Source organism: Cornus florida, unplaced genomic scaffold (genome assembly GCF_030987335.1).
Source record: "Cornus florida cultivar Cherokee Brave unplaced genomic scaffold, ASM3098733v1 CherokeeBrave_3.0.0_Hap2_Chr07, whole genome shotgun sequence".
NCBI classification, from domain to species: domain Eukaryota; kingdom Viridiplantae; phylum Streptophyta; class Magnoliopsida; order Cornales; family Cornaceae; genus Cornus; species Cornus florida.
The window spans coordinates 9,864,834-9,936,922 of record NW_026775577.1 but is presented as its reverse complement, the minus strand read 5'-3'; the positions used below and the strand labels follow the sequence as shown (position 1 = coordinate 9,936,922).

The following is a 72,089-nucleotide window of genomic DNA, read 5'->3' as shown; positions in this document are numbered from 1 at the left end:
CAAGAATCCCACGAAATGCCCCTTCCCGGTTTAAGCGAAAACTGACACCCTCTTACTAAAACATGGATAACTCTCACTACAATTGGATTTTTAATGCATGGTTGGTATAATTGGAAATATGACTTCAAGCTCATGAATTTAGGCTCAAGAATCACCCCATTTGGATTAGAAACGAAGAAGTTATGGTCATTTGAAGTCGAAACAACAGTGCTGAAACTGAACTGAAGCAACTCTCGCGATCAGGCTATTTCGGTCGACTGAAATGACCCATCGGATGACCAAAATGGATGAATTTTGTGCTGAAATCATGTTTTCAAGGCTTGGTTGTATTGGTAGGCCGAAATAAACCATCGGACGACTGAAATAAGCCATCGGTTGACCAAAATAGCCCTGAACAGTGAAAATTGCTACTGGAAATGCATGTTTTGAAGTTCAATCAAAAACCAAAAGGCTTTGGTTGATCGAAATGACTCGAGAAAGTGCAAAAATTTAATGTTATGCACTCAAGGCTGAAAGTCTATATGGAATCCCCTATGGCAAGTTCAATTCACATAATATGCAAGTGTGTGATGATCTGAACAAGCACACAAGTGTAATATGGATAATTAAACATGTTACAATGGCCTATGGTCTCATTACACTCCATTTACAAAATTTCACATGTTAAACCTCAAAGTGGTAAAAATTTTCATTTCAAAACAAAAATTAAAGTTTAAATACATACACTTAAACAAAAAGGTTTGTGGCCCTTAGCCTCATGTCATACATATCAAATACATTGAAAAGAGTGTACTTATGTACACTTTACATACATAGAATCAAAGAATACAAGTTTTGTCATGAGAAACTACTAATCATCCAAGGCAATAAAATCTTTAAGTCTTGAGTCTTGTACCTGAAATATGCCCCAGTAACGTAGGGATGAGCAACATAAAGCTACTCGTAGGAGATGAGCATGCATCGACCTAGCATTTTACAATTTTATCACCTTAAGGTGAAACATGTCAAATGGGCTCATGCCACCTAACGTCTATATCACAATGAGACTCAGGGAGCATCCTAAGCTATCATGGAGCATAAGTAACAAGAATCATGATACATATACACATATGAACGATTCAAGATTTAGGATAATCCAATGGACACGACAAGAAAACGATGGAATATAAGGATCACATTATTAATGCAATTTACATGATTGGAACATACTGATTTAACACGAAGAGAAGAATACATGAAGTCAAGGAAAATGCATAAAATCTATGCAATACAGCAAGGTAGAGATATTCCATAAAGCACGACAAGAAGAATACTCAGATATAAATTAACGAGAATTGCATTATCAATGCAATTAATATGATTGGAATTAAACCAATTAACACGATGAGAAATATACACGGAATCAACAGCAAGACATCATATCTATGCAAGTATACAAGGATGGAACATTCCATATAACATGACAATAAGTATGCTCGGACATATGTTAACAAGAATTACATTATCGATGCAATTCACATGACAAGGAGTATACTTGAAATCACAAATGAGGCATAATATCTATGCAATGAAATAAGATTGGAGCATTTCACATAACATGACAAGTTTAAATCTTCAAGGAATAGCAACTTGAAATTTAAAGAGTGAAATCAGCCAATGTGGAAACTCGGACATCGCCTGGATTAAAACCATACTCTTGAGATCATTTTAGGGCTACTAACCCATGGGCACCTTTCCCTTAGTGCGCACTTTAGTGTAGGAGGACATTCCCCCATACTAGCACCAAGTCCTAACCATGTCAATTTTTGATGGATATCCCAAGTCCCAAAATCAACAAGTTGTACAAGTCAAGATTGTATCAAAATACAAGAAATGCATTAACCACGTTTCATGTACAACCAAGATTTTGGAACACACAAGTCATACCCTAAGTTCATCAATTATAATGGCATGTGAAATGTCAAGAAATCATAGTGTGTAACTATATGTACAATAACCAAGTTATATAGCACATGGAGTTCATTGAAGTAAATATACCACAAGTATAAGATACATGAATCAAGAAATTACTAAGCAACACACGAGTAATTAAATCATTCCAAGGCAAGGGTGCATGTTCACTAAGTACATTAATGAAACCTAGATACAAGAGATCACGATGCTTAATAAAAGATAACAGTTCATGAAATTCAAGTAAAGTTCACTAGTTTAACAAGAATTTCTATCAAGGCATGATTAACTCGATGGAAGCATATAAAGGAAATTTAATCTACTTAAGTGATTAAATTATCAAGGTTACAAGGCAAGTCAAGGATCATGTCATCGACAAGTTTAATGTCAAATTACAAGTCATTACATACAAGACACCACCATGTGAGTTAAATTCCATACAAAGGAATTAAATGAATATAAGTTTCAAAACTTATCCGTTTATTCTTGATTTGATACACGTGAAAGAACTTGTCAAGAAAATCATAAATACAAGGTTAGAAACTTAATCTAGCTCTTGCAACCATTGAATGGATTTTAATTAATTCATTTAATTAAAATCTCTAGATTTTAAAAGTCATCCAAGTGACCTCAATTTAATGTATGTTATACAACATGTCAAGACTTGTTTAAAAAATACGATACAAGTGAATTACATGTAGGATACGACCATGAGTATTAAACTTCAATACTAGAAAAATAATAAATGATAGATTTCAAAACCTAATCAAATATTCTAGATCAAATATATATGAAACCACATAGCATGTAAATCATGAATATCAAGTCGGAATTCCAATGGAGTGAATAGTACATTCAGAATAAATTAATTAATCAATTAATTAAATATTACTAGATTTCAAAACATCTCCTATTACTCTCAAATTCACCTATGTTGAAGAGTATATTAAAGCCTAAGATAATATGCTAACACACATTGATTTCAAGCTAGTTAAGGCCATGCGATTCAATCTTTCATTCAAGATAAATATCAAATAAAAATTTAATACTTGTTCAAATACCCTCAATTTAATATATGTCAATGACCATATTATGGAGTAATATAATACCATGCTACATGTTTAAAACAAGTTATGAGCAACCGGGAAAATCAAATCCAATATAAGAAAAATAAATAATAAAATCTCTAGATTTCATATTTAAGCATGTAAATAAGTTGTATAAGCATCAATAATATGCTATATAACAAGAATTAAACCTAGAACATCCCCTACCTCAATTTGAGATGAAAATCTCAATCCCTACAGAAAGAAAAGTGCTCCGAATCTGACGATACCGAGAGGTTTTGTCGGGGACAACACCGTGAACAAGAATCCGCAAGAAGCCCCATGAAAATCACAACTTGACTTCAAACTTGAACTCGAAAAATGGTCGAAAATGGGTTCTAATAAGGGAATAAGGTAGAACACATCGAGGGAAATAATACACGTTAAGGCCGAAGGATTTCTACCAAGGAAAAGTGCACCAAAAAAAGAAAGAGAAGGTGGCAGCCATGGATTTCGGCCAGAAGAGAGGAGAGAGAGTGAAAAGTCTGACTTTTTCTCTTAAGGCCTCCTATTTATAGAAAATCTCAAAAAGTGCCCCGAAAGGGCCCCGCCAGGTCTGGAAAAGTGGATTTTGAGCAAACGCGCTCAAACAGCAAAACTCCATGAACAAAAAAGATTCTAAATGAGAAAATATGAACAATGGAAGAAACGGCGTCAAAAACCGAGTCCCGTGCAGAGAGATATGCCCCGAACAAGTTCGGCGACAACTAGGTCCAAAAACTCTGAAACTAGAGAAAGACGACCAGAACGAAATTCTATGAGTACAAGAATCGACGAAATTTGAAAATGAATCTCATACGAGGATCCAGGCTCTAGACATGATATTTTGCAATAACTTTCGTTAATTGCATAATGGTCCCTACAAAAAGGGTTGACTGCAAACTGGCCCAAAATGAAAATATCTTCCAAAAGATATTTTTTTAGATACCCCTAAAATAAAATATCTTCAAAAGATATTTTTGAAAAACACCCCAAGAAAAGAAGATAATTCCAAAGAATTGTGTATCCATGCCCATACGGACACCGGGAGCAACCAGAGTACTTTCTTGCAAAAGTAAAGATATGTATTTCGTGGGAACCACTCAAGATAAAGATATGTGAAGTCAAAAACTAACTCCGAACACGAAAAGTGAGGTTATGCCAAAAACTGACAAACGGGGATAAGACAGAATAGGGAAAATGACGAAATAGTGTATAGTGCCTGAAAAGTGAAAATGTGGAAATGACTCGGTCCTCAAAGGAAGTTGTCAATCCAAACAAAAGAGTCTCAGAAACCATTTTCGAGCACTCAAGACGACACTAAGTGACGAGAAACAGAGCTCAGAATAGGAAATTAAACGGAAAAAATTCATCCGTAAAATTTCAAGAAAAGGAAAGGAAGGAAAATTTCCGAGTCATAACATATGTCTTAGGTACCATCTACTGAGCAATTTTGCTCACTCCTTATATTGAACATTTTTTTTTAGGAAATGGGAAAGAAGTGGCGGATGACGTTCCACCACAATCCTAATTTGGATTAAAAGACCTTTTTGCTATTTTTGTATTAAGTCCCATATTTTTTGTAAAACCTTAGTTTGTTATATTCGGTATAGAGGTTTGTGGACTTTGTTATTATAATTATAATTATGGGCTGTAACTTTAGTATAAGTTGTCTAAACGTTGTAAGACGTGTACTTTTGATCTTAACCATATATTTTAGGACTGTAATTATGATAATTTGGATTAAATAATATGTGAATGTTCCACCATGAAATGAACCATGTTGAGGTATAATGAATGGATGAAAGGGATGCTAAAATATATTATTTGTATTGTGTGTTGGGACAGGTTGGATAAGTCTTGAAAGACCCCTTTTTAGTAGTGGTCATGCCAAATTTTTTTTATAATTGGTTTTTAGTTTAGGGTCATTACAATTATTTACTATTTAATTAAAGTGCAATTAATTTCTTTTAATGGAGTATAAATTAATTTATGAATTAATTATATTGGGTCCATGGTTTAATGACCAGACCAATTATTAATTTATAGTAGCCAAGAAAATAGTAAGCCCAAAGGATTCTCACCCATTGCGCAAGTTGACATTGGAGTCTTATTAGAATTGAGATATGAGAATTAGAGATTGAGAAGGATATATTGTTTCATTTCCTTATCTTTATTTTGCCTATATATACATGGGTCCATATATATTTTAGGTGAGGCTTTGGTAAGAAAAAAAGGAAGATATTTTCTCTCTCTAGTTTTTTAGGGTTTGCTTTCTCTTCTAAAGGAGGCTACCACAAGCCTTGCCTCCAAGGTCATTCATCGAGGTATATTGGTGATTCCTAAATGGAAGATCACTATCAAGAAGAAGGAGAAAGGATCTTACTAAGGGATCTACAATAAGTGAGAACATTCACTTTAGAGGAAAGATTTAAAGGCTTACTCAAAACTTTGATGTAAGTTTTCTATTCAATCTATTAATTGTAACGACCCGAATCTCTCAACCCGGTGCGTTAGTGATGAACCGGAAGTTGACCCTACAACGGACCCGAAATGCGGAAGTGAAAGAAGCCAAATGACCTCAAGAGATGTACGTCATCCCTAAGGCCCCAAAATGACTCTCCATGAAGCCACGGAACTCAAATGAGTCAAGCAAATGAAGTAAGAATGCCTAACCCGAAAAGAGATGAACTAAGGGCAAAATGGTCATTTCTCACTGAAAAAGGGTGCCACCGTGCACACCATTAGAAGGACAACAAAAAATGAACAAAATTAGACTCAAGAATCGTCTGATTCTGAGTCCGGGCAGAAAAGATATGAAATTCCAACACCCGATGCGAAAGTTATGAAGCAATGACTTAACATTTTCCAATATTTTCATAATAAACTTTGAAAACAAAAGTGCATAGAAAACGAGATACGTGTCATTGGCCTCCGGCCTCATCTCATACATGTTAAATACATTGAAAAGAGTGCACTTACGTACACTTTACATATACGAATCAATGAATACAAGTTTAAACAAATAGGGCTACAAAGAGGCATCTTATGCTAACACTTGCATAAAATAGAAACTTAGAAACTGTAAGCCATCCAAGGAGCAATGGAATCTTCAAATCCTGAGTCATGTACCTGAAATATGCCCCAGTATCGTAGGGGTGAGTAACATAAAGCTACTCGTAGGAGATGAGCATGAATCGACCTAGCATTTTACAATTTTATCACCTTATGGTGAAACATGTTAAAGGGGCTCATGCCACCTAATGTCTATGTCAAGATGAGACCCAGGGAGCATCCTAAGCTACCTAGATCATTTCTATCATAATAACATTATTCATGCAATTCAAACAACATGGAAACATGTTATACAAGGCAACAAGATATAGATTCTCAAAGTCTTCAACTTGAAATCTAAAATACGAAAACAACAAGTGTAGGTCATGCCACCTAACGTTTATGTTCAAAATGAATCTATAAGGTCATTCTTAAACTACATTTGAACATTAAAACACAAATTATGATATCGATGCAATTTAACCAACAATGGAACTTCCAATACAACGCATGAAGCATGCTTTCACAAAGCTACATCTTAAGCTCAAAATAGGAAATCAAATAAGGAACAACAAGTTACGATATCATCTAGTTATCAACTTGAAATGAAATACGAAATCAAACAAAGTGGATACTCAGACGTCACGCCGGATCAGACCGACAACATAGTTACTTTAGGGTTACTAGCCCATGGGTAACCTCCCTATGTGCGCACTAGACTATATAGAGGGACAATCCCCCGTACTAGAACCAAGTCCTAGCCATAGCCAAACAACGACATCCCTAAGTTTCTAAAATCAACAAATTGTGCAACAACGTATACATATCAACATGTCTATACAAGATATCAACTATTTACCAAGCACAATCCAAATTTTGGAAACTTATACAATACATGCTCAAAATTCACAACTACTATGGCATGTAAGATGTCAAATACAAAGTGTGTAATTCCTTACACAAAGCAACAATATATTCAATAAGGAAAAACATATTCTCATGAATATAAAAGTAATAACTATGTTATTCAATGCTCAAAAGTAATTAAGTGAACATACATCAAATCCAAATCCATGATTTAAATATAAAAACAACTTCCAAAATGCAATTAAATCCATGGAGTAATAAAGTAAAATTTAATTAAATATAAGTAGTTAAATTCTCTAAATTCCAAGTTAATCCAAATAACCTCAATTTAATATATATTGAAAGATATGTCATGGTCATCATATATATAACATCAAATGACAAGTTAAGTGATTAAAACACTTAAAACAAAATTAATCAAGCTAATTAACTAATTTCCTCTAGATTTTTTAAACAATTTCAAATGCCCTCAATTTAATCTATGTTAGAGAACATGCCAAGGCCTATTTAAATATCACATTACAACTTGATTTAATGCTTGATACAAACATGTGAATTAAACTTTCACTAAAGATAAATATTAAATAAAAGTTGTAATTCTTAATCAAATGATCCAAATTTAATATATGTTAACCAACATATCTAAGTATAATTTGCTAGCATGTTACAATTTAAATTAAAATTATACATCATCATAAATTTTAAATCTTATACAAAGAAATAAAAATTACTAACTTTCTAGATTTGATATAAGACATACATATATGTTGTATAATCATGGCAAACACACAATACAACACACAAATAATCCTAAAACATTCCCTACCTCAATTGGAATGAAAATCAAAATTACCACCGAAATGAAATCGCCCCAAATTTTCGGTCCGCAAAATAGATTTTTCAAGTTGTTACCTTCAACTTATAAAATTCATAAAAAATTCAATTCTAACCCAAATTGAATGAATCCAAAGCCCAATGAAAGCTTAAACACTGTAATTTTGACCCACAACTTTGAAACAAATTCTGCCCAGAAAACACATTTTCAGCCTATAGCTTCCAACTTTGAAAATTCATGAAAAATTCATTTGACATCCAAATTGGGCAAACCTAATTTATTTTGGAAGTAAACATATGAGAGTGTAAAACTAAAAATTTAAGCCATGATCCAATGTCAAAAGGTTAGTGAAATAAATCATCTAAAAATATGTTTTCCAGCTATAATAAAAACATGGACAGCAGATAGTTTCGGATTTTTAAAAAATTTTAGAAATGCTCTAAAATCGTGAAAAAATTCTGGGTAGTGTAAAACCCATGGGGAAAGTTCAAGTAAAAATTTTAAGGTAATTAAAGCCCCATAACTCTATATAAAAAATTCATTTCCGGACTAAAAAGGAAAAGCTTCAAATTTCCAGCAACTAGCTTGCAATTTCAAAAATTCATAACTAATTCATTTTAAATCCAAATTACATGAAACCAAAACTAAATGAAAGCTAATTGAGTATATTTTCATATTCTATATTTAATTTGACAAGATTAATTTCAAGTTAAAACAGGTTAAGGGAAAAATACAAGTCCTTCTCTTCCATGCATGTAAAACACTCAATAATGATATAAAAATACTTCAAAATAATAGATTAATACCTCACTAGAGAATTGAATCTCTAGATACTAAAGCAAAACTAGGAGTTAGGCTAGATCCTTCAAGGGTTTTGAAGAGTAGGATGAGGGGAACAAAAGTATTCCAAGCTTTATGGTCTAAAGTAAGTGAAAGGGCCTCAAAGATCAAGGTCAATGCCTAAGGCTTCAAGCTCCATCCATGGAGGTTAGGGTTTTCTTGTAAGGAAGAGAATGAAATAATGTGGTTAAGTGTGAGTGGAGGAAATAGAAATCCTCCACTCACTATGTGCTTTTACACTATGGTCAACACACACATCTATGGTCAATTGCACAAAAACCATCCTTTAAAACCATAATCCCAAAGTGGCCCAAAGATATTTGCAAGACTAAATTGTGAACCTACACTTGTCACCAATCCATGGCTCCTTCCTAGGCTTAATCCCACACCTACACTTGTCAACCATCCAAGCCAACAAGTGCACCAATCCTAGGCCAACAAGTGGGTGAATCCTCACCCTCCAAATGTCATCATCCAATGCATTAAAGTGTTTCCACACAAATGTCAACAAGTGGACTAATGAGAGTGTGACACTTGTCACACTTTTCAAAAATTACAAAAAGGTCCTTTTTGAAAATATCTTCCAAATTTAATTACAAAATGGTCCCCAAGATGAAAAATAATTACTTTATTTAATTACATTAAAGCCCCACAAGTTAAGATAATTACACTAAAGTATACATTAATGCCCCTTTATGAAAGAAGTAAGCAATCAATATATTTTTCTAGAAAAGTAAAAATACCACTATCATGGAAATCAAATATCATGAATACATGCAAAACTGGAATCAAATCCGAGCACAAAAAGTGAGGTTGTGCAAGGAAAAAGGATAAACAAGAAAAAGACAAAATGTGAATAGTGTTCGGAAAAATAAAATATGGAAATGACACAATTCCCAACGGAAGTTGTTAATCCAAGGAAAAGAGTCTCGGAAATCATTCTAAAGCACTCGAGACGACATCAAGTGATGAAAAACCAAACCCAAAAAGGAAAAGACAACGGAAAAAAAATATCCGTTAAAATCTAAGAAAAAGAAAAGGAAGAAAAATGACCAGGTCATTACACCTAAATGGAAGATCACTATCAAGAAGAAGGAGAAAGGATCTTACTAAGGGATTTACAATAAGTGAGAACATTCACTTTAGAGGAAAGATTTAAAGGTTTACTCTAAACTTTGATGTAAGTTTTCTATTCAATCTATTAATTAAATGATACATTATATTATATTTTTGCATAAAACTTGTCTCTATGTGATGAATCAATAACCATGTATGATAATCCCTCAAAAAGTTTATAAAACTTGCACGTTTCCCAACAGTGGTATCAGAGCATGGTTTGATTCATTACTAGAGATCATGTTTTTATGAAAATCATCATTCATGGATCCAAATTTACATTTGCATATATATATTTATTGATGTATGTTGATGTATGATTTAATATGTTAATATATATTGATACATGATGATGATGTATGAATAATTGTAAATAGATAATGATGTATTTTTGGGCCATGAATGAAGCTTATAGGTTTAATGTAATTTTATCTTTGTATAAATATAATTAAGGCTTTGATTTAGCCATTAGAATATTCAATGATGTAATTTAATTATTTTTCATTGTATTTCATATGTATAAATAATTTCAAAGCCATGTAATCTTCATAAATGGGTACTATAAAGCTTCAAGAACGTCCAAGAGAACTAAATGAGGTCCCTGGAATTTTCTAGATTTTTTTTGGAATTTGTTAGAATATTTCAAAAAAAATTTTGGGCTTTACTTAATTTTTCTGGAATTTTTTACAATTTTCGACGGAATTCCGGCGGTCAGAGCATCGCCGGCGGTGAGGATGATGCCGGAGGAGGGCTACCGGATCCGGTGCGGCGCGGTACACCTTAATACCATACGCCCAGATCCAAAACCATTGGATCAGGGGCGACGAGTCAGTGCGGCGCACCAAGGTGCGCCCTTTCCAACTAGCGCGTAAGGAGCACGCGCTAGGCTTTGACCCAGGGTTGACTCGCGCATGGCGGCGCGTGCCACGCGCATGAAGACCCCCCAGCGTGAGCAGCTCCTCCAGGCTCATGCAAGTCCCTCTATGCGCGTCCCAAGCGCTGTTTTACTTCTCCAGGTGCGTACTAGCTTCTTATAGGTATTTACAAGCCATTAACGGATGCTCGTGCAATAAGCATAGTTTTTAAATGTTAAAAGCTGATTCTATTGGCCGTATTATTTGCTTTTGTCTGTTATTTATTGATGTATGCAATGCATGGAATAATTAATTGTTAATTATTATTGTTCATGCATTGGATCCATGATTTTTATCTAAATGACTTGATTTATATTAATTAAATTACAAAAATTAATTAGATTTGATTTCTAATTAATTAGAGGGCACTTATTGGGAAACAAAAAATTATTTTTTGTAAATTATTTTTAAAGTGTGTCTCAAATTAAATATTAGTGAATCAAATCAAGGTTCTATTTTGGAAGGGCATGGATTCAAACCCATGGTCAATAACTTTTAGTGATGTAAATATTTTTCTTTTAAAAATCCAATATACTAGTTGTAAACTTCATAGGTTTCAGTCAGCCCATCCCTTTCGCAAGGGAATAAATTTTATGAGCTTCACTCAGCTCGTCACTCCTTTAATAAGGGAACGACCTTCAGCTCGTTTCTTTAGTAAGAGAATTAAATTTTACAAGCTTCACTCAGCTCGTCCCTTTAGTAAAGGAATTAGGTTTTACGAGTTTCACTCAGCTCATCCCTTTAGTAAGGGAATTAGGTTTTACGAGCTTCACTCAGCTCATCCCCTTAGTAAGGGAATTAGATTTTTGTTAAGCGTCGGGAATGCCAAGTCCTACTGAGCTAAGCATGCTTGATGATTACTTTCTTGCCCCTTTTAATAAGGGAAGTAGATTTGCTCGAGCGTTGTGAGCTCACCCTTTAATAAGGGAGTGGTTAACCCTTTGTCTCTTTACTGATGGAAGATGATGAAGTTGACCCTTCGTTCCTTTATGGAGGAAAGAGGTATAGTCTGAAGGAGGGTGACCCCTTTAATACGAGAGGTAGTCGTCTCGTCTCTTTAGTAAATGAAGGAAGCTTTAATTATCTCACCCTTCTTTGTAGTCTTTATAGAAGGAGTAGTCGACTTCTTGTCCTTTTAGTGAGGGAAGAATGTGTTGTTGGCCCTTAGTCCCTTTAATGAGAAAACCTTTAATAAGGTATAGTCGGCCTCTTGTCCCTTTAATAACGGAAGAATGTGTTGTTGGCCCTTGGTCCCTTTAATGAGAAAACCTTTAATAAGGTGTAGTCGGTCTCTTGTCCCTTTAAAAAGATAAGTAGATTACAATGAGCTTAATATTACCACATAGGTAGGTAACTGAAAACGTAATATTTTATTGCGTAAAAATTGAGGGTCATCCATCTCATTGGTGATGGTGACTTTATTGGAAAACAAAATAACACGTGAGCTACACTCCATTTAAAATGATGAACTGAGATGCCCCTAGTCTTTATTTTGAATGATTTGATAAGGCTAATTCCAGCTGTGAGACAATTGTTAGTCGGTATACTTATCTGAGTCCTCCTCACAATATGTCCTATCACTTTAGCTGAAGAATGATCTTTTATAGCTGGTATCCTTTTCATCCTTGGTGAGAGGGGCTGACCTCTTCTTGTCATCTCCTTCCTTTCCCTTCCATGCATTCATGGCGTCTTCAGCGTTCATGTGTTTCTACGCTCTGATCAACAACTCTGCCATGCTGGTGGGAGGTTCTTTAGATAAAGTGAACAAGAATCTGGAGGTTTGGAGTCCTCCTATGAAAGTGGTCAAAGCCACCTTGTCGTCCACCTCTTCTACCTGCAACATCTCTGTATTGAATCAGGTGATATATTCCCGGATCGACTCTCCCTTCTATTGCTTCACGGTAAGCAGGTAGGTGGCCGGCCTCCTATGCCTTTGACCTATAATGAAGTGGCTCACAAATTGCTTACTCAGTTTTTCGAAGGTGTTGATGGTTCCTAGCTTCAGCTTGTTGAACCAAATTCTTATCGATCCCTTAAGTATAGTGGGAAAAGCTCGGCACATGATTTCATCTGGCACGGCGTGTAAATGTATAAAAGCTTGAAAGGTCTCCAGGTGATCGAGGGGATCTTTGGTCCCATTGAAGCTTTCAAATGAGGGCATCTTGAACTTCCTAGGCAGGGGGCATTTCATAACGGCAAGGCTGAACAGCAAGTTGGTCCTCTGCACCAGGTCATCTATGGTAGTAGGATCTTTCCCTTTCATAGCTTGCATTACATCTTCCATTTTTGCCTTGAGATCCTTGATCTGTAGGTCGAAATAACTAACTTTCTCTGTCTTTTCCTTAACACGGAAGGTTGTGCCTGTTTAAGACTAGAAATTTTACGGAGGTGGGGAAGGAGGTTCTCTGTATCAGTTTCTGACTTGGCTTTATTCTGCCTAAAGTGATCCCAAGAGTATGGTTTTAATCCGGACGATATCCAAGTATTCATATTGATTGATTTCACTCTTTAAATTTCAAGTTGCTATTCTTTGAAGATTTAAAACTTGTCGTGTTATGTGGAATGTTCCAATCTTGTTTAATTGCATAGATATTATGCTTTATTTTGGATTTCACTCCTTAAATTTCAAGTGTTATTCCTTGAAGATTTAAGAATCTTTTCGTGTTTTATGGAATATTCCAACCTTGTTTCATTGCATAGAATTTTTACTTCATCCTTGATTTCACTCCTTAAATGTCAAGTGTTGTATTCCTTGAATATTTAAAACTTTTCGTGTTATATGGGATGATCTAACCTTGTTTAAATTACATAGGCATCATGTTTTACCCTTGATTTCTCTTATTAAATTTCAAGTAGTATTTCTTGAAGATTTAAATCTTGTTGTGTTGTATGGAATGTCTCAACCTTGTTCAATTTCATAGATATAGTGATTCATGCTGCTTCATGTTGATATGACTTAGGAATGATCCTATATAAGCATCTTGACTTAGATTCTAGGTGGCATGAAGTGTTTCAGTAGATATCCAATTCTAGGTTAAAAGTTGATAACTTTGGATACCTATGTCTTGTTGCGTTACACTATATGCTCCTATGCTCTTTAAATTGCATGAAGGATTTGGTTTATGCTAGAATACTCTAAGGTAGCTTAGGATGCTCCCTAAGTTTTATTTTGACATAGACGCTAGGTGGCATAAGCCCCTTCGACTTGTTTCACCTTAAGGTGATAATTTTGTTTTAGGTACGGATACCTTGGTTTGAGATGCACATCATTCCTTGGATGACTTGTAGCTTTTAAGTTTACATTTCATGCAAATGTTAGTATGAAATGTCATTTTGTAGCCTTATATGTCAAAACTTGTATCCCTAATTCCATATATGTAATGTGTCCATAAGTACACCTTTTGTAATGTATTTGACATGTATGAGATGCAGCCAGAGGCCAATGACATGTATCTTGTATCATATGTAACTTTTAACTTCATGAAATATTATGAAAATATTAAAAAATCACAAGTCATTGTCTCACCATGGTTGCATCGGGTGTGGGAATTCCATTTTTATTCTTCCATAGGGTCTCATTAATCATGTATGAAATGTGGCCAAGAGCCAAATGGTAATTTGATACCATTTCATATTTTTAGTTTTCAAAATTTTGATTCCAAGTTCATTTTTATCATTTTTTGCCGTGGGGGGGTCGGATTTTGAGTCGGGGCCTCTCGGGAGCTGCGGACTATTTCCGCGCACTTAGAATCATTTATTACACTTGTGTGTATATTCGTTTCAACCTAGAAATGTATTTAGGGTCAAATGCATATATGGTGCAAAGTTGCATTTTCTAAGTTTTTAACCCTTTGCTGATCTAGGTGCATTTTGGCTATTTCACAGTATGTTTTTTTCATTTTCTTTTGCTTGGCCGGGTAGAAAACTCGATTTTAGGAGGGGTTTCTTTTTCGTGTTTTTCCATAAAAACTCGTTTGATAGCCCGTTTTTGCTCTTTGTTGTGGACTGATCCTGAAAAAAAATCCATGTAATAGCTTTTTGGACCTTCTTGACCTATGTTGATCTAAGGGCATTTTAGGGATTTTATAGCGTGTTTTTTTCGTTTTCTTCCATGCAGCCGGGTAGAAAACATGATTTTAAGGGGGTTTCTTCTTCGTGTTTTTTCAGAAAAATTCATTTAAAGGTATGTTTTTAGCCTCAGTTTTGAATAAAAAAAAAAAATAAAAAAAAAAAAAAGAAAAAAGGAAAAAAGAAAAAAGAAAAAAATCAAATGATGCTGTCAAAACACTATTCATTGCCCAGATTTTTAACCCGGAAAGTTGGTTTTTTTTAAACTTTGACGTTTCATATCTTCTTCATCCGGACTCTGAATCAAGTGATTCTTGAGTCTAAATTTATTAATTTTACCTTTTCTATCTAACGGTATGCTCAGTTGCATCTAGTTTTGTCTGAAAAGACTATTTTACCCCTTGTCAAATACCCTTGCCGCATTAATTTGAAACCCAAATCAAGTGAATCTTGAGTCTAGATTTATTAATTTTTCCTTCTCTATCTAACGGTATGCTCGATTGCATCAAGTATTGTTTGGAAGGACCATTTTACCCTTGGTCAATTACCCTTCCCATTTTATAATTTTAGCTTCCGCATTTGATTCTTTTGAGTTCCGTAACTGCATGGAAGGTCACCTTGGTGTCTTAGGGATGTCATATATTCCTAGAGACGTTGTTTTTATTTTTGCTTCCATACTCTTGATCCGGTTTTGGGTCATCCTACAGGTCATCACATGATGCACTAGCTTGAAAAATCAGGGTCATTACACTATGAGAAACACACTTCACATCATTTTTATTTTAGATCATCAAATGATGCAACTTTAGCTACGATGACATATCAAATTTTAGTTTTGTTTCATTTTTGGCAACAACAGCTAAGTACAACGAGACATACACCCTTGGTATACCCTACATTTAGATTGACACAAGCCTGAACGAATCCCGTTTGAGTACACTTCACCAAGTCCATAAACAAGAAGTCACATTTTTTTTTTTTTCTGCCATGGTACCTGTTTTTAGACATATATAAAACTAAACATGCCAATAATCAACAAAAAACAAAATAATATATATATGTGTGTGTGTGTGTGTGTGTGTGTGTGTGTGAATTACGAGATTTGAAAAAAATGTTTTCAAACAATTGACTTGAGTATGAATTTCATATTTTTAGTTGATCAGGCAGAGATAAATACATAGGTTCATGAAGAGAAGTGCAACCTTCATAAACATATAGATTTGATATCTGGGCTTCACAAACTCTTTTTCTCATTGGGCTTCTATTTTTGGTCCCTGGACTCAACTGGGCTAAGCCCATACTAGTAAATTCTCTTTCATTTTTATAATTTGACATAAGCGGATCCGATAAATTTGGTATACGAGGAACAAGTTACCTTGAATCCACAAGGTTGGTGTTTTGAATCCACAAAACGAAAAGATAATTCAGAGAAATCTAATATATTATTTGATATTTGAATAACTGACCTGCTCTGCAGTACATGTATTTATAAATAAAAACCCTAATAGCAAAAAAGAAATTTTAAAAATGTAAGGAAACTAGCAGTGCAAAGAAACTGCTGAAAAACAAACTTATTCTGAATATTCTCTAAAAATAAGGAAAGAAATCTAATTACTAAAAACTACTAAATACCAAAAAAGAAAGCAAATCGAATCCATTTAATCTTCTAACGAAAATCCTGAAATATTCAAAAATGAGAAAATGCCATTCCTGAGCCCTAAATAATTTAATTCGACCACAAGACGCCCTACCTCTGCAGCGAAGCTGCCAATATCTTCGAGTTGGGTAGATATCTGTGAGTTGAGCCGTTTCTGATAAAACTGGACTCTTAAAAACGTACACTTCGGGATCAGCCCAGAAAATATATCAGTATGCCTGTTTGCCTCTCTAGTGGTCCAAACGAGCCATAAAGGATTCAACAATCAGTTCTACATCACAATTTATTTTAACTTCCAAAAAAAAAAAAAAAAAAAAAAAAAAAAAGGAAAAAAAAAAAAGTACGACTTCTCAAAATGTCGTTTTATACTTTGGTGAATTTTATTGATAAAATTTCATTATGAAATTTTACAATAATGTTGTGGAGTGCACCATGGGGTATTTACAGATATGAGTTTACTGAGAGAATTCTGATTCCTAAATTGGATGCTATTATAGAATGGTGTCAAGGTTCTAGTGATAGCTTGATGAGAAGAAAGAAGCATTGTCAGTGGTTTATATTAATTATTGTATTGCATTGTACCAAAACATTGTTCTTGATTTGGTTTTATTTTTCTAAGAGGATATCATAATAGCCTTATTTGTTTGAGACCTAAATTTCGTATCATCTTGGCTTGCCCAACATCTTTTCTTTTGAAGGTTTAATGGTCTTGGAATTTTTTTAAAGGTTGTTTGATATGTGCTTCAAATGTTGCTCCTAGATGTTTTACGGTAAATAAAATAACTTGGATAAGGAATTGAAAGAAATTTAGTTTAAACTTTGAATTAAAATTTCTTCAATTCCAAAATCAAGGCGCCTAAATTGGTTGTCCCAAAATGGCATCATTGAATGTAAATAAAATCACAGAAGAGTATAAATTTATATAGAGCAGTATTTAATATTAGAATAATTTACACTCACACCCCATGAGGTTTGCCCTATTGACAACCATATATATAAGTTAGCCTCTTTTTGAACAATAACACCGCTGTTAGAAAATTGCAGCCAAATAGCCACTTAAAAGGGTGAAAAAAGAAGAGATGACCCTTCAATATTTATTTAATTTTAATTGAAAAATATCAAAATTATGAAAGGATGCTTTGCCCTTCGATCATATCTATTGGTAAATTCATTATTTTTCCCATTTATTAATTTATTCATAGACATTTTCATTTTTCATTCGGGTAATTGAGTTGGGTTAATTATCTTCAACTTCAAAATAACTTAGATTAAAAAAGTATCAATTTTGTTTCTGAATATACAATTTGTTGTTCTAAATAGCTTGAAATTATAAATAATTGTTTGGGAATTTTCTTTAATCAGGGTGAATCAACCTTAATTTGTTCAAATTGCTAGTCGGAACACTAATTTGTTAATAAATCAGTGTTAATTATATAAACATTGATTTGTGAATTAAATCAGTAATTTATTTATAATATGAACACTTTAGCATTTTTTTATTAAATCAGTGTTGAGAACATTGAATTATTTATTTATTTATTTTTATCAAGTTAATTTGTGGTTTTATTAATAACAATGTTCATTTTTTAATAGCAGTGTCAATTAAACCTTGTTCAACAGTGTTAATTTGTTTTATATATATATATATATATATATATATATATATATATATATGTCAATTAAACCTTGTTCATAATGGGTAATAAAATAAGTTGAGCTAGAAGAATAGTACATGTTGTTGCAATGGTGGAAGATATATGACTAAGAGTGACAATGGAGTAGATATATATGTGGGGTATATTAAAATACATACATGGGCATTTTTGTCCAAAAAATATATGAGAAAACTCAATGTCCAAATAACTTTCTTTTAGCTAACTTCCGTTAGTTAAATCACCCCATAGGATAAGTGAGTGGGTTTTTTGGAATATAAAAAGAAAAAGAAAAAGAAAAAGAAAAAAAGAGGGGTTTAGTGCAAAACACAGATAGAAAAAAGGACTTTAACGTAGTTCACCCTACTTTTTATAAGATGCTTGAAATTTTAAGTTAACAGTTGTCTCACTCCTTGTAAAGTTATGGACAGCCATCCAAGCACCATGTCTACTTGCATATCAAATTCAAAACTAGACATATTTTCTAAGACTCTCCGTCTTTCTTTTCACACTAAAAGCTTATTCCCTGAAACTTATAATTAATTCACAAGAATGACCTAGCGGTACCAATCTCCAACCTCCCAAAGGAGGTCTGGGTTTGACCTCTAGGCTGGCCATCTTTATATTTTTCATACATGCATAAAAAAATGTTAGTAGCCTTGTTTATTGATTCTGTCTATGAGAAAACACTTCACATCATTTTATTTTAGATCATCAAATGATGCAACTTTAGCTGCGATGACATATCAACTTTCAATTTTGTTTCATTTTTGGCAACAACAGCTAAGTACATCGAGATATACACCCTCGGTATACCCTGCATTTAGATTGGCACAAGCCTGAACGCATCCCGCTTGAGTACACTTCACCAAGTCCATAAACAAGAAGTCACATTTTTCTTTTGCCATGGTACCTGTTTTTAGACATATATAAAACTAGACATGCCAATAATCAACAAAAAGCAAAATAATATATATGTGTGACTTATGAGCAATTAGGGAGTCCAAAGGAGATGATAAAATTTATCAGTACTAGAGAGAGCGATAAAAAGCACCAGCTGGAGGGGGAGGACCCAATAGTTCTTCATCATTTTAGCAACAAGTCTTCAATGTCAAATTCTTTTTTTTTTTTTTTTAGGTGAGATCTTGCTATATATGTTCTATTTATAACTATGGTCTTTTTATAAGAATAAAAGAATTTACAACTGAGAAATCTTCTTTGAGGATATATATGCTGTTGGAGTTGTGTTTCAAATTAATTAGCTATTAATTTATTAAAACTCTAACTAATATCTTAATGAAGTTTTAGTAAACTATAAATAAAGTTTCTATACCTGATATATTAACTAACCTTAACTTATGTGTTATTTAAGAAAAAAATTAAGTATAACTTCATTAATACTAATTTATTATATCCCTATTTATCCTAGTATAAATAGAAGGCCTATATAGTCTATTAAGGACACACTCTGAACACAAGAGAGAAAAAGAGATTTGAAAAAAGTGTTTTCAAACTATTGACTTTGAGTATGAGTTTCATACTTTCTGTTGATAGACAGAGATAAATACACATGTTTATGAAGAGAAGTTCAACCTTCATGAACATACAGATTTGATATCTGGGCTTCACAAACTCTTTTTCTCATTGGGCTTCTATTTTTGGTCCCTGGACTCAACTAGGCTAGGCCCACACTAGTAAATTCTCTTTCATTTTTATAATTTGACATAAGCGGAAGCGATAAATTTTGTTTACGAGGAACATGTTACCATCAATCCACAAGGTTGGTGTTTTAAATCCACAAAATGAAAAGATAATTCAGAGAAATCTGATATATTATTTGATAATTGAATAAATGTCCTGGTCTACGGTACATGTATTTATAAATAGAAACCCTAACAACAAAAAAGAAATCTTAAAAACATAAGGAAACTAGCAGCGCAAAGAAACTGCTCAAAAACAAACTTGCTCTGAATATTCTCTAAAAATAAGGAAAGAAACCTAATTACTAAAAACTACTAAATACCAAAAAAGAAAGTAAATCGAATCCGTTTAGTCTTCTAATGAAAATCCTGAAATATTAAAAAATGAGAAAATGCCATTCCCGAGCCCTAAACGATTTAATTCGGCCAAAATGCGCCCTACCTTAGCAGCGAAGCTTCCGATATCTACGAGTTGGGACGATATCTGTGAGTTAGGCTGTTTTTGATAAAATTGGGCTCTTAAAAATGCACACTTTGGGATCAGCCCAGAAAATTTGTCAGTGTAATGACTCAGTTATTTTCTTTCCTTTATTTTTTCTCAAATTTTACGGATAAATTTTTTCCGTTTAATTTTCCTTTTTGAGTTTTGTTTCTCGTTACTTGGCGTCATCTAGAGTGCTTGAAAATGGTTTCTGAGACTCTTTCATTTGAATTGACAACTTCCTTTAAGGACCGCGTCATTTCCACATTTTCGTTTTTTCTACACTATTCACTTTTCGTCTTTTTCCGGTACACTATTCATTTTCGTCTTTTTCCCCGTTGGTCACTTTTTGGCGCAACCTCGCTTTCCATGCTCGGAGTTGATTTCCAACTTCACATGCCTTCATCCTAAGTGGTTTCCACGAAATACGTATCTTTACTTTTGTAGAAAAGTACTCTGGTTGCTCCTAGTGTCCATAGGAGCATGGATGCATAGTTCTTCTTAAACATTTTCTTTTCTTGGGGCGTTTTTCATAAATATCTTTTAAAGATCTTTTATTTTAGGGATTTTTAAGAAAATATTTTTGGAAGATATTTTCATTCTAGATCATTAGTGCAGTTAACCCTTTTTGGAGGGGCCATTGTGCAATTAACGAAAGTTATTGCAAAATACCTTATTTTGAGCCTGGATCCTCATACGGAATTCATTTTCACATTTCATTGAGTCATGTACTCTTAGAACTTCCTCCCGGTCGTTTTCCCCAGTTTTAGGGATTTCTGACCCCAATTGCCGCCGAACTTGTTTAGGGCATATCTCTTTGCTCAGGACATGGTTTTCGATGTCGTTTCTTCTATTGTTTATATTTTCTCATTTTGGTTCTTTTTTGTTCACAGGATTTTGCCATTTGAGTGCGTCTGCTCAAATTTCACTTTTTCGGACCCGGCGAGGCCCTTTCTAGGCACTTTTTAGGATTTCTACAAATAGGTTGCCCTAATTTTTAAAATCAGATTTTTCAGCTTCTTCTCCACTTCATGGCTGCCCAAGGGGCTGCCACCCTTTCTTCCTCTTCTCCACTTGATTTCCTTTGTAAAAAGTCTTCCGCCTTAACACTTATCGTACGACTCGTCGTACTCTACCTTTCCCCCTTATTAAAATCCATTTCCGACCACTTTTGAGTTCGGGTTTGGATTTTCATGGTACATCAAAGGTTAAAGTTATTCTTCTCGTTGTCCCCGACATAACCCCAAGGTATCGTCGGATTCAGAACATTTTTCTTTCGGTGGGGAATTGAGATTTTCATCTCAAATTGAGGTAGAGGGTGTTATAGTTTATATTCTTGATGTATTGCATGCTATTGATGCTTATACAACTCATTTACATGTCTTTGTATTAAATCTAGAGATTTTATTATTTATTTTTCTTGTGTGAGATTTGATTTTCCCGGTTGGTTATAGCTTGGTTTAAACATGTGGTATGACATTAAATTACCCCTTGATATGTTCATTGACATATATTAAATTGAGAGCATTTGGACAAGTATTGAAGCTTTTATTTAATATTTTTCTTGAATGAAAATTTAATTCATGTGGCCTTATCTAGCTTGAAATCAAAATGTAATGTCATATTATATTAGGCCCTAGTATACTCTTCAAACATATGTGAATTTGAGAGCATTCGAAGATGTTTTAAAATCTAGAGATAATTAATTTATTCTAAGTGCACCATTCACTCCATTAGATTTCTGATTTGATATTATTGATGTGTATGCCATATACTTTCACATATTTTAAATCGAGAATATTTGATTAGGTTTTGAAAACTTTCATTTATTAATTTTCTTGTATGAATGTTTAATTATCATGGTTGTAGCTTGCATGGAAATCACTTGTATTAGGATATTAAATCAAGTCTTGGCATGTTATATAGCATACTTTAATTTGAGAGCATTTGGATGAGTTTTGAAATCTAGAGATTTTAATTAAAAAAATTAATTAAAACCTATTCAATGGTTACATGAGTTTAATTAAGTTCTAATTTGGTATTCATGAATTCCTTAACAAGTTTCTTCATGTGTATCAATTTGAGAATAATTGGATAAGTTTTGAAACTTATGTTTAATTATTTTATTTGTATGGAACTTAATTCACATGGTTGTAATCGTATTTCATGGGGCTTTTAGCTTTTTATCATGTATCTAGACTTCTTGTAACTTGACTCCATTAATGTATTTAATGAACTAGCACAATTGTCTTGGAATGATTTAATTATCCATGTATTGCTTAGTAAATAATTAAATTATTAATCTTATACTTGTGGTATATTTACATCAATAGATTCCTTGTGTTTTAAAACCAAGTTTGTAGTCTATGTAGATGCATACCATGATCTCTTGACATTTTACATGCCATCATAGTTGAGAATTTAGGGTATGACTTGTGTGTTTCCAAAATCTTAGTTGTGCATGAAACGTGGTTAATACATTACTTTTATCTTGATACTATCTTGATTTGCACAACTTATTAATTTTGGAACTTGGGATATCAATCAAGAATTGACATGGCTAGGACTTAGTTCTAGTACGGGAGATAGAGAGCTCCCTATACTATAGTGCGCACTAGGGAAAGGTACACATGGGTTAGTAGCCCTAAAGTGATCCCAAGAGTACGGTTTTAATCCGGGAGATACTCGACTATCCATATTGGTTGATTTCACTCTTTAAATTTCAAGTTGCTATTCCTTGAAGATTTAAAACTTGTTATGTTATGTGAAATGCTCCAATCTTGTTAGTTGTATAGATATTATGTCTTATCCTTGATTTCATGTATTATTATTGTCGTATTAATTAGAATGTTCCAATCATGTTAATTGTATTGATAATGTGATCCTTATATTCAAGTACCCTTCTTGTCGTGTTATATGGATTATTCCAAACCTTGTTCAATTTCATTGATAATGCAATTCATGCTAAATTATAAACTTGTCGTGTTCTTTGGATTATCCTAACCTTGTTCAATTTCATAAACATCGTGATTCATGTTGCTTCATGTTGATATGACTTAAGAATGATCCTATATAAGCATCTTGACTTAGATTCTAGGTGGCATGGACCGTTTCAGTAGTTATTGCATTCTAGGTTAAAAGTTGAAAATTTTGAATACCTATGTCTTGTTGCGTTTCACTATGTGCTCCTATGTCGTTTAAATTGCATGAATGATGTGGTTTATGTTAGAAATACTCTAAGGTAGCTTAGATTGCTCCCTGAGTCTCACTTTGACATAGACGTTAGGTGGCATGAGCCCCTTTAACATGTTTCACCTTAAGGTGATAATTTTGTAAAATGTTAGGTCTATGCATGCTCATCTCCTACGAGTAGCTTTATGTTACTCACCCTAAAGTTACTTGGGCATTTTTCAGGTACAAATATTTGGTTCGTGATGCTCATCATTCCTTGGATGACTTGTAGTTTTTAAGTTTACATTTTATGCAAATGTTAGCACGAAATGTCATTTTGTAGCCTTATACGTCAAAACTTGTAATGTGTACATAAGTACACCTTTTGTAATGTATTTGACATGTATAAGATGAGGTCGTAGGCCAATGACATGTATCTTGTATCCTATGTAACTTTTAACTTCATGAAATATTATGAAAATATTAAAAAATCACAAGTCATTGTCTCACTATGGTTGCATCGGGTGTGGGAATTCCATTTTATTCTTCTATAGGGTCTCATTAATCACGTATGAAGTATGGCCAAGGGCCAAACGGTAATTTGATACCAATTTATATTTTTGGTTTTCAAAATTTTGATTCCAAGATCATTTTTCTCATTTTTGGCCGCCGAGGGGTCGAATTTTGAGTCGGGCCTTCTCGGGAGCCGCGGACCATTCCCGCATGCTTAGAATCATTTATTACACTTGCGTGCACATTCGTTTCAACCTAGAAATGCATTTAAGGTCAAATGCATACTTGATGCAAAGTTGCATTTTCTGAGTTTTTAACCCTTTTTGATCTAGAGGCATTTTGGCCATTTCACAGTGTGTTTTTTTCATTTTCTCTCACGTTGTCGGGTAGAAAATTCGATTTTGAGAGGAGTTCCTTTTTCATGTTCTTCCAGAAAAATCCATTTACTAGCTCATTTTTGCTCTCAGTTGTTGACAGATTCAGAAATTCCACAAGGCATCAGTTTTTTTTTTTTTTTTGCCCTTTTCTGATCTAGGGGCATTCTGGGTATTTTACAATGTATTTTTTCATTTTCTTTCATGTTTCTGGATAGAAAACTCGATTTTAGGGGGGGTTTCTTTTTCGTGTTTTTCCAAAAAAATTTGTTTGATAGCCTATTTTTGCTCTCAGATGTGGACAGTTACTGTAGTAGCTTTTTGGCCCTCTTGACCTCTCTGATCTAGGGGCATTTTGGGGATTTTGCAGTGAGTTTTTTTAGGGTCCACTAGATGGATTCCTGAGTTGTATTAAATATTGGATTTTATCTTTTAAGAATTATTATCTAGATTTCTTTTCAGCTTATTTAATTATTTATTTTAAAATTCTTTTTGTATTCTGTGTTCATTTACATACTTAATTGTTTGGTATCTCTCGGATCTGTGCTCAGACTTGATTACCCATGACTCTAGAATCGAGGGGTATCACAAACCATGTTCCTGTGAGAATCAGAAAGACCATCATAGAAAATCTGTACTAAGTGTCATTTAGCAATATCATGGTGTGCACACTTTCTCAAAAGATCATTATATATTTTCCATGAATCATGAAACTGTTCACTCGGGATTTGAGAGAACGCCATGATATCTCTTCTCATTTGTGAGGTTTTACCCACTGTGTAATACTTTTTCAAGAATTCTTGTTGCAACATGTCCCATGTAGATATGGAATTAGATAGAAGGGACTGCAACCAAGTTCTTACTTTGTCCTTGAGAGAGAATTGGAAAAGCCACATCCTGTATGAATCATTGGTAAGAGTGGTCAACTTGGTAGTTGAACACAATTCCAAAAATACATTCAAGTGTGTATAAGGATCCTCTGTTGCTAACCCATGGAAAGTAAAAAGCATTTAAATCATAACAGGCTTGATTTCATAATGGGTTACATCAGCATCAGGAAATACAAAGCACGATGGGGATGTATATGAAGTAAGAATGAAGTGAACCCTCAATTGTTGTTGTGTAGGAACAGGTGCTTGTGCCACTTATCTTCCATTAACCAGTGCAATACGATCATTAGCCATGTTATTATTAGAGGAACTTCCTATCAAATTTGAATCATTTTTAAGTTTTCTAAGTTGACTAAGAGTTTTCTCTATTTCAGGATCGTACAATATCAATGGTTTTGACTGAGAACGACGAGTTAACAAACACCAATTCCACTAACACAGATAGTAACAAAAACAAAAATTCCAAGTTAAAGAAAAAAAGTAAAAACTCACAAAAGGTTTTATAAACCGAAGTTTTTTATCCCTTAAGTGTTTTTGTCCTCACTGCTAATTTCTTGCACTTAAAAAGAAAAACAAATAAGGTGAGATATCAGAAAGTCCAAAGACTGGTAAACCAAAAATAAACTAATTAAAAACTAAACAAATAAACAAATCTCCCCTGCAATGGCGCCAAAAATTGATGTGTATTCAATGTTACCACTTGCAATAGTACGAATCTTTGTAGGATAGGACTATATTGAGCGTGTCGATCCCATAAGGAGATGAGTGTTCTTTGTTTTGTTTCTAACTAATCCAATTTTCTTTTTGGTTTACAGGTAACTGATTGAATTGATTGATTAGTTATCACAAACATATAGTAAAATTAAACTGAATTTAAACTAAAGAAATCAGAGAGAAAAGAAATCTTAAGGCTTTGACTTCACCACGAACCTTGTACTATGGTCAACTGTTCAACTCTGGGGTTTTAACAATTTATATTTTAAATAAATTAAACTCAATAACATTCATTTAATTCTATTTTAAAGGAAGATGTTTTATAAATTTCAATTAACTATAACCTATCTGCGGTTAGCATGGACTATCCACCTACCTACACTATCCACCTACCTACTTTAACTATTTTAACTAATTTGTAGTATAATCCATCTTTCCTAAGCATAGACTATGAAAACATTCATTTATAAAAAACGTTAGAACATTATTACTTAATCTCCATTCTTATGTCCAGCAGGGCTCCACTAGATACCGTCCAATAAGAATGGGTTAAGAATAGTTTAAGAGCACTTATATCTAAGACAATGTAATATAGTTTAAGAGCAGTTATATTTAAGACAATGTAATAACTATTCAAAAACTATTTAAAACATTAAAACACCAATTGAGTTGTCTAAATTGCTCATAATCATGTAATCAAAAATATAATATATTAAAAATACCCAAAGTTGAAACAATCAAACCATAGTACTAAGAACGGGTTACATCAGTGCCCTAGAGAGGAATTAGGTACTCATGACGACGCAGAATATGATCTGTGTTGTTGTGGTCTTCATCGTCACGGACGGCACTTCTCTTCTTAGGATCTTCACCTTCTAAGGTTATGGAAACCCTAAAAGCTACCACCACAATATGAGAACTCTAAACAATACGAGAGAAAAATGAACAATTCTTTTGAGGCCTTGTGCCTTCTTTTATAGGAGAATTAAGGTTTTGGTGGGCTTTTAAGTCTTCTGGCCCATCTTGAATGAAATTAGACTTTAAAAAGAATAAATCCCATAACTTATAATTCCAATATGTCATGGAAAGCTCGAGTCTTAGAAGCAGAGCTCGAGCTATTTGGCAAGGGCTCGAGCTTTGGAAGCAAAGCTTGAGCTTTCTAGATCATGGCTCGAGCGTCAAAGAATGGTACTCGATCTTCACTTTTGTACTTAGTCAAATTTCTTTAACTATTTTCCAAAGCGTCTTTTCCATCAACACTTAGAATATTTTTAGGTTTTCTTCCTTTTAACAGTGCTCGATCTTTTCTTTATAGGGCTCGAGCTTTAGGTGCAAAGCTCGAGCTTTTGGCTCAGGGCTCACGTTCTGAATAACAGTGCTCGATCCCTTGAGGTCTAGTACAAAGTCCTGGGAGTTTGGCTTTATTTGAAATCCATCTTTTAATTTTTGACACCTCAGGCTTAAGCTTTTAGGCAAAGGCTCAAGCACCATAAGGTAAGTCTCGAGCACCTTTTGTAGAGCTCGAGCTCTGAAGGTCAAAGCTCGAGCTTTGGTGCCTTGGTTGAATTTCTTGTTTTCCTACAGAGCTCGAGCCCTAGAACTGAGGCTCGAGCCTTGGCACTTGAATTACTCCAAACTTTACTATTTTGACTCTCAGCTTGTTTTGAATGACTGGTAACGACTCTATAAGCTTTGATATCATTCTTTTCATCATAAAGTCTCGGTTTTAACCGTTTCTTTGGGAAAGTACCTATAAATACACAATAAACATAAATAAGTCTAACAATGGATAGAAGTATCACTTTAAGTCTTAATATACATATATTTAGGGGCTTAAATATGCAATATTCAGCGCTCATTACACAATCAACAATGGTATCCACACATAACCATGCACTAAGTCTCCAAGCTACAATGGCATGTGAATGTCAAGTATATAATGCAATATTCACTACACTAATCACAAGGTTGATAAACAAGGAATTCTATTCACAACATACCAAGTTTGAAACTTCAAGTTAGACACAAAATAGTATAGGTTTCACAACATAAACAAGGCAAAAAATACACTAGAATTTCATAAGCACAACACAAGAAATTTCTAGATTTTATTCTTACACAAAATGAAACTACAACTATATAAGAGTTTAATCATATACAAGTCTTATGCCAAATGAAACCCTAGGTTAGATAAAATCAAGATTCGTCTATATACAATCCTAGAACTTCATTAAACATGCATACAACTTATATCAACTACAAGAACACATGATACACTTAAAGTGTAAACATAATACACTCCCTACCTGGCTAGAGAATAGAATATCTAGAATCCTCAGGCAAATGGAAGCAAATGAAGAATCCAAGCAAAGGTGTTGTAGAGGTGGATGTGAGGAAGATTTTGTCTTCCAAGACCTAAGCCCAAAGGTTAGTGGAAAAGGTTCAAAATCAAATAATGAAGGTTAGGGTTCTTAAGGTCAACAATGGAGGATAGGTGAAAGGTCAAAGAAAAAAGGGAATTTCTTTAGAAATTCCACTAACTAACACACTTTTTAGTCACAAAAACCACACCAACACTACCTCTGTCACACACAAACTCATCCACGCCCTCCATTTGTCACTATGTTAAGCCTCCTCACAAGATTAAATCTAGGCTTTACATTTGTCAAAATCAAAGGCCAACAAGTGCTCCAATCAAGACCCAAAAAGTGGGTGAATCTTCACCCTACACATGTCATCATCCAATGCCCTCTCACAAGGCTTAATCTCAAGCCTACACTTGTCATCATCCTAAACCTCCAAGTGCTTCACCCAAAAAATGACAAGTGTCCCTAAGGAAAATATGACACTTGTCACATATCTCCAAAAATTGTAACTTAGTCCTTCTCCTAAATATCTCAAATAATATTTACAAAAAGGTCTCTAAGACAAAATATCTAAAAAAGATAATTACGCAAAGTACCCCGTAAAGCGAAAATGTTTCCGAAGAAACTATGCATCCATACCCCTACGGAATTTAAAATAAGTAAGCATGTTTTTCTACAAAAGTAAAGCTATGCATTTCATGGAAATAAAATGGTATGAATGCATGTGAAGTCGGAAATCAAATCCGAGCTCAAAACTCTACATCGGGTCTTAAAACCCTAAGGTTACGTAAAAGGAAATGAAGCTAGCATGCTCGTTTACGAAAATGAAACTATGCATTTCATTGAAATCAAATGAGGTGAATACACGTGGTGTTGGAAAACGTTTCCGAACAAGAAACCCTACTTCCGGCTTCTAAAACCCTAAGGTTACGGGAAAAGAAACAACAAACAATTAAATGGACAAGCATACAATGTTATGCACAAGCATCGAGCTAAAAAGGTAAAATGCATAATCATGAATGAAAGGAGTGTCGAATGCTGTTCCCGAGCACTCGACTCAACCCGAATGGACAAAAACCCGAACTCAAAAAGAAGACAAAAACGAAAAAAGAAAATCTGTAAAAACAGAAAAAGGAACTGGTCTCTACAGCAAAAATACCCCATATGGCATAAATTAGTGATGTAATACCCGTTTTACCCTTTTACTCTTCCGAAAATGTCCAAGGGGGTATATATATTACTAATCTAATAGTATAGGGGTGTTATGTGCACATTACCTTATATATTTTATTTTATTTTTAACTTTTTTCTCTATATATATCTCTAAACTTGAAAAGAAAAAAAAAAAAAAAAAAAAAAAATCTTTGAGAATTTTTAAAACAAGGATTTAAATTATTTGGGATTTCAGTTTACTCTTTTCTACTAAATTTTTTTTTTCTTTATTTTATTTTTTTCTTACCAATACTGTTAAAAAAAATAAAAAATAAAAATTCCCATTATGAGTGTGCACTGGTTTTTGGAGTTTGGAAAAATTTTGTTTTCTTTAATTTGTACTTTATTTTTGTTTTTTATTTTCTATTTTTATCTTTACTTTTCTTTTATACTTTTATTTTTATTTTATATTTTTATCTTTACTTGTCCATTGTCGGCGTCCTCCAATAATGTCATTTTATAAAATTATTTATTTTTATATATTTTATAAAACGGTTCAATAAGGGAATTTAGTCAACTTAAGGTTTAAATTTGTCAAAGGGACCTATTTGCATCAGATTAATACTTTAAGGGTGTTTTTTTGCATAAGAGGGGCATTCTCCAATAGTGTCATTTTTCGGTCATTTTACAAAATTATTTATTTTTTATATTTTATAAAATGGTTCAGTAGGGGTAATTTAATCAACTTAAGGTTTAAATTTGTCAGAGGAACCTATTTGCACCAAATTAAAACTTTAAGGATGTTTTTTACATGTGAATGATATAATATACACTGTAAATATACTTTAAAAGGTGTTTTTTTGCACATATATATATAAAAACCCCTAGTATATAAATGGCGAGAGCTAGTGTGAATTTGATACTGAAGACTTTATTCCTAAGATGAAGAACTATTGGGTCCTCACCCTCCTCCTGGTGCTTTTTATGGCTCTCTCCAGTGGTAAATTTTACCGTCTCTTTTGGCTTCTTAATTTCTCGTTATTGTCTTTGTTTGTTAGGAATACACACATAACACGGTACACACATAATTAATGGATATTAATTCAGATAGTAGGATCTCTCCTCTTCAAACGAAATGAATAATTAATATTATCAGAGATAATATTGTGAAAGTGTATGCATTTACTTGAATTTTTAGAGAAAAACGCGTGCACTGACACATTATTTTCTTGCTTTCTATTGGTTAGTGTATGTCTGATTTAATTTTTAATTTTTAATTTTTTGGCTTTACGTGTAAATTAAAACAGGTACCATGCAAGAAGAAAATCCATGTGACGTGACGACTATCTAGTTGAAGACATGTAACAAGCCGGAATGCGCTCAGACGTGTCGATAAAAATGTTGGGTACGTCAATGGCGAATGCATAGATGATTTAATTGTTGTTTGTTAAAAATAAAACAAAATTGAAAGTTGATATGATTGAAATATTTGGTAAAACGATAAAAGTGCCGATAGCTGAATGATTGAAATATTTGTTTTTCCATATCAGTTACTCTAATTAAGAAGTCATGTTCAAATAAAATACCCTCAATAGGGAGCGGATGTCCTTATTTTATCATTCGAATTGATAAAATGATAAAAGTCCCGATTTATTGAATGGAGAGCTGAATGATTGAAATTTTCGTTTTTTCATGTCAATGCTCTAATTAAAAAAGTCATATTGAAATAAAAAGATAAAAGACCCGATTTATTATTAAATTGGTAAAATGATAATAAAAAATTAAAAAAAAAAATAACTAATAATCAACGAAGTCTGTGGGAATCGAACCCACGACCACGTGGTTAAAAGCCGCGCTCTATTAGCTGAGCTAAGACAGCACATATTTGTTGCATGATATTTATTGGAATAACATAAAAAATTGATCAGTAAAAATTAGAAAGAATTATTACTGGAAGAAAAAAAAAAATTAGAAACTAATTAAACAATAGGCAAACTAATAAAGGGCCGGTGATTCACCACCATACGCTTTCCTTTCTTCAAAGAAAAAAAAAAAATTAGAATTTCATATTATCAGATCAAAATCACAACCAAGAGGAAGACATGACTGAGATGCTATGTTGATACGTATCCGGATTGTTTGTATTCAGACAAAATGATAAAATACCTTCAATTGGGAGTAGACGTCCTTATTTAGTTATTTGAATTGGTAAAATGATAAAAGTTTCAAATTATTGAATGGAGAACAATGATTGAAATTTTCGTTTTTTGTAACGATAAAATACTCTCGATCAGAAGTAAACGTCCTTATTTAGTCATTCGAATTGTTAAAATGATAAAAGTCCCGATTTATTTATTTAATGAATGGAGAGCTGAATGATTGAATTTTTCATTTTCCATATCAGTGCTCTAATTAAAAAGTCATATTCAAATAAAATGATAAAATCAAGAATAGACATTCTTATTTTGTCATTCGGATTGGTAAAATGATAAAAGTCCTAATTTATTAACTCATTCAAATTGGAAAAATGATAAAATTTTTGGTTAATAATCATCGCCGTCAGTGGGAATCGAACCCACAACAGCTGAGCTAAGACAGCACACATTTGTTGCACACTATTTATCGGAGTGGGATAAAAAATAATAATAATAAAATAAATAAATTTGATCAGCCCCCAAATGAAAAATGAAAAAGAATTACTCCACATAAAAAATTAGAAACTAATTACCGAAAAAAAAAAAACAAACAAACAAACAAACAAAACTAGAAACTATCGTACTGAAAAGGGTTTTAATCCCCAAGTTAGATTTTCATGTCCTAAATTTCTCTCTTGCTGCACCCAATTTATTATTTTTTTTTGTCTATTTTTTTGGAGGTTGAAAAAATTGTGAAGATGAAATAGAATTTACTAGTGTGGGCTTAGCCCAATTGAGTCCAGGGACCAAAAACAGAAGCCCAACAAGAAAAACAGATTTTGAGTATCAATCAAGAGATTATTAGAACTTCCATAATACATGTAAGAATATGCCAGAATCACACCAGTCTGGTTGTCTAAAATGAGAAAATTAATTAAGCAATAAAAATATAATACTTTAAATCATTCTGATGTCCCCAAAGTAACAACCTTAAATTCTGTCCAGCTGAGGACAGTCTGTATGGGCCAGTCATTTTACTTCTTGTTACATTCAAATACTTGACAGAAAGTTTCCTTGCATCATCACAAGTTGTCATGAAGAACTTCGTCGTTGTCGTGCTCATCATCCATGCCTTTATTTTTTGGAGTGAGGTCGTCCTTTGAATTCTCTTTTTTCAATATTTCCTAATTATTACAATACATTATGTTCTCTCTTAAATTTAAATTTTCAAATCATTTAAATTTTAGTCGACGTGTTTATCGCTTCCTACCACATAATTAAATAACTCTTCCTCTTTTTATAGATACATCATCAGGTGTTCGTTGAAATATATTACCATACCACACCTAAATCTACTTGGTCTAATTTTGTCATTTACAGACTAGCCAATACATAAGTGAAATGAACGTCAAATACAGAATCTACTGATGTATATGTTTTCAAGCCGAAGACAAAAACCTCAAAAACTATTCACTTCTTCCATGTGCCAAAAGCATATATATTCAAAAGAAACAAATCAAGTCAATAAATTAATAAATTTTGATTTTTTTAGCATTAAATTTCTGCAATTTTTTTAATCATCAACAGAATTGATCATGGCATAACTTTTTTATATTAAACTGTTAGTACTTAACTTCTTTTGCCAAAAAAAAAGTTGACTTTTATATTATATGTATGTATTATATATATACATATATAATCTCTCTGAACACATATATCACTTATTTATGCATAGATATGAATCTTGAATATAAAATGTGATTTCTAAAATCACAAACTTGCATGATTCCGAATCAAGTATAATATTGCTATAATAAATTATATTCAGTGACCTGTCGATTAAGAAAATATGGCGCGCTTACATGGGAATCATGTGATTATCATATATAGTTTAATTTACATGCAGAAGAAGCTACAATTTATTTACTACTAAGCTAGTATCTCTTCATGATCAAAAACTTTACAAAGTTGGTGTTTACTAGAATCTTATACAGTATCTTACGTCAGAACTTTTAGATGGTTGAAATTCAATAGATACTTCTATATTTACGAAAAAGGAAGAAACAAGAAAATGTTTTTATTTCACTTGCTAGATTTTGACATTTACGTAATATATTCATGCTCTTGGTCACGGCAAAGTTCTATGCTAGCTATCAAGCACTGCCTAACGCAACCTTTCTCCCTTATTGGAACTTCTTGTTATTATTTTTTTTATTAAATTTCAACATTAGTTATTCACTAGCTATTATCGATAGTTAATATATTTTCAATTGACTCATATTTTCAAACACAATTTAAGCATGGATTGAACTTCAATTTTACCCTAAAACTTCTTCTTTTGCTGCATAGTATATTCCCTATGAGATAGATAATGGATCGTATCTTTGTAACTTGGGGGAACAGCTTATGGGGACATCAATGTCATGTGTACCAAAAGCCATGTGAACATTCCTCAAGTACTCTTTAAGACTTTTACACACACACACACACACAAAAACACCTATTCTTAGATATATCATAGCACAAGACAAGTACATTCAAATCCTTTAAATTTGGCCGGAAAATGTCAAATTGCTTAGATATGAAATTGGATAGGACAACAGAACCGATATTATCCAGAAACTCAGTAGGAAATTTCCCCCAATTGTACAATACATGAACATAAAGTTAAAATTATCTACAATATATGATCCTAGGACAGTGACATATCATCATCCTCATGGTGGTCTCTCTGCTCAGCCCATTCTTTGCAGTTATAGTTGTTGGTACATGATGATATTGTCATATTGTGTAATGAAATTTCCTGGAAAAAGACAATGGAATACAAAGACACCAAATTCTAGCATAATTAGGGATTGCACGGGTACCGAGTCTATGGCTAACCCAGCATACAAGGCTCTCATTATTGTAAGGTTTGAAGAGTGTCATGCAATACGTCTTCCTTTGCACACGAAGAAATTATTTCCTTGTTTCACACAGAAATTATTTGCTTATTTTGAACTCGCGATTACTTGTAGTCTATAGGAATGATAAATTAGACAAAAAAAATAAAAAATAAAAATAAAAAAATAAGAACGGCTATCAAATTGAGGAAAGGGAATATAATAATATAAATATATAGGAGAAAATTATGATTTTGATCTACTCCCACTTTCATCTTAATTTTTTATGATAAGAATATTATATGAAACTCAAAGTTTATTGGAAGGATTAGTAATGACAATTCAAAACCCTAAGCCTGTAAGAAATTATTTTTTTTCACACATTTCTCACACATCAAAATCAGAATTTACATCCAAGATGACAACCATATTCAACTAACTAGTATCTTTCACATAGTTCTCACACATCAAAATCAGAATTTATACCCAAAAAGACACTAGTGCAACTAACACACTAATCACTAGTGCAACTCACACACTAATCATTAACATGACAAGGCAACGTCGAACCTCTATTCTTCAAAAAAAATCAACAAAGGAGTATAGATAATGAACTCTGAGATAGAACGACCAACATAGATGTTGTTTGATAAAACTAAAAATTATAAGTTTTTTAATATCTTTTTGAAACACTTAATTAAATAATTTCTTTAAGCGTTGAATTAACCAATTTCTCATTTCGAAACTCCAAGATGATTAAATCTTCAAAAATGAATTTCTAGAATTTTTTTTATTTTTTTTTTGGGAAAGTACTTCTAGAATTTTTTTGAAACTTCACAAATATAAAAAAATTTGAACTTTGAAAGGTAATTGTCCCCTTAGCAAGTTTAGACTTTCAATGACATTGAAATTGGAATGTTGACGGAATTAGAAAGATTTTGAAAGATTGAACCAACCAGGATTGTGATTATTTGGTCAAAGTGTAGGTTGAGAATTGGGAGAGACCAACTAACCAAGAGAATGAACTAATTCCAAATTATTTTCCCATTGAAAACTATTGGAAAGATCATACGCAATTTAGAAAATCGGCTATATATATGCCAAACATTTTACCAATAAATGAGTATAAAAATACTAAAAAGGTTTGGGTAAAGTACACAATAGTTTAATAAAAAAATTTGTCAAACCAATAGAGACTATATTACTCTTTTTCCCATTATATTAGCCCACCTTTAAAATAAAAAATAAAAATAAAAATAAAAAACCGAATCAATCCCTAAAAAGATAACTAATCAAATTTCATAAAAATATATATATATTTAAATTTAATAATATAAAAATTGATATTTTGAATTTTAATGGCATTTTTGTCATTTTAGGTCAAAATACAATGTTAGTGATGTCTTTTAACACAAGAAAATGGCTTGTAATTTAAAAAACATAGGAAATAACAACTTAGTCTTTTTTTAAATTTTTATTAACGATAGGATGTGTAATTTAACCAAATCTCAAAAGAAGTCGGTTAACCATAAAATTAAAAATTCTTGTTACAAGTTAAGATTTAGAAGTCTATTTAAAAATAATAATAAATAAATAACATAAAGGTAGAATTTGTCCACTATTTGACCATTTGATACTACTAAATACTAACCTATAGGGCACGCTTTAAAGAAAAACTTTATGCTACGCTTTCATGGGCTGTTTCAACTTTCAACCCATGTCCATTACACGTTAGGTGGTTTTCCAATTCCAAAAGTGACATCACAACTCCAAATTCATTTTTCTTTGGCTAGCCCACAAGGATTTTAAGTAGTGGGATCTCGAAAAGGTCATATACGACTTATCTTTGCATACGGAGAGAGAGATTGTGACTTCCAAATGACAATAAAACAACGTTATCGTTGCACAAAACTCGACCTCTATCTAGATTAGTATCTATTTTTACTCGCTTATAAAAAGTGATAAATTTTATCATCTAAAATTTCAAAATTATTAAAATTAATGATGTCGAAATCTATAAATATAATAAAATTTATTATTTAAATTGTTGAAATTTTAAAATGATAAAATTTATAGTGGTGAAATTATCACTAAAAGTTGTGGAATTTCCAAGTAAATTTAGTGTTGCTGCACCTCCACCCACATAAAAATAAAAATATATATATATATAAAAATTTACTGGTCCGCTTTCATGGCCCGTCGTCACCATCCACTTTCAACCCATGATCCATTACACGTTAGTTGGTTATTCAATTCCAAAAGTGACATCACAACACCAACAAATTGCTACAAAATCAGGATTTGATCAAAGTCAAATATAAATTTAATCCCTGAAAATATCTCGTGCATGCCACGTATGCACAATACACTTATATATATATATATATATATATATATATATATATATATATATTTTCCCACACCCTTTTTGTATACGTACCATCGTTTCACATTGTGCGTGTAGATAATTATAATCGATGTGGACCAACAGGCCCACAAAGCATGGGTCTTCCCATTTGCAGCTTGGTGGGCCCACATGGACCCTAAAGCGAATTGATTCGGTCCAACCCAAGCAAAACGCTAGCGGTATTAAATTCATCAATACTAACTCGTAATTTCTAGAAAAGCATCTCAACGAGTACGATATTGATAAATTTAAAAAGAATAAATAGTTCATGAATACATTAAAAATTAATAATTTAATTATATATATAAATAATGTTTTTTTGTTCACGAAGATGCAAGAAATTCGTTCCCTCTTTCTCTCTCTAGAATTCTTACACTTCAACCCCCAAAAAGATCCTCTCTCCTTTCCATTCCTTATCCTATTTATAGATATTTACAAGATATTTACAAGATATTGACTGATTGCTGGATCTGGACCTATTCCTCCATAAGTCCTGGTCACCTTTGATGGGCTTACTCGCGTTCGGCCCATATGGCAGTGTCTTTATATGGGCCGACCCAGCTGTACGGACCGAATGTAGTGCTTGCAAGTCGGATCCGGCCCATGCCGTCCGGGGCCTCCTCAACTGCCCCCATAATTGCCCCTTATTTAATAAGGGGTAATTATTGATGGCGTCTCATCATGATGTTGACGGCTCGAGATAACCACGTGGGGGAACGGACGGTCAGATCCAGAATCAATGTTCCGGGGCTCGAGGAATTTCTCGCCTTCCCGACGCTTCGGCCCTCGGGCCCCCTCGCCTTTATAATGCTCTAGAATACCACTTCACGTCCTTTTACCGTCTCCATCATCAGTCAAATCTCTCTCTTTCTAGAACAGTGCTAAGCTTTTTCTGGTGAAATCCTTCAAGAGTCATTCTTCCAGCGATCTTGCAGTCCTCCGAGGTTAGTTTCGTTCTTTTTTACTTTCGGCAGGCTTCCATTTACCCCCTTTTAGATTCTTCAAGCACTTCCACCATGGTTGTAGATCTGGATGTTCTTCGTATGAGACTTAGACTTCCTGACAACATCGAAGTTAGGGTTTGCCCTCAGGACGTTAACATTATGACCGGCGCCGGCCTCCTGCCCGGCGAAGTCTTATTCACGAACCTTCAATTGAATGTTGTTAGGTTCCCTCTGCACCCTTTCTTTAGTTATGTCTTCAATAGATTGGGGATATCCCCCCTGCAAGTCAACCCCAACTTCTTTAGAATCATATCTGTTATACTCTTGTTGATGCGTGACAGAAATCTGGACCTTGACCTCATAGACCTTCTTCTGTGCTATAAGGTCAGTAAGATCCGTACTAACGAACCCTTCTACCACCTCTACCCGTTCGAGAAGATGTCCATATGTACGGACACAATAAAATCTGAGAAGGGTTGGAGGGATAGCATCGTGGGCATTAGTGGGGCTTGGTCTTCGCCGGCTGCAGAGGGTTACCCAATCCCGAGCGCCTTTGGTGTCTGTTCTGTCTCCTCCTATAAGAAATTCAAATCTCATAAACATGATTGCCCCTGTGAAACATGCGTTCCTCGTTTTTGCACTTTCTTATGCCGTTCCTTAGGAATACCTTGTGATGACTTGAGCTATAGTGTTTGCAGGGATAGGAGTAACTACTTGAAGAAATACGTTCTGAACGATATTCCTTCCTGCTCAGATCTCCTCACTTCAGACAACCTCTTAGCGCTCTCATCACTCGGCTACAACATGAGCAGACTTCAGATTCCTTCTTTTGGCAGGAAGAAAAATACTCCCCCAGCCACTCCTGCTGCTGGGGCGACCTCCTCTCCAGCGTCAGCCTCTTCCTCAGCCACCATCTCTGACACTGTCCCGAGCACAGTGGCTATTAACTCTGTTGCCAGCGCCCCTGCTGCCAACCAGAGCGCGTCTCCCCAAGCTACCATAGCTCCTGCTGCTGCGGGGGGCGTTCGGGATAAAGAACGAGGCAAAAGGCCTCATCCTGACAGTGAAGTCGATCCTGAGGAGGAGCCTCTCATTAGAAGGACCCGGGTCTCCGGGCCGGGTGCTCTCTTGCACCGTGCGATCAGAGCTCCTGCTCCCTCCGGGCCTACTGCAGCTGGTGGCTCCGCTTCTGCTTCAGGCCCCCTTCTATCCCCACCTTACCGCCATGGGCCCCTCGGTACACCCGAACGGATGGGACGTTCGTGAAACCGAACGAGACCATGCTGAAGGATGGCCAGACCGCCATGGCCTACTACAGGAGCATGTGGACTCCGAAGGACCTTGAGGCGGCAAAGGGCCTATCCCAGAAGGATGTGTTCAGCCGCTTTCCCCAATCTGCTATGGAGGTGACTTTTATTTTCCAACTCATGAATTCTCTCATATTATTTGGTCTTGCCTTCGCCCGACCTGACTATTGGCTTAACCGTTTTTAATGTGCACCTATGCAGACATTGTTCGGAATGATGGCCATGCAGAAGCAGGTGGAGATGGGGAACGCCAGGGCCCGTAAGTTTTCTGACAGCCTGGAGGTGGCTAATAAAGAAAACGACCTCCTCGCCATGAAGAATACCGAGGTACTGGCGCGGCTTGACAAAATTGAACAAGAGAGAGATGTCCTGAAGAAGGAGAATGACTCCCTTCAGGATGAGAAGGGCGCCCTCCAGCTTGAAAAGAGCGTCTGGCAGACTGAACGTGAATCAATTAGAGAAGAAAAGGCAGAACTCCAGCGCCTTCTGGCTGACGAACAATCTGCTCGGATGGCTTTCGACAAAAGAGCTCTGGACGAGCGTACCGCTCTGATCGATGCGATCAGCAGAGTGAGCGGTGGGATGCTGGTTCTTCACGCTCGGTTCTCAAGGGTCGGTACTCTTAGGTATGCTCAAGGATTCCGGGAAGGTTTCGCCGACCGAGTTCCGGATGAGGGACAAACCAGTTCCACTCCAGATGAGGTCGACAAAGATCTAGGGATCGAACCTCTGGGGGTCTATGTCGACCCAGAGCCCACCGAAGCGGAGCGCATATTCGACGAGTGCCAGGACATTGCTTCCTCCAGGATCATCACAGCTCCTCCTACCGCTCTGCCTCTGACCGCTCCTCAATCGTCAACCGTGGTACCTTCCACAGCCACTGCTGACGCTGAGCCCCAGCCGAACGATTCAGTCATTCATCTTGATTCCCCACCTCGTGAAGGTGAGACGGCTGATGGGGCCGAGGAGGCGGGTCGGCACGACCAGGATGCTGTTGGTACTGAGGCGTCTAGCTAGGGCTCCTTTGGACTCTTCCATTCCATATCTTTTTGTAACGATGGACATCTCACTTTTGTAAACTCAATGCTCAATATCAATGAAATGACAGAACTCTTTTTCCTTATGTGTTGTGCTCTATTCAACTTATTTTCAATACATACATATCTTTTCTCTCTTTTCTTTTATATTAGCTTTGCCGTGTGTTTGTTTATGGCAAGTGCCTGGCGCTCGGCTAGAATGCCACTTGCCATTTGGCTTTAAATTTTTAGCAAGTGTCTGGCGTTCGGCTTATGATGCCAGCTGCCACTTATCTTGCTTAAGTGCCTGGCGCTCGGCTAGAATGCCACTTGCCACTTGGCTTTAAATTTTTAGCAAGTGTCTGGCGTTCGGCTTATAGTGCCAGCTGCCACTTATCTTGCTTAAGTGCCTGGCGCTCGGCTAGAATGCCACTTGCCACTTGGCTTTAAATTTTTAGCAAGTGTCTGGCGTTCGGCTTATAGTGCCAGCTGCCACTTATCTTGCTTAAGTGCCTGGCGCTCGGCTAGAATGCCACTTGCCACTTGGCTTCAAATTTTCAGCAAGTGTCTGGCGTTCGGCTTATAGTGCCAGCTGCCACTTATCTTGCTCAAGTGCCTGGCGCTCGGCTAGAATGCCACTTGCCACTTGGCTTTAAATTTTTAGCAAGTGTCTGGCGTTCGGCTTATAGTGCCAGCTGCCACTTATCTTGCTTAAGTGCCTGGCGCTCGGCTAGAATGCCACTTGCCACTTGGCTTTAAATTTTTAGCAAGTGTCTGGCGTTCGGCTTATAGTGCCAGCTGCCACTTATCTTGCTTAAGTGCCTGGCGCTCGGCTAGAATGCCACTTGCCACTTGGTTTTAAATTTTTAGCAAGTGTCTGGCGTTCGGCTTATAGTGCCAGCTGCCACTTATCTTGCTTAAGTGCCTGGCGCTCGGCTAGAATGCCACTTGCCACTTGGCTTCAAATTTTCAGCAAGTGTCTGGCGTTCGGCTTATAGTGCCAGCAGCCACTTATCTTGCTCAAGTGCCTGACGCTCGGCTAGAATGCCACTTGCCACTTGGCTTTAAATTTTTAGCAAGTGTCTGGCGTTCGGCTTATAGTGCCAGCTGCCACTTATCTTGCTTAAGTGCCTGGCGCTCGGCTAGAATGCCACTTGCCACTTGGCTTTAAATTTTCAGCAAGCCGTTGGAAAAAAAGGTTATTATTTATTTTTTTTTTTTTTATAAATTTCAGTAACTTGCTCATTCATACGTATTTGATTGACAACAAACAACATCCAATTAAAGCCGAAACTTAGCTTTTATTGGTAGTACCTCTTCAGAGACGTGGCGTTCCAGGGCTTGCTGACCAACCTTCCCGCCATGGTTTCCAACGTATATGCCCCCTTGCCTATGACTTCTGCAATTCTGTATGGGCCTTCCCAGGGTGGCATCATTTTTTTGACCATTCCCACCTTTCTTTTCAGAACCAGATCGCCAGGGGCAAAATCCCTGTGTTTTACTCTTTTGTTGTGACTATTCGCCAATACTTGCTGATACGAAGCTAACCTTATAGCCGCTGTGTCCCTCCTTTCGTCTATCATATCGAGGTTCAATCTTAACATCTTGTCGTTCTGATCTCGACTCCATGCTAAGCTTCTGATAGTGGGGACCAAATGCTCAACTGGTATAACTGCCTCAGTACCATACGCCATTGCAAACGGGCTCTCCCCAGTCGGCCGCCTTGGGGTGGTTCTGTAAGCCCATAGAACGTTCGGGAGTTCATCCAACCACTTCCCTTTATGATCTTCCAGCTTCTTCTTGATGCAGGCGAAAATGGTTCTGTTTGTGATTTCTGCTTGTCCGTTGGCCTGAGGATGACTTACTGCAGCCAACTTCTGGTTGATTCCATACTCCTCCAGCAGCTTTCTTACTTGCCTGCTGTCGAGGTTTGTGCCATTGTCCATGACTATTGATCTGGGAACACCGAAACGGCAGATAATATTGTTCCAAATAAATCGTCTCACATGAGTCTGAGTCACGCTAGGATATGGTTCTGCTTCCACCCATTTAGTGAAGTAATCCGTGGCCAGTAACACATACTTGTTCTGAGCTCTCGCAGTTGGCAGAGGACCGACCACATCCATCCCCCATTGCGCGAAAGGCCATGGCGAGGCCATTACGTGCAATTCCTCAGGTGGTTGGTGGATCAATGGTCCATATCGTTGGCATTTATCGCACCTTCGAGAGAACTCCTCCGCATCTCTTGACATGTTTGGCCAGAAATACCCTTGTGTCATTGCTTTATGCGCTAACGATCGCCCCCCAGAATGATTGCCACACACACCCTCATGAATAGCTCGCAATACCTGCTGCGCCTCCGCGGGGGTGACACACTTCAAGTATGGGCCAGAGTAGGACCTTCTGTACAGCTGGCTACGCACGATGGCGTACTTTGCAGCATTCTTTTTGAGTCTCCTAGCTTCATCCTTCTGCATAGGCAAAACGCCATCTCGAATATAGGTGATGATGGGGTCAATCCAACTCGGTTCATACGGTATGACGTTGACTTGCCAAGGGTCAGAGTCCAAGGGTCCTTCGAGAATAGATGGCTGGGTCAGTATTCCTACTGGAATCACCCTCGCCAATGTTTCACCGCAACTCGAAGCACTACATGCTAACCGGTCCGCGTCTGCATTCTGTTCCCTCGGCAGCTGTATGAATTCAATCTTTGCAAAGTCCTTGGCTTTATGCAGAACGGCAGAACGATATGCCCCCATCGTGTCATCCTTGGTCGCGTACTCACCATTTACCTGCCGAACAATCAGCTGCGAGTCACTATACACAGTCAAACTTTTGATCTGTAGCTCTCTGGCCAACTTTAATCCATTTAGCAACGCCTCGTATTCTGCTTCATTATTGGTGGCACGGAACTCAAGTCTGAGTGCTTGGCTCAAGGAAGTACCCTCTGGGGTTTGCAGTTTGATCCCAATTCCAGCCCCCGTCTGGTTAGAGGAGCCATCCACAAAAAGTTTCCAAGAGCCGGATCTAAGGTCCTCTTCCGTATCTTCGGCATCACATTCTAGCAGGAAATCGGCCACCGCTTGCCCTTTAACAGCTGTTCGCGGCTCATACGTTATGTCAAATGAACTCAACTCTATGGCCCACTTTGTCATTCTACCCGAAAGCTCTGGCTTGTGCATAAGCGTTCTGATTGGGAAAGTTGTTAGAATAGCTATGGGGTGGGATTCAAAATAATGCCTCAACTTTCTTTTTGCATTTACAAGTGCAAGTACCACCCGTTCGGCCTTTGAGTATCTTTTTTCTGCCTCTGTCAGTGTTTTGCTTACATAAAATACCGGGTATTGCACCCCTTCCTTGCAACGAATCAGAACGGCACTCGTCGCGACACCAGATACTCCAAGATATAGAAATAACTTTTCTTCCGGATCTGGGGCTGACAGGACTGGTGGATTCTGCATATATTCCTTCAAATGAGTCAATGCTTGTCGTTGCTCATCCCCCCAGACCTGCCTTCCATGGCTCCGAATCGTGTCAAAGAACGGTTTGCAGTGATCTGACAATTTTGAAATAAATCGACTTAATGCAGCTATTCGTCCTGTGAGGGCTTGCACCTCTTTGATCGTCTTTGGCTCGGCATTCTTAATCAAAGCCTCTGCTTGAGCGGGGCTAACTTCGATGCCTCGGCGGTTGACCACGTGCCCCAGAAACTGTCCGGAACTCACACCGAACGAGCACTTGGTTGGATTGAGCCTCATCCCATATCGCTTCAGTACATCAAATACGTCTTGCAGATGCTTCAGATGATCATCCTTCTTCCTACTCTTTACCACCATATCATCAATATAGGCTTCCACAATCTTACCCATTTGATTCTTAAAAATTTTGCTAACAAGTCTTTGATAAGTTGCTCCCGCATTCTTTAGTCCGAAAGGCATAACTTTGTAGCAGTATGTTCCTCGCTCGGTAACAAAAGAAGTTTTTACTTCATCTGCGGGGTCCATAGGGATCTGATTATAACCTGAATAAGCGTCCAGAAAGGTTAAACGCTCATACCCGGTGGTGGCATCCACCATTTGATCAATCTTAGGCAGCGGGAAGCTGTCCTTCGGACAGGCTTTGTTCAAATTGATGAAATCAATGCATACTCGTCATTTCCCATTCTTCTTCTGCACGACAACGACGTTGGACAACCAATCAGGGTAGTGCACTTCTCTGATAAATCCCGCATCAAGCAGCCTATCGACCTCTTCCGCTATGATTTGATTACGTTCTGGAGCAAATCTTCGCTGCTTCTGTTTCACCGGTTTGAAATTGGGATTGACATTCAGGGAATGACAGGATACGGAGGGACTAATTCCAGGCATGTCTAGGTGACTCCATGCAAATACGTCGGCATTGTGGGACAAGAAATCCACTAGCTCTTGCTGCTCTTCTCTGGTCAGTCTTATACCTACTCTGGTAGTTCGTTCTGGCCTGGACTGATCGATCTGCACATCTAGAAGGGGCTCCTCGGTCAAGTCGACTGACTCCTCCACCCTGTTCTGCTCGGGCGGAGGTTCCTGTAATTGCTATCTGGGGCTTGCCGAACGGACGGGCGCCTTCCCTTTCCCAGCATGCTTTAGTGTGACGGAATAACACTCTTTGGCTGCAACCTGATCCCCCCGAATGTCTATCACTTTATCTCCCTCGGGTCCGAGGCACCTCATGACCTGATGCAGAGTTGAGGGTACACCTTGGACTCTGTGAATCCATCCTCTTCCCATCAGGAGATTATACGAGGGGTGAATTTCTACAACCACAAAAGTTTCCATAAGAGCTCGTTCTGCAGCTTGAACTTCCACTTCCACCATCCCAACGGGCTCCACCCTCTTCCCATCGAACCCTAACAAGGGATTTCCGGTGGGCTTGAGCCTCTCTGGTTGAATCTCGAGCCTATCAAATGTGTCCCTCGGCATGACATTCGCACTGCTCCCAGGATCGATCAGAACTCTGCGCACCAAGCAGTCTGCCACTGTCAAACTGACTACCAACGGGTCTTCATGCGGCAGTTGAACACGCTGCAGGTCTGTCCAGTCGAATTTTATCTGCATCGACGGGCTCTGCTGGTGTAGAGTATTCACACTGCTGACCCTTTTCTTCATCTGCGCTTGCCGCAGGCGCGCCCGGAGTAGCTCATCCGACTCTTCACTAGGCTCGGGTCGACCATGGATAGCATTGATTATACAAACTGGTTGTGAATTGTGGGAGCTTTGTTTATGACTCCTTTTTATTTGTTCCACCGGTCGATTCTGCTCTATCGCCGAACCTTGAACATAACTCGCGAACTCCCCTCTAGCTATCAACATCTCTACTTGCCTCCTCAGGTTCCTGCATTCGTTAGTCTGATGACCGAAGTCAGAATGGAAAGCACAATATTTAGTTTGATCCCTCTGTTCGAGGGGTTGCCTAATTGGCAGTGGTGGATGAAACTTATCTTTGTTCTCCTGATACAACCTCGCCAGAGTGACCTTCAGCGGAGTAATCAGCTCTTCCTCCCTGGACCTTTTTTCTGCCTTCCAAGAGGTCTGACGTTGCGGCTGAGCCTGCTTCTGCCTAATCTTTGCCTTGGACTTTTCCTCGGTCGACACGAGCGACGCTGTCCGAGCATTAGCTGCCTCCTCTTCTTCTAGGCGCACAAAGCCATCGGCTCTTTCATTGAGTTCATCCATAGTAGTTGGCGTGTTCACTACCAGACTGGTGTGAAACGGAGTTCCACGTGTCATGGCTAACTTGAAGGCTTGAACTGCTGTAGAAGGGTGGCATTCGATCACCATACTCTTAGTGAGATTAAACCTGGTAAGAAAAGCCTGGAGACGTTCATCCTTGTGCTGCCTCATCGTGAATAGGCTCGAGATGTCTTTCGGCGGGCGCTTGTTCCCATAGTACTGGCTTATGAACCGATCGCACAGGCTTCTGAAGCTACCAATGGAGCTCCTAGGCAAATTTTTGAACCAGCTGAGCGCCGGTCCGGCTAGGCTTGTAGGGAAACATTTGTACATTAAAGAGTCGTTTTCCGTATTCAGGGCCATTTTCAACTGGATATGATACACATGATCGATCGGATCGGTCGTTCCGTCGAACAGAATAAAGACTGGCATAGCAAACTTCCTTGGATGCGGGGCATTCAAGATCTCATCGGTGAATGGTGAATCCACCGTCCGAGCTGCGGATCGGAGAGCTTCATTCTCTCTCTGGAGTCCAGCGGTAGCTCTGTGAGTTACGGTTCTGCCCTCCGAACCGCGATGAGTGATAGTAACCATGGAGGGCCGGTAAGACGGATCGAACGACCGTTCCTCTATGAACTCTCTTTGCCAAGGCGACGCTACTCGACGGCGATCAACCTCTATCACTTCCTCTCGGTCGAACCTTTCCCGATGCGGATCAACGTGAGTCGATCCTTCGTGATCTTCAACTCGACGAACATTTGGAGGCAAATTGTCCATCATCCTTTCATCACGGTGGTGAGCTGACTGATTGTTCTCGTCCTGTTCGCCTTGACGCGCGATATTAGATTGAACACCTCCTTCTCCGATCGGAAGTGGATGCGAAACCGCAGGTATTTGCCGATGTTGCATTCCAGCTTTCAATTCTGCATTCTCTTTTTTGAGAGCTTCAATCAAGTTCATCAACTCCTCAAGCTTTGTTTGCTGGACAGCCTCCATCGGATTGGAGCTTTCACCTATCATTATTCCTGAACGGAGTAAAGGCATTAATCTCAAGTTCGCGAGTAGATCCGAGCTTCGTGAGTAGGAATTTTTAGATCTGGCTTCTAATTCTCCGAATTATGCTCACTGTTTACGAGATCTGAATTGTCTGAACTCTAAATCCGTCAGATCCTGCCACAATCGAACAACTCGTTGTTGCGTAGATCTGAAGCCACTTCTGCCAAAGCTTCAAGAATTGTAATTCCTCCAGAGTAGGTCACAATCGCTCAGATCTGGATCCAAATCCCAAAGATCGAGTCTCGATCAACCGAATTGGTTTGAATCCACTCGATATTCCTCATTGATCAACCAAACTTCCATGCGTTTCCCACAGACGGCGCCAATTGAAGATGCAAGAAATTCGTTCCCTCTTTCTCTCTCTAGAATTCTTACACTTCAACCCCCAAAAAGATCCTCTCTCCTTTCCATTCCTTATCCTATTTATAGATATTTACAAGATATTTACAAGATATTGACTGATTGCTGGATCTGGGCCTATTCCTCCATAAGTCCTGGTCACCTTTGATGGGCTTACTCGCGTTCGGCCCATATGGCAGTGTCTTTATATGGGCCGACCCAGCTGTACGGACCGAATGTAGTGCTTGCAAGTCGGATCCGGCCCATGTCGTCCGGGGCCTCCTCAGTTCATTTTAGTCGCATAATCTTGAATGAAATTACTAATTTGGAGTTGAATTAAACATAAAAATAATAATTTTTGTACAATAATTTTTTATTTTTTTACTAGTTAGACTCACACACACACGTCTCTTCAGAGACTTGAACCCTTGAACTCCCTTTGTGACCTTTGGGAGGTAAGAGCCCGATACCGCTAGGTCACTGGCTATTGGTAATAATATTTTTTATATAAATAATATTTTTTATTCATTTTATTCATATCTTCTTAAATAAAATCACTAAACTTGAGTTTAAATTTTTTTTCTTTCTAAAATTTATATTATAATTTAATTTTTATCCATTTTATTCATATAATATTGAATGAAATTAGTAATTTTGAGTTTAAAGTTGTTTTTGTTTTTCTAAAATTTTATACTATATTTTTAATTAATTCGCAATATATTTTACTTCATTGAACTAGACCCATTCTTTAAAAAAAAAAAAAAATTACAAAATTATTTTATCGTAAACTAAAAAGTGCCTTAAACATGTTTACGTCCTTTTAAGGTTGTGTGCCAATATTGATTGCAATTAAAAAATAAAAAATAAAATAAAATAGCATTCGAAAGTGATAACCCAACACGACTTACATAAAGCAGTCAAATGGTAATGGTAAGAGTGACAAATTTCGACAGGATGCACCAATACGACACGAGATAAGCAAATTTGAGTTCACCTTAAAAGGATTCGGATTATAAACTGTTGACACAATTAACATGTGTTACTTAATCCTATCTGATTAGGATTGAAGGGGTCAATCCATCCCGCTTATATCCTATTTGATTCAACGTGTTATAATCATGAATATGACTTATATAATCTGTTATCCGTTTAGATCCGATTACTACAAATAATTAACTCATTTTGATATGATTCTTAACTGCTTTATGATTTTTACTTAAACATTTATATTTTATTACTTAGTTTAGCTATCAAGTGTTACTATGAACATTTAGATTAATTGAGATTAATACCTTTTCAAATATTTAATATTTAATTTAATATAAAATGTCTCATTTTAATAAGGAGATGGTTAACACAAATTGCCAACCTAATGAATGCTCATTCCTAACTCTAAATATCCAGTCTAGGATCATATCTACATATCGAAGTATTCGCTTCCGCCTAGACATGCCTAAAATAGTCATATTACTATATATATATTATACAATTTCTTTTTTTGACATTATATATATACACTTCAATAGTGAACAAAAAGAGCCTTATATATTAAGTTATGTACGCATGGACTGACGAAGAACAGCGAAACTATATCACCGACCACTCACTTATGACGGCGTGATTCCGCGAACAGTCTTCCAAAAGCACTTTTGTTGACACTATTCCAATTCTAACGATAACTCCCAACTAGTCCAAAAAACTCAGTCACTTTCTCTTTATTTCTCTCTCTAGATTTTCTCTCTCTAAAAAAGTAATAGTAGTAGTTTGCAACTGTACTTTCCCTCTCTTCGGTTACCTTTAAATAGCGGTGTTCTTTTTGATGGCGGACACGGAGCATCAGATTCTCTCTCTAAGTTATTTCTCTCTCTATAAGTTGTGATGGCGGACACTGATTCTTCTGTGAATTATCCGATTCCCTCTTTAGGTTCTTTCTCTCACTACGCTGTTTCGCCAATGGAGATTGACGACGGTAGTCCGGCGGGTCAGGGTAGGCTTCGGAGGCTGAGATGTTCGGTTCATAACTATGATTGGGGTCGAATCGGGCGCGATTCGGGGGTTGCGAGGCTGTTCTCGCTGAATGCAGGGGCTGAGATTGAGGAAGAGAAGCCTTACGCGGAGTTATGGATGGGGACTCACGGGTCTGGACCTTCGTTCGTGGTTCAGAGCGGTGAGAATGGTGTGTCGGTTGGTGAGGAGGGTGGGGATTTGAGCTTGAAGTCGTGGATTGCTCAAAACCCTAGCGTGCTTGGTGATAAGGTTGTTGACAAGTGGGGCTCGAATCTTCCTTTTCTGTTCAAGGTATGTTGTTGAGAGTTTTGCTCGAAATTCATTCCTTTTTTTAGCTCTCTATAGATTTTTGGTCTTAATTACATTGGGAATTTCTCTTCTGGTGATGGGTTTTTGTGATTCTCTTACTTCTTGATGGCATTATTATTCTTCCTTTTCTTGTTCAATGTATGTTGTGAGTTTTGCTCGAAATTAGATCTTTTTTTAGCTCTAAATTACATTGAGAATTTTATTTTCGTTCTCTTCTGGTGATGGGTTTTTGTGATTCTCTTACTTCTTGATGGCACTAATCTTCCTTTTCCGGTTAAGGTATGTTGTTGTGAGTTTTGCTCGAAATTCAACCCCTCTCTGTCTCTTTTCCTCACTCCCTATTGATTTTTGGTATTAATTACATTGAGAATCTTATTTTTCATTCTCTTCCGGTAATGGGTTTTTGTGATTCTCTTACTTCTTGATTTGTTTCCGTGGAACATTACATCTATTCCGAACAAAGAGAAAAAATTTGGTCTAAAGTGTTCTTTTTCCCTCTTTCCAGAAGTAACATGATAGATTTGCTTACGAAATTGAAATATCTATTGTTTTGTTGGTTTGTAAAATTCTGTAATTTTTTTGATTGTTTGTTTGGTATAGGTACTTTCAGTTGCAAAAGCATTGTCAATACAGGCTCATCCGGATAAGAAATTGGCGGAGGTTCTGCATAAGGCGCAGCCAAATAATTTTAAGGATGATAATCACAAACCTGAGATGGCTTTGGCACTAACGGAGTTTGAGGCACTATGTGGATTTATTGATATTGAGGTAACATTCTATCTTAATCCCGTGGTTGCTTAGTTTGGTGATGTAACTTGTGATTTAAAGTTGATTTTTATTTATTTATTGCTTGTGAGGAGGATGCCGAGTCAATTAAAGTTTTAGTCGTGTAAGTGTAAATGATCGAATAAATGCAAGATAAGTTAATTTGGTATTTAGAAATCTAATTATTCACTTGAAGTGTTGTGTGACAGTTGGAGGAGTTTGTGTAGTTGGTTGTGATTCTTTGAGAACTTAAATTGCCACATGTAATCTTTAGGTGGTTGTTATAAAGATTGCTTTTTTTCTCTTGGCATATTTTTGGAATGGATGGGAGTAGACCTTATTTTTTCCTATTGTTGTCTAATTATCACTAAGTGCATATTTTTGTTAACGGCTGATCTCCATGTTTTAACTTCTATCGAATGTTACTCAGACTCCATCAAAATGTTACAGGGCCAAATCATCATTGTGGTCATTTAATCTAGAATTACGTTTTATGCATGGTTGCTTGTTAGATAAGGGTACTTAACACCAATGCCGAGATATCTTTGCAATGCCCAATATAGGTAATCCACATGGATTGCAGTTTCCATATGGCTTCTATCATTGCTTAAGTTGGTTCTGCTTGTTTGATTTTTGAGTTGTAATCATTTTGAGATCTATTTAAATCCTGACATCATTAGTAGTTTTATTTTATGGTAAGAAGTTAATATCCTAACATCTGTGCCTTTTCTCTATAAATAGTTTAGGAAAAATTTAGTCTGCATATGTTTCTCTTATGTCCCTTTGAGGTGGTAAATTAATACAGAAAACACTTTTATCTTTTTTCTTGTATCAAACCTGGCTAATCCCGGATCCTTCCTGAACCTGGTTATTGATTTCCATGGGGCTTTGCTTATATAATATGTGTACTGTGTAAAGCATCTTGATGCCGGGAAAATATTTGGAATTATCAGTTTTCTTGTGGCTGGGGGAAATTATTTTGCACGTTTTTATAGAGAATTATGTTTGTGCAAGATTTTGAGCTGTTCTGTGAAGTTCAGTCTTATATGGAGAAGTGTGTCCTCCCATGGTCCTCAGTGCATGTGATGCAGTATATATTGTTAGGCCACGTAATATGCAGTAATGATCTACTACCATTCAATCTCTACTAATTGCATATTGCATTTGTTTTTTCTACGGGTAAAAGGCTTGCTGAAGAATCTTGACAACTGAACAAAGGCACCTATTCTAGATGTTTTTTCTAGTTATCGCTGCTAGGAACTTTTTGAACTTTGAGATCACTGGAGGCTAATTTTCTCGACACCTTCCAGGGTAGATGAACCCGAATTCCATGTCCTGATTGGGGAGCTCAAAAAGGATGTTTCTCATTATTTGAATCACAACAGTGCACGGGCGGACTGAAATATGGTTCTTGCAAATGCTTCTTTCCCTTTTAACTGCTTCAATCACAAAAATATCTTCATTAGGATCTGGTCTGTGGCAAGTTCAGAAAGTTGTGTCTATTTCCCAGTCAATTAAGTATCTGGGATATGGGAATTCTTCAATCCCTAGTACCATCGTTTATATTTGAGTTGTCAACCTCTGATGATAGGCAGTGCTCTGCTAATGGGTTTTGCTTCTGCTGTTTGACACTTTGACTTAGAAACATATGCGCACTCAAAAAATTTAACCCAGAAGGTTATTTCTTCTTAATTAGTTTTACGCTTAGGTAGGAGTCTAGGTTCTCAAATATTATTTGGTTTTAGCCCCACATTGTTCTTACCTGATGTCGTAGGGTAAGTTCTCTCATCTGAATTATCTGATGAGGCTAATTTCTCACCAGAAATTATTTAGAAAGAAGTTCGAAACCATATTTTCTGGGATATTAAATGCTTTTGGTTAACATGTTCTAGCATTACTACTGGTTCCAGGCAAAGTAAAAGCCTCCATTAGCTAAACCCTTTCTCACCCTGTCTTCAGGCCCATAAAATTTTAATACACAGTTGACAGAGGCCTCCCTTTGTATGTTGCATTGTTACCAATAGGATGCAATCATGCAACCTTGTGTATTCTCTTATATTAGTCACTTTCTTTAAGAACAAAAGAAAAATATTGTCTTCTGTAAAATTCCTCACAAGTTGAGTTTGGAAGCAGTACATTTTACCGAGAGCTACTAATACATCTAATTTTAGATGGAGCTGTGGAAGTTTAAAGTTGTACTGGAAATTGGAGGGTTAAGGGCATGTAAATTTATAAGGTTCTGAATGATTTAGATTGGTGAGGTGACCCAAGAAGCCTTGGGGAGATGGGGTTGGGAAGGTCCTCTGCAGAGAGCTGTGCAAGTTCAAGTTAAGGGTTTGAAGTATTTAGTGGCTTCAGTTACTAAAAGCTTAAGCCTATGATAGATAAGGCGGAGACATTTTTCCCTGCATAATGTAGGGAAGGGGCCATTTAGTCCTACTACCTCTTTATTGCAAGAGCGCTTTCGGCTTTTCTATTACATAATAGCAATCAGGTTGATACTGGAATAGCCGCCTATTTTTCTGTGAAATACATTTTGTCTTTTTTCAGATGATGGGCTAAAACTATTTTTTTAAACAAAAAAAAAAAAAATGCTTGTGCTCATTTGCTATTTCTTAAGATCAAGTTGATTTACTTGGAGAAACTTTTCATTGTTTTCAGGAGCTCAAGTGTGTTATTCAGAATGTTCCTGAGATTGTGGAAGTGGTTGGCAATGAATGTGCAAACCAAGTTTTACATGTTAATAAGCAAGATGGGGAGGAGAAATTAAAAGCAGTTTTGCAGTCTATATTCACCCAACTCATGTCAGCTAGTAAGGATGTTATTTCCAAAGTGGTACCTAAACTCATCGGTCGTCTGAACATGGAAAATAAGGTATATTGGAATTCTGTCCCTTATAATATCTTTAGGTTCATGTTTCTTCATCTTATTCAAGTGTTTAATAATTTTCTTTGATTGTTTTCATAATATTTTTGTAAGGGTTTTATGAATATAAAAATCATTAAAGAATTTGATTTTCTGAATTAACATATTTTCTTCCTTCTCCTATCATCATCACGTCTGCCCCTCCCATTCCCTTCCTTCCTTCTTGGGAAGCTCCTAAGTTATCATTCGCTGTTTCTTTATAAGACTCCCCTTTCCACTTTGCATCAGGTCAGACAGTTGACGGATAAGGAGCAGCTAGTCTTGCAGCTAGAAAGGCAATATCCAGCTGACATCGGTGTCATAGTAGCCTTCCTTTTTAACTATGTAAAGCTCAAGCCTGGTGAAGCTTTGTGGCTAGGGGCAAACGAACTTCATGCATATATACGCGGTGAGTGTATAGAGTGCATGGCAACATCAGACAATGTTGTGCGCGCTGGCCTTACTCCAAAGAACCGAGATGTTCAAATTCTTTGTTCCATGCTCACATATAAACAGGTGAATATAGCATCTGAACGTCTGGCAGATTTTCTTGTTTGTTCGATGGTTCCTTTTTTTTTTTTTTTTTTTTTTCCCCTTCCCCTTCCAGTCTTAATTTTATCTATTTTATATCCATGAGGCCTTTAATTCGCAAAACCTTTAATGTTCAACTATAATTCTGTTCTGAAAGATGACAGAAACTTAGTTACCTGCCTTTCTGGTTTATGTTGCTGGTTAATGTAGTATGAAGATGCTCTGTATATGTAGGAAGAGTTTGAACATTGATATATTTAAACTTCTTTTTTTCGGGGTTGGGGTTACATTTAGACATATTGACTTCACATTGTGCATCTTGTTTGACACTAGACTTTAAATCTGGTATTATGGTAGCATCCTTCATTTCTATCTTTTGAATAAAAATGTAACCATCATATTGAAATTTTTACACTTTCATGAGTATATTTAGTTTGAAGTAATGACTCTTGCTTCAACACTTGTTTTATGTCTACCTGTTATATTTTATTAATTTAAGGGTGTAAAGTCTTGCAACATTGTGGTCAAACTGCTTTGGAGCAACTATGGCCGAACCCCTAATTTTCAAGAATGTTCAGAATTTCAAACTCGGATGTTATAGGCTTATTGTATCTTTTGTGCTCATTTTTTCTGCTTTCTTGCCTTGTGTATGCACACATATATAGAGGCATTACTTGGTGAATGCATTTCTGTACTATTATGGAAATGTAAACAAAACTTGTGCGGACACATGAACTGTGCATTGAAATTATTGGTCTTTTAAATTCTGTGCAACTTCAAGTGGTTAATGTTGCTTTCTTTACCCTCTCAAATTTCAAGAGTAAACATAAGGAGATACGTTTTTGCTTTTATTTTCAGCATCCATTGGCTTGGATCAATATGCTCTTTTCTTTGCATCTAACTAGATGTCTATTGCAGGGCCCTCCTGAAATTTTGCAAGGAATCCCTTTGAATCCATATACCAGAAGATACCTCCCTCCTTTTGAAGAATTTGAGGTTGATCGCTGTGTTCTCTCCAAAGGGACATCAACTGTATTCCCAGCAATCCCCGGTCCCTCCATTTTTATTGTTGTGGAGGGAGAAGGGACAATGTGCACATCATCTGAAGATATAGTAACCGAGGGTGATGTACTATTCGCAGCTGCAAACACTGAGATAAGTGTAACGACATCGTCTGAGTTGCATCTTTATAGAGCCGGAGTAAACAGCAGGTTTTTTTGAGCCTCTTGAGTTGGAAGCAGCAGCATCTTTCAGCCGCATGGCAAGTGAATTTAGTTATTTTACTCATCTTTTTTGATTTATACGGCTGCTGTTTATAGTTATGTGTATTCATGTATCTTTATGTAATATTAACATACATAAAGTTAGAGAAATAAGATTTACTATATTGGAAAGAAAATGTGGACAAGTTTGTCATGTTCTCGTAAACCCAGTTTTTTTTCGTATTTTTTTGCCCTGGTTAAAACTCACACCGCCACTTTGCATTATTGGACTTGAACCCTCGACTTTCTACTTTAGAAGGTGAGTAAGTTTATCACTAGGCTGCAGCTTTTGGTGGTAAATCTAGTTCTAATTTGTATGACTATATATATATATATATATATATATATATTTTGCAAACTGATCTTCAAAATGGAACAATCAGGCTGTAGTTAGCGCACCGAAATCCAATATGGTTATTTAGCAGCTCACTTTATGCTAGTTATTTGCATTGAACATCATTTTTTAGGTTTTTTGGGATGAGAGTTGGAACCTGTATGGGGAACAATACACTGTCCGTGTGTTTGTTTCTGAAGATCATGCATAGTTTCCCCGCCCTATACTCAAGTATGTATTCAACTCCCGCCCTATACTCTAGTATGTATTCAACTCTTTGGTTGTTTCCCTTTCTCCTCTTATATGGCATGTTCTGGAATAAACAGTAATCATTTGAGTCCTCTTTTGCTGAGTTTGGGAAGTCAGATGCACGCAGCTTTTCCTCCGCATGCAGAGAGGTTGTGTCCTTGTTTCGAACCAGCAACTTCTCGCAATTCCAATGAAGAAATATTGTTTCATTTCTTAGGTTGAAAACTTCAATTCTAGGCACGAACCTTCTTCTTATCATACCTCCATAGCTCACATAATTTGACCAGTTATCTCCTATTTTATGTGCATCAGTTATCTCCTATTTTATGTGCATGATTGTTCATATTTTCCGGATTAGAAAGTTTCTCTACTAATTACTTCCTATGAAGAATTCGTACTATTCAACACCCGTATCAAAGGCAGGCGAAAAGAAAGTTGAAAAGCTCTCAATCCTTCAACTTCTCAGATTTCTGATGCCAAAATCTTATGAATGTAACAACAAAATTATTGTAAAATATTCTGAATCGAACTACAACACTTTTGAGATACAGTTTTTCCATGCCCATGTATAAAACCATTTTGCTGAACATTTCTTATAAATGGTCACACAATTTGTTGACCGTTCGGGCTATCATTGACAAATAGTTCAACAGCTGAAACAAGGAAAATAAAACTCCAAAAGATCACAACCCCAAGAATTTGACACAAGCTTCCTACCGATGATGCCATTGGAATTGAAAAGGTCATAGGATTGAATTGGTGAGTCATTGAAAAGGTTATATGAATGAATTGGACGGTCACTGAATTGGTTGTATGCATGAATTGATCAATTTTTCCCAGATAGTTCAAAGGCACATGCATATCAACCAAGATTAATGAGAGAAACTGACCATCTTGGAAACAAATAAAAAAACACAAATATGGAAAGTAATTTCACAACTCAAGTCAAAAGGTTATATGAATGAATTGGACCATCATTTAATATACCATATTGCATGAATTGGTCAATCATAAAACCTAGTGGTTTTCCCAAGAAGATTAAAGGTACATATCAACCATGATTAATGAGATCAACTGACCCATCTTTGGGGTGAAAAAAATACCTATAATATATATACAAAGTAATTTTGAACTCAAATACAGGATAAAGTGCAAAAAACCCCTTCAACTAGTCATGTGCAATTAACCCCTTGAACTATAATTTGTCACCTTGAACTATTGAATTTGGTGCAATTAACCCTCAATGTAACATCTCCGGCCAATTGGTGTAAACGAAACTAGTGAAAGATAATTTTACCCCTTATAAAAACTACGTCGTTTCAGTTAAAATTTCAGTAACAAAAACAAACATTATCACCATGGTCTGTCATGGAAGGTGTAATCTCAGCTACCACTAAAAAATTGACAACAAACACCAACCTTATCACCATTAGTATGACCTGGAGGGCCTAATCTATACCAAAAAAAAAAAAAAAAAAAAAAAAAAAACCACTTCCAGAATATACAAAACCAAAATACCACTCCCGGATAAATTCAATTAAATCCAGACAAAGACCAGCACAATTGGAATTTTAAAAAAAATAATAATAAAAAAATAAAATAAAATAAAATTTTTGGGTAAAATCTGTACAACATCTTCCTTGGGCAAAACTGTACCCCAACCAATGACGACCACCGAACGAGGACTCCGCTACTGCTGTCAAGCACCGGGAAGGAGCGGAGGCTGATTCGGGCAATGCCGTCGTGGGTCTTTTTCTGGAGGGGGAAGCCGCAGCAGTGCTTCGCTATCGCCGCCGACGACCTCCGGTCTGCTCTCTGTACTGGTTTTACTCGGATCGATGACCTCCTGCTTCGCCGACGAGCTGTTCTTGAATGATCTGGCCGAGGCGACAGAGGGTGTGCGTCAATTTGTATGGCAACAAGGATCCCAACAAATTTGTAGAGTGTCAAGATCCCAGCAAATTAAACTCGACCAAACAAAAGACAGGCACAAAGTGAGGGTGTTGCAGAGCCACCATGAGAGAGGGTGTTAGTTAGAGAGAGAAAGCTTGTGTTTGAGAGAGAGAGAGAGGGTGTTGGCTGCCATGGTGGTTGTTTGTTTTAATTAAAATGTTTTTTTCTTTTTCTTTCCAATACAAATTGTTGTATTCAAATGATGATTCAACTCATTTAGAAATATATGATTACAAAGTGTGTGTATGTATTTATATATATATATGGGAATTCGATTGACGATGTTTGGTTGGAATTTCACGTAACCCACCATGTGGTCTTTAAGTTCAAACGGGGTTAATGGCACCAAATTGGTTAATTCAGGGAGTTATATGTCAAATTAATAGACGAGGAGACTTTCTGCTACTTGGCCAATAGTTGAACAGGGTTTTTTTTTTGCACTTTACCCTAATATATATATATATATATATATATATATATATATATATATAAAAAGTAATTTCACAAATCAAGGCATCCCTGACCACAACTCTATAAGTAATACTGGCCCTCGTGAATCAGTAAGGGCATAGTTGATACCATATCTATAGACAATGTTGCATTTGAATCTATTGGATGAAAATCCTAGAACAATTAGCTCAACAAACTTAAGGTCTTGGATATAACAAACTTACTCCTCAAAGAAGGATAGTTCTACAACCAAACATTTGCCAAAATTTAAACAGCACGCAAAAAACATATGGAACTTTCATCAATGTTTCAAGATCCAAGATTCAAGATTTAAAATAGCTCATGTAAATGCAATTCATATTGGGTAATTCTTCAACAAAACAGCCATAGAAGGCTAGAATACGAAATCTCATTAGCAGCAGCACTTATGCATCTGTTAGCGGGTAATCGAATACAACATCCTTGCCAGAAAGCTTTCGGTAAACGCCACTAAATGTCTCCAGCTTGTACTCGGTGTCATTTCGTGCCTTGGCATCCAAGAAAATCTGTCAACAACGTATAAACATTATATAGAAAGGACATGGAGGAAGGTTCATATTATAAAAAAGTGTACACTATTGAGAGCAAATTTTCTTTTATTTATTTATTATATTATTTTTTTGGCCTACTGATCTAAGTGTTGCAGATACCTTGATGATTTTGGACCCATCAATCCTGTATCTGATACGTTTTCCAACAATCTCAGCAGGAAAAACAACATCCTCAAGCATGGCATCATGCACAGCCGTCAGTGTACGGGAACGAGGTCTTTGGGCAGCAGAACCTTTCTTTGGTGGGCGCACAATCCTTCTTGTGGCAATAATAACCACATCCTGCCAATCACGGTAGGGTGATTGATAAAACAACACAAAGAAAAGCCTTAGAGACAAACTTCATACCAAAAGGCAAGTGACCTTGATGCAGGATATATCAAACTGAATTTCAATTGGACTAGAAAAAACCAAAAAATAATTATGGGAATAGAAAGTACTTTCAAAGAATCATCAAAAGTAGAAACATACAATAGGATAAAGCTCATTTCAACTCATTCTCTAAAATTCTCATGATGTCAGCAGCTAATACGGATGAAGACATTGAATAATCGTTAACAATTGGTTAATAAACGTGTAGAGGTTTTATTCTGTTTCTTTTTTGGAAGTTGTCACTAAAAATATTTGATTCCAAAGAAACCTTCAAGAACATTCTTAAAGTAAATTATTTGTTGAGAATGTCTAGAAATACCATGCAGGAATGTCTAGAAATACCATGCAGATCAAATAATAAAATATCATTTCCTTAGGCTGCACTCTGCACATCATAGACTAAGCAGACCCATATGGTTAAGGGAGCATCTTTCCTGGCACTTGTGTAACCAGGACACCTATGTTACCTAAACTCTCCAATACCCTCGACATACCTGTGTATATACAACATGGACATGGATATGAAATATGTGCCAACAACACATCCAAATGGGACACCAAAATCCTCGATTACGAGGACGGAAGAAGACGATTCACAGAGAGATGATATAGGTGGAATCTCTCCTTTTAGTCATATTCCATTTAATTTTAAAAAAATATACATTATTATTATCTTAGACAATAAAAAGTAAGACACATTACATTTTTAAGTAGCGTACCTGCCATGTTTTTAAGTATGCAAAACCACATATCCTTATCCAAGTTTTGGACACAATTCAAGCCAGAGTCCCCATATCCTAAATTTTGCAATTAGGATAGACACATCCGCACCTTTACAGGTACAAATATCCAGGTAACACATACCATATTCTAAATTTTGCAATTAGGATAGACACATATCTGCACCTTTACAAATACAAGTTCCAGTAACATCTACCAATACCAAAATTTACACTATAAGAAAAACCATTCTTATATTTTTACTTACACTAAGAACTTATTAACACACGAACACATGCATTTTAGAATCACTTTGTGACGGACAGGAAACAAGGGCTCATAATACTTCAACTGTTAAACTAATATCAAGAACATGCCAATACTGGAATCTAGACATGGCAATATTACCTTTCCACTGAACTTCTTCTCAAGTTCTCTGACAAGTCTAAGGTGGATCTTGCGAAATGCTTTCCTCAATCTATAGGGAACATGGATAACAACAGCCTTGCGATTCCCCGCCACATCAATTTGACTGCACAGGAAAAAAGTTGAGATATCTTCATGCCGACCAAAAAAGAGGGTCAAATTTAAAATGCATGCAGATGATTCCTTACACTGCCGAGTTAATGTAAAGGTCCTTTAATTCACTTTTAAGCTCCTGGTTTGTATTTTCCAAATCAAACAATGCCTGTAAAGATGTATAAAATAAAATTTTTGAAGTAATAATAAGCCAATCCAGAATCAAGAGAAGGTAACCAAAAATATTACAACATTTATAACAGCAAAAATAACCTGTGCAACAGCCTCTTCAAATTCAGTGGGTTCTACATCATTGTCTTTGTGAATCTTCTTCCTTGAAGTATACATCTTGACAGAGCTGGTTTGTAAGAATTGTTAATCAATTAGAACATTTCCCCAAAAAAATGAAAGCAAAAATAAATAGATAAATAAAATCAAAAGCCAAAAACAAAACTAGAAAAAGGGGTAACAAAGTAAAAACATCAAAGAATCAACCAGAGGACTCTATATGTTAATTATGGGATTCCTTCTACAAAATAATTTTACTAATTAATGAGAATAGAAGTGGCACTTCCCTTTCACATGTCAGAAGACTATACATAATTTTAGAGGGACCAACACAATTATTATTCATTACGTGATATAATTTCTACTGGCCAACTGAAAAGGAAAAAGGAATGGCTTCTTGTTCTAGTAACACAACAGGAATCATATTCATACTTTTCAGATGTATGTTGGTATAAATAACAGTTCCTTCATTAGTACCACAATAAATAAGTAAAGAAGAATAAAATGCTAATGCAATGGGCCATGTGGCATGCATGAGAGCACAAAGGAGATCCTAAAGTCGTATACAAATGTCTCTTTTACCATGTAACTTACACACACACACAAACACAGAAAAAACGAACCTTACTTTGCCATATATATGTTTACACCTAATATATGTCCCAACACATGTAATTTTGTAATATCAAACACATGGGCCCAGAGATCATACTACTTGGAACAAGATAAAATCATAGAACAGTAGGCAATGGATGAATGAATAATCTAAAAGCTTGTACTTATTGCTCTATCTTTTCTACATTTCAGATCAAAATTCCCAAAAAGATGGACAATCAAACCTATTTCTCAATTCAAAAGGCAAAAGCAACCTCAAGGATAGGGTCATTCCAATAGCCAACAATCACCATCCGTCATAAAACTACAATCCACATAGCAATAGTTTGACTTAAAGTAAACCTATGGAAGCTAAAAGTAATAACTAAGTGCAGCTCTGAAGCTAAGCTTCTGGACTAAAATAGGTAAATAAGAAGGCTTTGTTGATGGTGTTCGATTACAGAGGCGCTCTCTTCAACTTGTATTGAACTTGGTTTGGAAGAGCCACAAAGGTGGTTGGCTTTTATCCTCTCTCTATGCCTGGCGTGTGGATCACTTTTTTCCAAGAAAAAATATTCTTAACCTTAATTAATCAATCAATCACTCATGAAGTTCAATTTGTCTCAAGGAGGATGGTCTTCAATCTCTCATTGCTTGACAAGTTGCATCCAAAATTCAAGAGCTATAGCCATCAACAACTAAATATGGCCGTCATTTCACAACCTTATTTATGGAATATGCAATTGATTAATAAATGTTACATAGAATGCTATTGTTGGCCATTATTTGGGGGGCTCATATGAAAAATATAAAATTATGTGTGTGTGTGTGTGTGTGTGTGTAAATGGAACATATTGGGTGTAAACCCAAAACACTCTTATTTGACAATAAAACATACTAATACTATCTACAAGATGCAAGAGCGAAACATCATCTAAATCAAAGCCGCTGGGAAATTTATTGTAATACTCATACTAATATAAAAATATTAATTTTAAAATATGTAAGGCTAAATTAGAAAAAATTTAAAGTACAAGGGTTTATGAGGAAATGGAGATAAGATGCACTTGTATGAAAACATACTCTACTAGTATAAAGATATAAATAGACTATCATAATTAATTAGGGTTGAGAAAAATGACTCATCGTTCACGCAAGTTGATTTTGCCTTATCTTTTTTGTATAACATTTATATTCATTAAATTAATCTAACAAACCTAAGATAAAAGCAAGATCAACTTGCCTTGATATCTCTGAACAAGTTTTCCAAAAACCTACTCTATCTCAAACACAAATCCGAGACAATTTTTTTTAACCTTAAGCTATTTATACATTTAAATTATTTGGGTCAGTTGGACTACGACATATATTATTCCCTATTCAAGTCTTATATAAAAATTTAGGTGAAAATGTCACTTTTCAAAGGAGCAAACATCTTTTCTTTAAGTGGGAGTAAGGCTGTGTACATTTGACCCTCCCCATCTGCCACAATGGTGGCAGTAGAATTGCACTTATGGAGTTGGCACTAACAAAGACGATAAAACCACAAGAAATCTCAATCACCCAAAATCAGAACAAGATAAAGAAACACAATTCTACAATAAAAAAGCAACTCCCTAATGTTATATTCACCACCATCCATTTTCTTAACATTCTATTCATACCCAGTGCAATCCAATACAATATAATAACATAATAAAAAGCAAAACTACTAGAAATTTACTATGCAATAAAATTAGCTAACAACTATACTGACTCTTACAGATCAGGAGTTCATAAAACATAAACATGGAATCTAATTACAAATACTGTAAAAATATAAACCCATCACCATAACCAGGAGCTGAAAATCATGTCTTTTTTTTTTTTTTTTTTTTTTTTTTTTTTTTTTTTTTTTGGTTGCTTAGATTGCGCATATAAATAAAACATGCATAGATACACAGTTATGCACACACAAATAAAAGGCACATTCATATGTGAAATGTATGGAAATAAATCGATGTCTGCACATCATTGAAAAGCAGAGGAAAAGCAAATCCAACATATAATGCCTTGAAAAGTGGAGGTTAGAACAGATGAAATTAGTGAAAATTTTAAAAATGAAAAGCTAAAACTTCAGTCGATCATATTATAAGCCGAACGCGAAAACTTGAAGGTTACCCAATTGAATGGCACGTAAACGAAGACTATCCTTTGATTTAGAGACACACCTTACCGCGAAGTGAAGGTCGACTCGCTCTTCACGAATGAACAAAACCCTAGCTTCCGCGGAGAGAGAGTGAGGCTCGGAGTAAGGAGTGTTTAAAAGGCGGAGAGGATTGATGAGGTCGAGTTTTGCCCTAGCTTTGGACGGTGACGATGAACTGGATCGGATGTATGAAATCTTGGCCATCCATTGTCAGATGGGTTCTCTTTGTTGAATGGGCCTAATATGCCAATGGGCTGCGAGACCTTCCACCAAACCTATGTCTGCTTCAGAGAAGAAATTTAAATTGGGCTTAGAAAGGATTAGGCCCATTATTGGGAGTTCTTTAAGCTTAGCCCATCTTGTATACTAAAAATATGAAGTGTGTGTGACACACACAATCCTCATGAGCCCTCAATTAAGTCGAAAGACATTTGACTTTTCATCAGTCTCGATAAACTGTCTCATCCTGTGATTAAGGCTATGTTTGTTTGGATTTAAAATATTTTTAAAAAAATATGTTTTTTATTTTATAGTGTTTGGTTGTCATAAAATATTTACGAATAAAAAAAATATTAAAACCTAACAAAAATAATTTACACATAAATTTTTCAGTAAGTTATTTTACATTATCGATGGACTTGACCTCAATCTCGACCTACACATTTACCAAACACCGAAAAAACAAAAACAAAGAAAATATTTTACTTGAAAAAGAAAAATCTTCTCTGAGAAAACTATTTTATATCGAAACAAACGGAACCTGAATGTAGAAAATTCATTACTTTTATCGGTAAAATAACTCTTTTATCCTCTTCTTGATTAATTGTTTATTTTACATGGTCTGCACAATTGCAATTTAACTGCAAATCGAGTCAAGTGGTTGCCCCGGAAAGCAAATGAAAATCTAAAGTAAGTTTACTGCAAAAGAGTGGCATACTACTCAATTGGCAGTCACAACTAAATAGCATTTTCTTCTTTAGGTTTTTTTTGGGGGCCCAAGTAGAGTGATGGGACATCACAATTATCCCGTCACAATCATCTCTCTTGGGACCCAGCATCCTTGCTGACCTAACTCTCAACCCTTACGAGATTGAGCACACTAATTGATTTCCGACTGAAGATTGACTCTAATATCATTCCATTTTGCACACTTTTCGTATTCACGATTTTTTAAATGCATCTACACAAGTAGGATACATTCCCTTAGAAGTGCAAGCAACTTCTCCCCGTGTGAAACATCTCTAGCAGCTCTCGTCTTACAAAAATATTTAATTTCTTGTGCATTACACTTGAGGTGGAAACATCTCAAAAAGGAAAAAGATACCAAAACTAAAAGGAAAAAACAAAAAAAAAAAACAAAAACAAAAATCATTGTTCATTTGAGAAGAAAGTAGTACAGTTCAATCTTGCAGGTGCATTGTTTTGAAATGAGCTGCTGGAGAAACTAAATCTAATGATTCATATCAGTGTCAGCTGGATGAATGTCCTTCATGATCAAATGAGCTCCTGGCTGTCTAAATCACTCAGCCATGATAAGATTGCTTGTGCACCTCTTTCCCATGAACAATCCAACATCATGTCATGAGCAATGCCTTCGACGCAGACCGGTGACACGCCATAAAACCTGCCTGTTTCATTGAGTCCTTCAGCATCCTACAAACATCACTTACTTTGTCACTTAAATATTATTGACTGAATAGTAACATCCATAAAAATAGAGAAACAAAATATTTGCAAAAACTTTGTGCAATAAAAATTGCAAAAGCAAGGAGCATCAACAATCTAGAAAATGTGGCCGAGATTGTGTTACACAAGAAACAGCAGAGCTGCATGTGCGGAATGAACATTAGAGTTTGATTTCAATAGAAGATGGAGAATATAATGCAATCAACAATATTCTCCATCAGGTGGTTAATTTTAAAAAGTGCATAGATATATTCGAACAGAGAGTTTACCACTATAAAGTCATTGTTTGCACCCAAGACAAGAACATTAACAGAAGAACTTGGCACTGACGGTACAGGAAGTGATGCGTTGAGCTTCCTTAGATCAAACAGTGGCATCCTTGAACTTTCTATCAATAGCTTTTGATAACTGGAAGAGCAAAAAAAAAAAAAAAAAATATGGCTTAGTCCCATAAAAGAACATACAGTTCAGGGGATACAACAAAATATAAAAAAATTATTATATGTTTGTGTTTCTTGTAGGGCTATTAGTTGGGCTTCAGTGTAATGCTCTAAGCTCAATCTGCCTCTCATAAGAATGAAGGTTTGAGTTTGAGAGCTACCACATTGTACAATAAAAGCCGAATTTTAAACCCGTATCTATTCCAACTATCTCAATAATCCTCATTGGCAGGACCGATATGGAGTAATAGCCATATATTTGACTAAAAAAAGTATGAACTAATATAATTAAATTCGTATAATATTTCACAAAGCATGTTTAATGGTAGGAAGGAATAAACTTACATGCCAAGAACAATCTATAAGTACCCTGTGTGCAACAAGAAATTCAAGATTATAGTGGAGTAACAAGACATGTTAAAAAGAGTGGAACACTGCAGTGTGGTTATAACATTCCCTATATAGTACCTGGTCTATTGCTTCCCCAGCGCAGAAATTATCTACCTTTTTTATTTTCTTTTTTTCAGTAATACAATGCCCAGGTTCATTGTCATAGCAAAGTACTAAGTTCACAAAAAATGCCTTTGTTGACTATTTTACATTCTCAGCCCTACCTATGGACCTTTTCATTCATAATCAAAAGCCTTCTCTTTGCTACTTTACTTTTATGACAGTTCCGCAAGCTTACAGCGGTAGATTGTTCAAAACTGTCGTGCAAATAAGGCAAATATCATTGTACTAAAAATTATAATGTCAGTTGAAATAAAACAAATATAAGGTAGCATAAAGCCTATGTGCATTAGTGAAGACAATAAAGAAATTCCACTATACAGATGAAAACAACACAGATGTCTGTTCAAGTCCAAAATTATAATCTTCTCATACAACAAGATGAGTCTAAGCCGACTTTAAGCCCCCTTTTTAGTCAGAAAGTCTACAATGAAAAGCCAATATCCTATAATATAGGTGGTATGGTCTTGTAATTGAAATAGCCCATGACTGCAGTCAATTGAGGCACACAGTGCAACCTAATTTTATAAGAGATACACTTAATGGCTTAGTATAATCGGTTCCAATTTTTAATGGAGTCACCGCTCAGTTTTAGGATTTTATAAAACCACCTTGCTCCAAGGATACAGGCTAACTTGACATCACCCAATAACTAGAGCTGGGGAAAAAAGGTACTAAACAAGAAGGGGTTGATCAAATTACATACTCCTCTTGCCTCATCAAATAAGGGCCTCTACTACATGCCCAAATTGCAACATTGGAATCTTAAAGAGTTACAGAAATCTTTTTAAATAAGCAAATGATTTTAATAAACCTTAAATATTTATTTTTCCAATTCAATCATAATCTACTCAACAAGAAACCCAGTTTCTCATTTAAGTTAGTTAAAAAAATCACTCTTTCCTCACCTAGCAATTGTCACACCTTATGTCCTCCGAAAACATTATATTAAATTCAAATTCCTTACACAGATCACTGTTTTAATGCGTATATACATTTTTTTATTCATTTCTCATCATCTTTCAATTAAAAAACGGAATTTACTTTTAAATTTCGCAACTTAAAGTCATTACACTGCTTCATAACTACAAGAATTTGAAGTTCCGTCTTTCAGGAAACTCTAGAGAGGTTTCCTCTTTCAGAAAGCTCTTGAGAAGGTTTCCTTCTTCAGCTCTTACAGCATACCTTAAGATGCATACTCTTGTCCAGCTAGCATGTTTTTGCATATAGATTAAACTAAGTTAAGTTCAATGTTACATATCATCTTAAAAGATAAAGAAAGTTCTCATGGACAAACCGCAAGACCAGATGATCATCCATTTGGGCAGAGAAAAATGTTTCCTTGCAAAGAGGCAGAGAAGTTTGAAAAGCTTTAGCTGCCAAGCTGCGTGTTACCTGCTCAGCATTTTATATCAATCACATCATCGTCAAACAAATAAACGTTTCCTTTATTTAATGTAGAACTCGGGCAGAAGAATACTGAATATATCTATGAAAAGGTCACCATTTTGATCAAACAAACATCTCAAGAATACAATTTGGTCTAGCAGAGGACATGAGGAATAATAGTGAGTTTGAAAATATAATAAGAGCGATCAAATGGTCGTTTCCCATCTGATTACACATTGGAAAAATGGAACCAAAAACCTAGAGAGAGAGCACAAAATCTGAAGTCATACTCCACTAAAATCACAGCTGAAGTCTAGATACTGATGTTACGAGTTGAAAAAACAATAAGTTGTTCTCATTAGTGTTCCAAGAATCAAAGATGATAAAGGTACACGTGAATTATTTTTATCAAAAATGTGAAGAAGACGAACCTTGAAAGCAGCAATAGGTTTGGAAAAGAGGTAACGCCACACTAGCCCACTAAACAAAGTAAACAAGGAATATGTTACACATGGTCAATTACATTCAAGTAAATGTGCAGAGTATATTGGATAGGGAGTCACCTATTACCCGAAGGAGGGACAGAGCAAACAAGCACAGCTCCAGTAAGATTTGGGTACAAGCTCTCCGTTTCTAAAACCAATCGCAATTAGCATAGGATCATGACGATATTAAGTAACAAACACCACATAAACCAAATATATTAACAAAAAACACTTCCACGATACATAATAGTTGTCTAAAAGGACCGTAACACGACACCACACACCAGTCTTAGGACCACACAGAAAAATGCATCTTGATACGTGGCGGCATGGGCTCATTGCACATTAAACTCATGTCCAAAAATGTAAAGGCCATACCCGGTGCATGTATTATGTCCTTGAAACTGATTTAAGATTGAGACGTGTGACTCATGAAGAGAAGGGATAGAAATTAGACAAACATAAAATATAATGTTATTTAATTGTTTGAAGTGATTCTACAGCCGTAACTATAAATGTACTTGGAATTATAAATCAATTAGGTATTATCTCGCATTAAATATTTTTAGTCAACTTCAACGGATTTAGAGCTAATCATATAACTTGCAGATTCTTATTTACTTCTTTGTCATATTGTTGAAATACGGGGAAAATAGTTATATCGTTTGTCAAAAATCAGTTAAATATTCCTAAGAATTTCATGGATTTAACACAGTAATCATAACCATTAATTGCCACTCAAAACAAAAGATCTTAATGTGATTTTTCATCAATTATTTACACATGGTATAAAATATATATGAATTTCCTAACTATTCATGTTGTATTTTGTTTATAGCCAGAAATTCTCAGTACTACACTTCACCCTTAAGGCTAATGCCTCATTCATCCACAGGTCCTACTTCACCTTCTTGATCATGTATATCAACCCACTGAAGTAGAAAATATACCTAAAATTGGTCTGTTCACCATATTAGCAATGTAATACTGAACAATAAGGCCCCCAAACGAATGTCCAAGCAATACTGGCGGCAATCTAATTTCTTTCTGTATGAAGTCAGCAACATCACCTGCATGTGTCTACTGCAAAATTAGGTTAAAACGGGAAATAAGAGGCAAAGTTGTAAAATGGAATAAAAGATGGAAAGCATTGATCTGAATATTAACTGCAACAATAAAGGAAATTCTTTCCAGTGAAGAGCTAAATATACCTGGAGGGTACCAGCAACTGAACCAGCAGGTGTATCACTTTCCCCCTAACCATGTTGAAAATGTATGCTAAATTAGCACCAGAGTTGTAAAACATACATAAAAATCATGTCGTTACTTAAATATAGATTCAAGAGAAAGCAATCTTGCATTGATGATGCCCTATATCAAGTACTTTACAAGGAAGACGAAAGCCCTTACAAGTAATGAGTAATAAAAGAGAAGATGATAACCCCAGATAGGTCAAACTCATGGAGCAGAATTATGCGGCCAGACCCAAATAAATGACAATATGAAGAAGTGACTATTCTGATGGTTATGGAGTGTGAAGTGTCTAACTAAAATGCAAACCCAGCTGATTGATGGATGTTCACTTAGAAGCAGTGTCGGGACGCTTGGTTGTCCTAATATGTGATAGTCATTCTCCTATGATTCAGAAAATTTTGTACTGATAACAAAATGAGAAAGGGACAAGCAAATCCATTTCAATATTCTGTATCGATGATAAAAAGTTGTTCTGAAGGCAAAAACTTTCCAACATTATCTGAAGAGGACTAGAACTTTATGGCCTAATGATCCATTTGAAATAGTGAAAACATTCATTTCAGCTTTGGACGTAACCACATCTATAGCATTGTTGTGAGACTGGCTAAAAAATGTTTTGATTGTGATTGACATGACTTGAATCCAAATAAAAGAGAATAAAAGGAACTGGCAAGAAGTGCCCACTACTTGCACTATTTTTACTACCAATCCTCTTGTCAAAAAGAATCTGAATTACGATTGTTGAGGCTATCTCTTTCTGCTTCAAACATCATCGTTCATCATCACTGATTAGCCCATTACGTCCAATTGAGCAAATAGTTATTCTCTAATCTCTAGAGAGGTGAAAGATAAAACCCAATTTTTCTCTATTGAATTTAATAAATAAAAAATTTCTTGAAATTTTTAATATCTATGTACACAAATGTGATAATTCAAATTAATTTCATAGCAACCAATGTGATGAAAAACTTCCATATGTACACAAAACCCGAAAAAAAAAAAAAAAAAAGTTCTGTTTGGTTGCTAAGAAAATATAAAAGAGAAAAGAGATTCAAAATTTCACATTGGTACTTTTATTTATTTACTTCTGTTTTGGTTTCCCAAAATGGAAAACTCATCTCATTTTCTTTTTGTATGTGAAAACACTCCTTAAATGCGCCAGTCGTATTGAATTCACTAGGGCAAGCGTTTTTTTTTTTTTTTGGGTAAGTGCAAAATTAACTTTTTTGGTTCCACATTTTCTCATCAACCAAACGGAGAATCAGAAAACAAAAGAAAAGATCGAAAAAAACAAATAGCCTCTGCATCTAGCTCATTATTAGCAAAATTTGTAGCTTATCGGTCGGTCTAGAGTTCAAGAAACATATACACCTCAATAAGTGATGGAACTAAGATCTGCATAGCAAATATTGATACATATATAGAACGAGTACCTGACCCAACAAGCTAAAAGCATAACAATCATATCCATGTTGTGAGAAGAAGGGCAACCAGTGTTCAGCCCAACACCAAGCTGCGTGAAAGCTTCCATGTATGAACACTAGAGGTGGGTTTTTCATTCTCTCTCTTCTCTCATCCGAGTTTTTGTAGTCAACACTCTTCTGGAAGATAACCTCCATGCTCATACCAGAGGGGAGCTCGTGGAAAAGACGGAACTGCCCTTGCTTCAGCTCGTACGGCACCCGCAATTTGAAGTCCCTGTTGAGGATGGCGCGGGGCATTACAGTCATTTTGGTGGACGGAACGTTTGCAAGAAGAGCTAGAGCAGCCATTGTGCTCTGTGACTCCAATTGAGCAACAATTCAGATGCTAGCTTCAAGTGTAGTATCACTTTGTGTGTTTTTATGAATTTACCCCGAGACTTTAAACGCATATTTTACCTGTCTAAATTTTGCTACTAATTATTTAAAATTTACCACAATAAGGAACAACAAAAAAATCCTTAGGAGTGATTCGGATCCTTTTATACATTTAGGCCCTGTTTGGAAAGTGTAGTGTGATGTAGTGTACTGTTCTAGTCTAGAATAGAACAAGTGTTTTGTAGTGTGATGTTCTGGAATGAGAACAAAGCATGTTTGGTGTTCCAAGTTTGCTCTACCGAATCATGGAACAAAAATATGGTAGAACATGTTTGGTAATGTATCTTGTTCTAAGAAATATGAGAACAAAACATGTTTGGTGTTCCAAAGTGTAACCAAAATGTAATTGATAAATAAAATAATTAAATATGTTGGATTAAAAATGTTTTGAATTAATATTTTCTTCAATACATTTTTTCTAATATAAAGTTACAGAAAATGATTATATTACGCCGGACATATTGTTCCTCCATTTATATTAATTTATTATAATAACCATATAAATAAATTTATAAATCCAAATATGGAACTGAAATAAAGTTTCAAAAGATCATAGTTTCATAAATTTTAATATATTACATACATGAGTATAAATAATATTACAACATTCGCCAACAGTCACAATAAAAGTTCATGTAATAAAATTAAACTTTCAATACAACATCATTTCTCAACAGCGACAATAATAAACAACAACAACATAAGCAAAAACAACAAGAATATAGTTATAGTAAGACAACAACAACATCCATAGATAATGTAGTTTTGCCGCATTTGTTGAGCTTGCATAACAGCAACTACATCCTCCAATTCTTCCTGCATGCGACCGCCCACTTGAGAGCCATGGTGCATGTCATCCAACCATATAAATGCACGATCATGTGACTAAATTAGAAAAAAGAGTTGTACATTATCAGAATGCACCTGTAACACTAAGATGTATTTAAAATATTCTTATTAATGCTTAAAATAAAATTGTATACCTCCCAAGCTGGACATCTATAGAATGATCGTCCATAATTCTTAGACGTTCCAGCCGTATAAAGATTCATGCGACCCCTCCCACATGCACAAGGTGGCCCGTCACCCTGTATCTTATACATGACTACATATGCAAACTATAAGACTGATCCAAAGAAGTTAATAAAAAAGATAAAGTTAATCAAAATAGTTATTACAGTTATCCTGATCGTAAAAAAGAACAACAATAAAGTAGTTGTTACATTTATGCAAATACT

At 35.8% G+C, this 72,089-nt stretch overlaps 3 protein-coding genes across 5 annotated transcripts; 1 reads left to right on the top strand and 2 right to left on the bottom strand.

Moving 5' to 3' along the window:
• Nucleotides 1-48,801: 48,801 nt before the first annotated feature.
• Nucleotides 48,802-55,108, top strand: LOC132316097 (mannose-6-phosphate isomerase 1-like). Its single transcript, XM_059814610.1, has 5 exons — nucleotides 48,802-49,491; nucleotides 50,110-50,277; nucleotides 52,936-53,148; nucleotides 53,428-53,694; nucleotides 54,628-55,108. The coding sequence occupies exons 1-5, from the start codon at nucleotides 49,072-49,074 to the stop codon at nucleotides 54,928-54,930; spliced, it is 1,371 nt and encodes a 456-aa protein (XP_059670593.1). The 5' UTR covers nucleotides 48,802-49,071; the 3' UTR covers nucleotides 54,931-55,108.
• Nucleotides 55,109-58,140: 3,032 nt separating this feature from the next.
• On the bottom strand, nucleotides 58,141-63,366 carry LOC132316095 (small ribosomal subunit protein eS7-like). 3 transcript variants are annotated; one of them, XM_059814607.1, is made up of 6 exons: nucleotides 63,251-63,366; nucleotides 60,432-60,516; nucleotides 60,254-60,327; nucleotides 60,048-60,171; nucleotides 58,647-58,829; nucleotides 58,141-58,502 (listed from the first exon to the last, which is right to left on the bottom strand). In XM_059814607.1, exons 2-6 carry the CDS (start codon nucleotides 60,504-60,506, stop codon nucleotides 58,383-58,385), a joined length of 576 nt encoding a protein of 191 aa, XP_059670590.1. In that variant the 5' UTR covers nucleotides 60,507-60,516; nucleotides 63,251-63,366; the 3' UTR covers nucleotides 58,141-58,382. The 3 variants fall into 3 exon arrangements, with proteins under 3 accessions (XP_059670590.1, XP_059670591.1, XP_059670592.1); XM_059814608.1 differs by having other exon boundaries at nucleotides 63,256-63,352; XM_059814609.1 differs by having other exon boundaries at nucleotides 63,201-63,332.
• A 1,091-nt stretch (nucleotides 63,367-64,457) lies between these two features.
• On the bottom strand, nucleotides 64,458-70,831 carry LOC132316094 (uncharacterized). Its single transcript, XM_059814606.1, has 8 exons — nucleotides 70,426-70,831; nucleotides 68,950-68,994; nucleotides 68,689-68,818; nucleotides 67,817-67,886; nucleotides 67,685-67,733; nucleotides 67,162-67,259; nucleotides 65,184-65,322; nucleotides 64,458-64,881 (listed from the first exon to the last, which is right to left on the bottom strand). The coding sequence occupies exons 1-8, from the start codon at nucleotides 70,762-70,764 to the stop codon at nucleotides 64,723-64,725; spliced, it is 1,029 nt and encodes a 342-aa protein (XP_059670589.1). The 5' UTR covers nucleotides 70,765-70,831; the 3' UTR covers nucleotides 64,458-64,722.
• Between the last annotated feature and the right edge of the window lie 1,258 nt (nucleotides 70,832-72,089).

Coding starts and splice junctions, on each gene's coding strand:
- LOC132316095 (XM_059814607.1), bottom strand. CDS start 60,506: ATGTATACTTCAAGGAAGAAGATTCACAAAGACAATGATGTAGAACCC. Junction 60,172..60,253: donor CTTTACATTAACTCGGCAGT/GTAAGGAATCAT, acceptor TTTCCTGTGCAG/TCAAATTGATGTGGCGGGGA. Junction 58,830..60,047: donor AGAAGAAGTTCAGTGGAAAG/GTAATATTGCCA, acceptor CGTGATTGGCAG/GATGTGGTTATTATTGCCAC.
- LOC132316094 (XM_059814606.1), bottom strand. CDS start 70,764: ATGGCTGCTCTAGCTCTTCTTGCAAACGTTCCGTCCACCAAAATGACT. Junction 65,323..67,161: donor GATGATCATCTGGTCTTGCG/GTTTGTCCATGA, acceptor TTGCTCTTCCAG/TTATCAAAAGCTATTGATAG. Junction 64,882..65,183: donor CAAACAATGACTTTATAGTG/GTAAACTCTCTG, acceptor TGATGTTTGTAG/GATGCTGAAGGACTCAATGA.
- LOC132316097 (XM_059814610.1), top strand. CDS start 49,072: ATGGCGGACACTGATTCTTCTGTGAATTATCCGATTCCCTCTTTAGGT. Junction 49,492..50,109: donor ATCTTCCTTTTCTGTTCAAG/GTATGTTGTTGA, acceptor TGTTTGGTATAG/GTACTTTCAGTTGCAAAAGC. Junction 50,278..52,935: donor GTGGATTTATTGATATTGAG/GTAACATTCTAT, acceptor CATTGTTTTCAG/GAGCTCAAGTGTGTTATTCA.